Source organism: Carassius auratus, chromosome 32, assembly GCF_003368295.1.
Source record: "Carassius auratus strain Wakin chromosome 32, ASM336829v1, whole genome shotgun sequence".
In the NCBI taxonomy this organism is placed as follows: domain Eukaryota; kingdom Metazoa; phylum Chordata; class Actinopteri; order Cypriniformes; family Cyprinidae; genus Carassius; species Carassius auratus.
The window spans coordinates 11,168,720-11,240,808 of record NC_039274.1 but is presented as its reverse complement, the minus strand read 5'-3'; the positions used below and the strand labels follow the sequence as shown (position 1 = coordinate 11,240,808).

The following is a 72,089-nucleotide window of genomic DNA, read 5'->3' as shown; positions in this document are numbered from 1 at the left end:
TTGAATTCAGAGTTTGGGGGTTGTCTCACAAACTGCCTGTGGCCCTTGGACCCAAAAAGAACAATTTTACTCTCATCAGTCCACAAAATGTTCCTCCATTTCTCTTTAGGCCAGTTGATGTGTTCTTTGGCAAATTGTAACCTCTTCTGCACATGCCTTTTTTTTAACAGAGGGACTTTGCGGGGGATTCTTGAAAATAGATTAGCTTCACACAGACGTCTTCTAACTGTCACAGTACTTACAGGTAACTCCAGACTGTCTTTGATCATCCTGGAGGTGATCATTGGCTGAGCCTTTGCCATTCTGGTTATTCTTCTATCCATTTTGATGGTTGTCTTCCGTTTTCTTCCACGTCTCTCTGGTTTTGCTCTCCATTTTAAGGCATTGGAGATCATTTTAGCTGAACAGCCTATCATTTTTTGCACCTCTTTATAGGTTTTCCCCTCTCTAATCAACTTTGTAATCAAAGTACGCTGTTCTTCTGAACAATGTCTTGAACGACCCATTTTCCTCAGCTTTCAAATGCATGTTCAACAAGTGTTGGCTTCATCCTTAAATAGGGAGCCACCTGATTCACACCTGTTTCTTCACAAAATTGATGACCTCAGTGATTGAATGCCACACTGCTATTTTTTTGAACATACCCCTTTCAACTAATTCAACTAATTGCCCAATTGCACAGCCTTAAGAGCGTGCATATCATGAATGCTGGGTCTCATTTGTTTTCTGAGAATCTACTGAACCTACTGGTAACTTGTTTGCCACATAGCAATAAAAAATATACGAAAAACCTTGATTATTCTGGTTAGTCACATTGTACTGCTATTATTTTGAACAATACTGTACATGTGTACATGTACAAATGAAAATATTAAAAGTCACCAGTAAGAAACGACATGATTACTATTATGATTATGTCACACAAACACAGATGCATACTAGCTAACAGTCATAAACTCTAAATGAAGAAAAAACATTCATCCTTTCTTTAAAGTTAGGCCATGTGTCCACAAAAGCATTTTAGCCGGCTCTTTTGACAATGGCTGTGGGACCTTGAGAGCAGTTTAGAGGAGTCAAGTCAAGTCACCTTTATTTATATAGTGCTTTAAACAAAAAAGAAAATGTGTCAAAGCAACTGAACAAAATTGATTAGGAAAACAGTGTGTCAATATTACAAAATGACAGTTAAAATCAGTTCATCATTGAATTCAGTGATGTCATCATCTCAGTTCAGTTTAAATAATATCCGTGCAAACATTTGCAATCAAGTCAATGATATCGCTTATACACAGTTTTGACTAATATGTATATTACTATATTACTTTACTTAAAAATAACTTAGACTACATTTTAACTATTCACTGGTAGTATTAATAGTTGTTGCTGTTTTTTTCCTTACCCCAAAGTCTTTTTGCAGTGTATTTTTGATGCTAAGTATTTTAGTATTTAGCAGTATTGCCATTGCATTCAGAGATAGTGAGAATGTGAAATATTTTAAAATGTAATGTCAACCACCATCACACTTCTAACTGGGGACCAGTGTCCTTTAGTTTAGGGAAATCACTAATATACTTGCACAGATTTGTTGCTGTGTATTTTTAACATGTAAAGTTTAGCCTGTGTTGAAATGACCATGGAGTAGTGGATAAAATGGTGACATAAACATGGAACTGATTTTGTTCAAGTGAAAAATATCATTTAACACCACTGAACCAAACTTACACACTTCAGTTCACTCCAAATAAAATGTTAAAACATAAAATAATGTTATGGGTTAAATCAAGCAGAAAGAGCTCTTTAAGGTAATAATTTCAGGTCAATACTTTTAACAATGAAGAGTGAATTTCAATTTCAAGTTTCTATTTAGGCTATAACACGTCTTTGTAATGCAGTGCTGAAATTTGCATGCTTACGAATCCTCTCATTATAACACACAAAATGTAGACATTATAAAAAATTAAATATGTATATATTTATTTAGTTATAACAGAAATGTGTGAGATTGCGATGAACGGACATATCTTTAAGAGATTTTAAATGCAGCACTCTTTACTGACATTCTGCCATACCTAACCATGTACGCGGTGTTTACTAATAGTATTAGTGAGTTAAAAAAAATAATAATAATGCCGGTTAACGTTTTACCAGTTAACTATGGTTATCCCTAATCTAAATTAAATTGAGGTTTTGTTGTTGTTGTTGTTTTTAATTATATTACTTTATTTGAACCCACTGAAGAGTCTACATTAAACTGAGTTTTGACTCCTTAAATCTTTTACAGTTAATTTTTGATGGCAATAATTGGTGTTTTCGTGTTCTTATCAACAATGTTGTTTCATTTGTTGTTACTCAACACTATTGAGATAATCAGAATGTGAAATGTAAATGCAAATTCTATTTGGCTAATTGGCTAAATTAAATGATCTAATCTGGATGTTTTTTGAACACTTTTACCACCAACTAATCACCATTTTAAAGCAACATTTGTTCATTGTGTATTAATCTTGTTTATATTAGCTTCTATAAATAAAATTGTTCATTGTCAGTTCATGTTTAATTAACATTAGTTAGCATAACTAACATAAGCTGACTATGAAGCTGACATGTCTTTGGTTCACAGTGAAGTGCGACACTTGTTAGGCTGATTCACTTTTTCTTGCATCACAAACACACTGTAAAAATTAGAGGTCAAAACGCAACATTATGTTGACTTTCTGCTGTGAAAATCATCAATTGACTTAAATAAAAAAACTTTAACCATTTAGCACACTGAAAATTGTTTTGCTAGAAGCAAACAAGACATTTTATGGTTTCAATATTTGTTCTTTATACATTCTTTTTGAAATTTTAAGTATGAATTGATAATTTTGATTAAAAAAAAAAATATTTAAATTTAAAGTCTAGCTTCTTCTTGGATCTAACTAAGAATGAACTGCATCATTTATATATTTGAGTTGAGTGTGTTTTTGTTTGTTTGTTTGTTTGTTTGTTTTTACAAGCAAATGGCACCCGGCAACCTTTGTGAATAAAAAATGATCACACTGCAATAAAACACTATAGCATCTGATTACATTGATTGCAGGTGGTTAGTGAACAAGACACAGGTTTGAGCACTGAAGAACGCAACAGTTTGGAAAATTTGCTCTGAAGAAATTCATGTTTGGTTTTGAAGTTGTGCAAAACTCTAAAGTGATGTGCTGTGATAAAATAAAGCTTTGCAAATACATCCATCAACCAGGTTATACATATGTTTTTCAGACACTTAAGTTATGACCATGTTGTAAATTAAATATTATTTCACTCTATACAGATTTTTCTGACCTCATCTCTTGCTAAAAATAAAGGAGGGAGGAGGTATGGGCAGGGTAGCTGTGGAGTGCAAAAAGAAGAAATCTGCGCTCAGAAATGTATCATTTAATCTTGATAATGAGTTAATACACCATATGCTCCATGCAATTAAGCTGTCCATGGATAACCCATATCTAATTTATTAAGAGTTCAATGCAGCGTAAAATCTGGGGCAGGTCATTCCCCTGAGTTTAATCTAGCTATCATGGTGGGAAGAGAAAGAGAGAGAAAATAGGGAGGGACAGTCAGAGGGACAGGGAGAAAGAGAGAGGGAAAGAAAGATAGTCTCTAAATACTAGGGCTAAATCACCAACGAGAGAGCAGTTCTTCAAAACACCTTCAGCTGTACTCCGTCTTCATTCAGTGATTTATAGTATAACACTAGGGGCTGCAAGTTTCTTCCTAATAGGGAATTTACATTGCCCAGACCAGTGGTTCCCAAACCTTTTCAACTCGTGGCCCACACAACCACACACATATGTTCGCGCGGCCCACATCCAAAAAATTAACTGACCCCACTATTGTTGGGTCAATAACTTAGTACTCAGAAGCTAGATTGTTAACTGTATTTATTGAATGAACTAGGGCTGTGCGATATGAAAAAAAAAAAAAAAAAAAAAAAAAAACGATTTCTTTGATCTATTTTGCGATTGCGACACACACCGATATGCTTTTATAGTCATAAATGCATTCAGGATTAATTTGAAACATATTTCCAAAAGAAAACCAATTAGAGCTTTATCAAAAAGTTGAAAAGTCTCTAGAACAGACATAAGTAAAAATTATCATTATAGTAAAGATGTAACAAAATGTATAGACTTGTTGTATAGTCAAATGTATAGGCAAAAAAATAAAAAATAAAAAAATAAAAAAATCCAGTGTACAGGGACCTTCTTTTTTTTATTTTTTGCCATGCATTGTTCATAGAGCTCATTAATTGTAGCGGGGCCTCAGGTGTTTGCAGTATGTATAGAGTAGCCCATGTGTATGCGGTCAGCAGCGAGAGCGCGTAAATGTAACGCGAAAGCACATTAAAAGAATGCATGAGTGCGAATCTCTCTGTTCGCACGCAGATTTCCTTTGCTCTGTCACAAAACCAGACGTGCTTGCTCAGATACACGCTGCTCTGTGCAGAGAGTGTGCATACTTAAAACGTGTCTCCTCTCACAATTCTGTAACGGAAACAGTTAAATTTAGCTCAAAGGGAATCATTTAAGATCTTAAAGGGAATTTGAACAAAATCACTGTTTCACGGCTGGTCACTGAGACGCCCTGCGATTCAGTGAACGAGCCGTTTAACATCAAATCTCCGCTGGATACTAATATCCAAATTATAGTGAAACACTATCAATTAGCACAGTAACAAGATCGGCAGTTTAAGACATTAACTTGTAAGCACAAAACACAAGATACTTCTCTTTTCAATATGAATAAGGCTTTATTAGATAAATCTAAGACATATAAACTAATCTAACACATAAGCGCACGCACTCACACATTCACACAAGTTGCTGGAAGATCGAAAGTTAGGGAAAGATGAATTTAAGAGAATGGAAATGTGGAATCCGAAGTTTACAGCAATACGTTAAATTGCATAGACATGAACAACCATCAATCACGTAATTAGCCCTCGCATTGAGTTCCTCAGTGAGGTTAAAATTATATTAGATACACCAGTAAAGGTCTGTAAGGAAATATTAGCTCATTTATTCTGAGAAGAATCAAATCTAAAGATTCGAATTGCTTTCCTTGAACTGAGTCCAAACTGATTTAGTTTAGACTTCATCAACGGTTCGTCCAGCGAACTTAAAATTCAGTATATCCTTAAAATCTGTTTGAGTTTACTTCATGAACAAGATAATACAAACAGAAAGATAATTTATACGCTACAGGCTAGGTAGCACAGGATCTGGGCAAAGTTTAATCTTAAAATACATCACACAAGACAATACTTCTTTATAAACGAAACAATAATTTATTGAGCTATTCTATAGATTATATGGATCTAAAACTAAATGACACACACACCCCCACAAACATACATACACATACACATACACACACAGTTGCAACGGATTTATGAGGTGAGTTAATGAGAAAATCTCTACCAAATTCATAGGCGTATCAAGAATCAATAAAAGCAGAGCCCTAGTTTATCTTTACAACTTAACAACGACCTTGCACCATTTCAGCAATAGATAGAGGTTTGTTTGCCTTTACTTGTGGTTGTGCTGCTGGCCGCGGTGTCGTTTCGCCTCCTTGGCTCGCGTTGAGCTTAAAGGGGAATCCCGGCTGGGATTTGTGGTTGCGTAGATGACGTCTGGGGATGCCCTTTGCCTCGATTGGTTGGTTGACTGCCCGGCAATTTTGAGAGATTCAACAGCTCTTGCCTTGAAGGTGGACAAAGTTTCTTCCGAGTCCTCTCATTTGCGCGGCGTGAGCTTTGAAGATTCTATCACGGGAAGTTGAAGTTCTTCATGACTTGCAAGCACGCTGATGGCTAGAAGCCGGGCTTGAAGAGGGGCAAGCAAGCGAGTGAGCAAGCATGGTTTCGCTGTCACGAAGTTTCAACGGAGTGGTTTTGAGTTCTGGATGGCGAGAACGCTAGCTAGCGTGTAGGTAGTTCAAGCCATGGCCTAGATGGAAGAGCAGCGTAACGCAGCGCACCGCATTTAAGCGACACGATACACGACACAACCCTTGACAAGAGATGACGCGTTTGGAGACTAGACTAGGGACTAGACTGCAGCATTGGGGTTTTATCGAAGCAGATTTGGTCCATCCCACGATGCGATCTCCCAATGGGATGCTGTTGCAGAGCTTAGACACGCCCCATACTGTTTCTCGATTAAACATCATGTGGCATTGTCATGTGGGATGGATCTTTCGGTTAATACCTTATAAAGTGTCATAATATGCAGACAATACAGAATCTGGAAATTTAATTTGCTCCAAGTTTAGGTAAATGACGTGAGCTTTCATTCAATACTAAACTTTCCATATCTTACACACATTTAATAGTACTATCTGTTATAAAAACAATGATTAAAGTTACACAGATTACATTGAACACGTCAAACATTTACAGGACATAAAACATCATTTGTGAATCTAGTTAACCTTTCAGATTCCTTAATGGATGTCCTTTTGAGATAGTTTGTTGAAAAGTTCAGTTCGTAGCAAGATTTTCAAGCAAGCAGGAAGCAGAGTCATGGGATGATCCTGTATTGGTTCTTTGTGTTGAGGTCCACTAATTATTAACAATTCCTGGGGCATTTCCATACATTGGGATCATGTGATGCTGTGATACACAGGGTCCTTGTATCTTGTAAACAGAGTTAATTAAATCAGCTCCTTTTTAGGGACTCAGGATGTCGATGTACCATTAGTTTCCTCATGAGCGGGGGCATTTTGCAACAGACCTTTCCTCTGTTGTATGATCACGTTATCACTTCGCTTAATTTCGCAATGTCCTTTAGCCATTTGTTTCCCTGACAAAAAAAGGGGTCCAGACAATCTTGAGCATTGTTTTCCTCAGCTAATCATTAACTGTGTTCAGATCGCAGATGGGAGCTTTGAAGATTCTATCACGGGAAGTTGAAGTTCTTCATGACTTGCAAGCACGCTGATGGCTAGAAGCCGGGCTTGAAGAGGGGCAAGCAAGCGAGTGAGCAAGCATGGTTTCGCTGTCACGAAGTTTCAACGGAGTGGTTTTGAGTTCTGGATGGCGAGAACGCTAGCTAGCGTGTAGGTAGTTCAAGCCATGGCCTAGATGGAAGAGCAGCGTAACGCAGCGCACCGCATTTAAGCGACACGATACACGACACAACCCTTGACAAGAGATGACGCGTTTGGAGACTAGACTAGGGACTAGACTGCAGCATTGGGGTTTTATCGAAGCAGATTTGGTCCATCCCACGATGCGATCTCCCAATGGGATGCTGTTGCAGAGCTTAGACACGCCCCATACTGTTTCTCGATTAAACATCATGTGGCATTGTCATGTGGGATGGATCTTTCGTTAATACCTTATAAAGTGTCATAATATGCAGACAATACAGAATCTGGAAATTTAATTTGCTCCAAGTTTAGGTAAATGACGTGAGCTTTCATTCAATACTAAACTTTCCATATCTTACACACATTTAATAGTACTATCTGTTATAAAAACAATGATTAAAGTTACACAGATTACATTGAACACGTCAAACATTTACAGGACATAAAACATTATTTGTGAATCTAGTTAACCTTTCAGATTCCTTAATGGATGTCCTTTTGAGATAGTTTGTTGAAAAGTTCAGTTCGTAGCAAGATTTTCAAGCAAGCAGGAAGCAGAGTCATGGGATGATCCTGTATTGGTTCTTTGTGTTGAGGTCCACTAATTATTAACAATTCCTGGGGCATTTCCATACATTGGGATCATGTGATGCTGTGATACACAGGGTCCTTGTATCTTGTAAACAGAGTTAATTAAATCAGCTCCTTTTTAGGGACTCAGGATGTCGATGTACCATTAGTTTCCTCATGAGCGGGGGCATTTTGCAACAGACCTTTCCTCTGTTGTATGATCACGTTATCACTTCGCTTAATTTCGCAATGTCCTTTAGCCATTTGTTTCCCTGACAAAAAAAGGGGTCCAGACAATCTTGAGCATTGTTTTCCTCAGCTAATCATTAACTGTGTTCAGATCGCAGATGGGAGGAAGTAGGCTCTTATAATTTCTTTGGCCGAAGCAGCCGATTCTGCAGTTAGTGGCTGTTCACCGAGGTCCTACAGTCCCCCTTTTGCGCGGTGATGTTCCTGGTGCGAACATCGACGGGCACTAGAACAAGAGACAGAGAGAACAGGCAACACACGCACAAGACACAAACAACATCTCCATGACTAGCTGAATTCTGGTGCTGGACTTGGGTAACTTGGGATAGATGGGTTAAGAACACTTCAAGTGACATAGGGGTGCATTGTTTAGGATTAGTTATTATTGGGTTTTCAATCAATCTAACTGTTAGTGGTTTGACGAAGCGGTATGGGCGCAATCTCAATCAGGTTGTTTGGGTTCTTCTATACGGGTTCCTGGTCAGTTTTAACACGTCGAAAAAGAACAATTCTCAGGATGCCATATGTGCGTTTACTGAGAGACTCTTGTACGGCGTTCACTCGCTTGTGCAGGAGGAAGGCTAGTATCAAGGTCACAATACATCCTACGATAGTAGAGATGCGAAGCACTTTGTCAGCAACAGACAAAGACCGAACGATTGGCTCACCAGTGGGCGGAAAGCGAGCTATAGCTTCTAAGGCTGTATCCGCGGGAGTCAAATCAATCAGTTGTGTTCCTTCCTACCTGTTCTTTTCTCCCAATTATGGATCAAGGACGAAGGAATGCGGTTTGAAGAACATTGAGATTTTGAGTCTAGCCTAATACTCATCGTTGAGGTAATACAATGCTAGATCATTGATATGTAGGATCGAGCCCTTAGTGACATTGATCCATGAAGTTTATGTTAGGTGAGATAATTGATCGTAGATGACGGTAGCTGTACACACTGAGGTGTTGACTAGCCATCGTTTTCCGACAATTTTGGTTTGGGTTACCTTAATTTAGATGTGGACAGCTTTTCATAATGATTTAGTAAAAAAAAAAAAAAATGGTGAAAGGAGTCAATCCTGTTATCTCTAGATCTGGATCATCTAAGGGATTTCCTGAAGGGGACTGAAAAGGAAAGGAAGTTATAGTAAGGGAAGAAAGGGAGAAACACACAGAGAAGGGGGAAAAATACATAAATAAAAATAAACCAAAGAGGGACACAAGGACACTGACTTAGGTTATGAATGTACACAGAGTGTCACATGTGTGGAGCGACTCATGTGTGGAGTGTCACATGTGTGGAGGCTGGTGAGAGGCCTTTTGGTCATAGTAGGCTTTTCGACCTCTCGCGCTTCTTTGGAGGTTTTGTTGTGCGAAGGTGAAAGTCACTCTCAGTTGCTAATGCAACTCTTCCAGGTACTGGTGAGTGGTGTAGGCGGTGATGAGGTTCATGTCACCAGGTTGGTACAGCAGGTGTAACGGTAGTGTCATTTGCCGTCCCGTCATCATTTCGAATGCGGGTACTCCAGTAGACCGATGAGGGGTGGCCCTGATGGCCATCAGTACAAGAGGAAGCTTGACATCCCAATCCTTTTGATTGGCGGACACATACTTCTTCATAATGCTTGCCACCATCCTGTTGACTCGTTCGACCTGGCCTGAGGAAATTGGGTGATGGCTTATATGAAGCCTGGCCTGTATGCCCAGGAGTTTCCATACTTCCTGCATAACTTCGGCGGTGAAGTGGGTTCCTCGGTCGGAGTTGACTCTTAAAGGCAGCCCAAATCTTGAGAAGATGTGGTTCATTAACAGGCAGGCTGTTGTTTCTGCTGTGTCGTAAGGAGTTGGAAGACACTCTACCCACTTTGTGAATTTGCAAACCACAGTGAGGAAATATTTGTTACTTCGTGTTGACCGTGGTAGGGGTCCTACCCAATCTATTTAGAGGTCTGACCATGGGTACGTCATTCCCTTCCGTTGTAGTGGCGCTCGGTGGTTTGGATTTGCCGGTTGGAACTGGCAACACACCAGGCATCCTTTAACATATTCTGCCATGTCTTGCTGCATGCTAGGCCAGTATGCCACTTGCTTGAGCATTTCGTAGGTGGCCTTGGCACCATGGTGTCCAGCGCATAGTGCATCGTGGGCGTGTGTCAGCATCATCCCCCTTTGGCCTTGAGGAACTACGAGTTTTGGCAAAGTTAGGGGCTCAGGGATATATGTGAGAACACCGTCTTTGAGATGCAGCATGTAACGGAAACAGGTCAATTTAGCTCAAAGGGAATCATTTAAGATTTTAAAGGGAATTTGAACAGAATCACTGTTTCACGGCTGGTCACGGAGACGCCCTGTGATTCAGTGAACTAGCCGTTTAACATCAAATCTGCGCTGGATACTAATATCCAAACTATAGTGAGACACTATCAATTAGCACAGTAACAAGATCGGCAGTTTAAGACATTAACTTGTAAGCACAAAACACAAGATACTTCTCTTTTCAATATGAATAAGGCTTTAGTAGATAAATCTAAGACAAATAAACTAATCTAACACATAAACGCACACACACACATTCACACAAGTTGCATAAAGGTCGAAAGTTAGGGAAAGATGAGTTTAAGAGAATGGAAATATGGAATCCCAAGTTCACAGCAATACGTTAAATTGTATAAACATGAACAACCATCAATCACGTAATTAGCGCTCGCTTTGAGTTCCTCAATGGGGTTAAAATTATATTAGATACACCAGCACAACAAATATCTGGGAATACGTTGCCTTCGTTTGATGTGAAAGGGACTCCCGTTGAAAGGGGTATCCCGGTGTCGCTGATTGGCTGGAAGTTCAGTAGTGGCTGAAGTGACGTTTTGGGGAGCCCGTGCTTGGGCGTTGGCTGAAGCTGGAGTTGTGTGGCTGGTTGGAGTTCAAACGCGCAGATGAGGTCGACGTTACAAAACTTAACTCAGAACACGAAACTCTCAAACGGAAAAGAAAAGAAATAAAGTTTGACGAGACTAGGTTGTGTTCCTTCTCATCGTGGCATAGCAGCAGCAGGCAGGCACGCTGGAACCGCGCTCAAAGAACAATGATGACTAACCGCATGGCTAGATGCTACAAGCTAAAGCTAGGTAGCAAAGCTACAAGCTAAAAGCTAAGAGCAGGCATGACTAATAGCATGACTGATAGCACGAGCAAGGCTGGAACTAAAAGAAGACTAAAAGCAAGGCATGACTGATAGCACAAGCAATGCTAGAACTAAAAGCTGACTAAAAGCAAAATTTCATGGTGTCCAAAGTATAACACGATAACACGATTATGATATATTTTACAAATAAATGATTGTCAGGACAATATCAAGCAAGAAAATTTGATTATATCAATACTAGACATGACTATGTATCCTATAGTTATCAAAAGTGTTCAGGAGGGAGGTGGACCGGTGGAGGATCAGGGGGAGGGACGGAGGTCCAGGTCCATAGGAGGAAACAGAATGAAAGACACAGACTGAGGAATAACCAAAAATAAACACAGAAACACAAGTCCACGAAGGACATCACGTGACGCCCACCAGGGCGGAGCAGAAAACCACCACGTCCGTGTGGTGGAGATCAGAGTCCCCCAGGACGGAGCAGAAAACCACCACATCCATGTGGTCGAAACGGGTGCCCCCCAGGGTCGAGGCAGAAAGCCCCCAGGGCGGAGCAGAAGACCACACCTTCCAGCCGGCCGGACCATCAGGAGGACAAGTCTGGTTGGGCAAGTCTGAAACATAGAGCATGTTAAGGGTAGCCTCCGTGGCCACAACGGGAACAGTCGGGTGCTCAGAGAGTCCGACTGAGACATGACGAGTCTCTGGAAGTTCTGCAGAGGTGAGACTCTGGTAGTTCATCAGAGACGTGAAGAGGCTCTGGTAGTTCCATAGAGAAGTGACAAGACTCTGGTAATCCCATGGTGTTTATACTGGATTCCAGAGGATCGGTGCTGACTTGACTCTGCTCATGAAGATTATTGGTGACTTGCATTTGTTCATGAAGATCAATGGTGACTTGCCTTTGTTCATGAAGATCACAGGTGACTTGAATTCTCCCATGAAGAACCCGGTGACTTGACTCGGTCCTTGAAGATCACCCGGACTTGACTCGGTCCTTGAAGATCACCAGTGACTTGACGCAATCCTTGAAGATCACCAGTGACTTGACTCTGTCCTTGAAGATCACCAGTGACTTGACACTGTCCTTGAAGATCACCAGTGACTTGACCCTGTCCTTGAAGATCACCAGTGACTTGACTCTGTCCTAGAAGATCACCAGTGACTTGACTTGACTATGAAAGGTCAACGGTGACTAGCCTTGACTCTGGAAAGTCCATGGTAACTAGCCCTGACTCTGGAAAGTTCATGGTAACTAGCCCTGACTCTGGAAGTTCAATGGTGACTAACCCTGACTCTGGAAGGTCAACGGTGACTAACCCTGACTCTGGAAGGTCAACGTTGACTAACCCTCACTCTGGAGGGTCCACGAGCACCTGACTCGACTTTGGAGGGTCAACCGGAACCTGACTCAACTCTGGAAGGTCAACAGGAACTAGCCCTGACTCTGGAAGGTCGATGGTGATTAACCCTGACTCTGGAAGGTCAACAGTGACTAACCCTGACTCTGGAGGGTCCATAAGCACCTGACTCAACTCTGGAGGGTCAACCGAAACCTGACTCAACTCTGGAAAGTCAACGGGCACCTGACTCGACTCTGGAAGGTCAATAGGAATCTGACTTGATTCTGGAGGATCAACTGGAACATGACTCGACTCTGGATGGTCAAAAGGAACCTAACTTGACTCTGAATGTTCCACTGGAGCCTGACTCAACTCTGGAGGGTCAACCAGAACCTGACTCAACTCTGGAGGGTCAACAGGAATATGACTTGACTCTGGAGGGTCAACCGGAACCTGACTCAACTCTGGAGGGTCAACGGGAGCCTAACTCAACTCAGGAAAGCCCACTGTAGCTGCCATCCTCTGCAGTGGCTCCAGGCTGGCAGCCATCTTGTGTACTGGCGCTGGGTTTGTGGCCATCTTATACTGTGGTACTGGCTCAGCAGACGTGACGTGAACAGTCTCTGGATCAGCAGACATGACGTGAACAATCCTGGGAATCTCTAGGATCTTTGACAGCATGGAGAAATAATCCAAAAACATCTCAGCGGCCATCTTGGGCGTTGGCGCTGAGCTGGTGGCCATCTTGCACTGTGGAGCTGGGCTGGTGACCACTTTGTGCTGTGGCGCTATGCTGGCATCCATCTTGCCTCGTGGCGCTGGGCTGGCGGCCATCTTGTGCAGTGTCGCTGGACCTGAGGCTATCATGGGCAGTGGTGCTAATCCGACAGCCATTCTGCGAAGTGGCTCTGGGCTGGCGGCCATCTTGTTCTGTGGCGCTGGCCTGGCGTCCTTCTTGCCTTGTGGCGCTGAGCTGGCGGCCATCTTTTTCTGTGGTGTTGGGCTGGCCTCCATCTTGCCTCGTGGTGCTGGGTTGGCGGCCATCCTGTGTAATGGTGCTGGGTCAGCGTTCATTCTGTGCAACGGCGCTGGGCTGGCGGCCATCTTGTGCAGTGGCACTGGCTCGGCCGACTTGTGCCTCCTTTCCCCTCTCCGTCCACAATGGAGAGAAGGCGGCTCCCCTCCGCACTCAGGGTCGACGGGGGGCCATATTGGAGAGTGATGCCGGACCTCCTCTCGACCACTCACTCCTGAGCGACCTCCCCTGGGTCCCACGAAACACGACCAGGCGAGTACCCTCGAACCCATTCCTCACCCGCTCAATGACTGGGGAGGGAAATTGAAAAGACATACTGCTGGATCTCTTTTTTGGATGGAGTCCTTCTGTGACGATCATGCACCAGAGAGACACAGGAGAGAGTAGATCCAAACGCAAGTATGTTTAATGGGATAATCCAAATCGTTGTTAAACACAAGCCAGGGTAAAAACCAAAAGGACAGTCCAAACAAAACAACCAAAAGAAAGGGACAGGAAAAGGGAAATCGAGCGCAGCGTCAGTTCAGTCAGGCCACGGAGGCAAGGCTGTGAACAGCTGATGCGGTCAGCTGTCAAATCGCTCCAATCACCACATCTCTCCTATTAGACACGGGACATATATATACGTGCCACTACTGCTCGGTAAGTATGCTCAACGACTCGCAAGGCTCAAACTGCTCACGAGAGCCTTTGCTCACTCAGGAACTATCAGACGGCGAATCTATCTCCATACGAAGCGTCAAATCAGGTTTGGCAGGATTCCCACAGAATATCTCACCAGATTTCAGTCGCGAACTTAAGCGAATTCGCCGTGTTGTTTGTCAAGCAACAGACTGAATTGACACAAGTAAGCTTGATATAGACTTTTGCACGCGATTCATCGTCAGTGTGTACTAATACGACCGAATCACAACCTACATGAGATGTGCTCCTCGCTGGAAGAAGTTATATATTCAACAAACCAAAGCATCCACGAACAACTGACCATTTCCACTATAATTCATCTTTGGACGTCTTCACGAAGCTAAGCAAAGTATTTCATATTTGCAAACTAGTGCTATTTGGCGAACATGCTTCAGACATTGTTTATTGAAAGGCTATTGTTCAGTTACGTTGTGAGGCATGCTATCATATTACCACACCGGTAACACAGTTAATATACCCACGAGCCTTGTTAATCTGTGGTCAGTGCTGTCGATATTAACGGCTGCTGCTTCAGGGATGCTTCATCAAACTTCTCTGACAACTACAACACACTGGGTTTAATCCGTGATTTGCTGTTGCTCAACACAATGAAGTGCTTTATACTGCATGTACAGATCGTATTTCTGCTCATATAAATGCTAAAACGTATGCTGTTGCCTAAATTAAAGTCTGACCATATATAAAAAAAAAATAGGCCTTCCTGCTTTACAGGTGCACGCTGATTTTCAGCTGTTTAAAGAGCACCTTCGCTACTCCTATTTCCGACTGCGGGCGATCCCGCCCCACTCCACACACTAAGAAGATATTTGTTTAAAGCTATCAAGATATGGGACTGCTTGCTTGTGAGGTTTATATATTGTCCAAAATCACGTGCTAGTCCTGCTGTGCATCGGAGGGATTAATGCTTTTGCCGGCTCAACTGCGAGCCTCCGCTGACTGGGCGCGCACCTGATCAAACGCTTGGCTAACTCTTTGGCTCATACGCGTCACATTCGCCGTCGTACAGGGTCATAGTGCGGGTGTCGAATCCTCGAAAATGCTGAAAATTAATGCAGTGTTTTCAGGGTTAATTGTATAAGCGCTTGGATTCAATAATTGCCTGGAAATGCGCATATTTGAGTTAATATTTGCTCTTATGGGTAACCATGGTTCATTTTCTAAGCAGCTCCGCTAGAGTCTGCACCTGTGGCTGTGGAGTGCTCTATTACGCAAAAATAAATAAATAAATAAATAAATATTCCCTGCTCAGGTAGACTACATTCTAAGACTGCAATGCATACAATCATATGCAGGGTTCCCCAGCATCAGGGTAGGTATTATTGCCATTTTATAATCACACACGGTGTTGAATGCTACAGTCGTGTCAGATCATGTCACTGGACTGGACTCTCTCGAACATCGTCATCACAACAGCGGAATAATGTAAACAAGAATTAATTGTGGCTAGTCCGCGAAACGCAGTGGAATCGTCAGTCATCAATCAGGGAAATGTGCAAGTCTGTAAATTAAATCCCGAACGGATTAACCATTTGTTATGCTACAAATCACATATCGAAGGACGTATGAACATGATGTGTCATTCTCCCACAAACATTAATCGTTTTTGGGACAAAATCCAAGGACATCATTATTGTAAGGACATCGAACCGCTGTACCGGGCCAAGTGCGCAACCGGTTGGCAATTTGATGATTTGTCTAGAACAATGAAATTGCTTATGCACCTTAAAATCCAAACGTTTTACAAGTAAGGGTGTCCGTTGGGTTTCTGTGCATGTGCTTAACTAAGGTAAGAGTATTTTTGCAGCAAAAAAAAAAAAAATAAAATAAATAAAAATAAAAAAATAAGGTAATTTACCCAGTCTAAAGTGCTGGAAAATTAAATGTCTCGGAAGTGCTTGGATTTACTCAAGGCCGCAAGAACCCTGGTGTACCTTCTTGGAAAAACAGAGGGCGACGACTAACCATCCTCCGAAACCATCGGGAATCATTAGTGAGAATTACTAGCTGCATCCGATCTTGAGCAGCTGACTCGATGAGCATCAGGTGTGTTCGAAAATGCAAACCAATCGCAAATCTGACTGAAGCAGTGCATACCGGGTAGAATTGTCCGACTAAGACTGCGCCGACGCACATCACCGTCACGCGTGCCATCAAGTATCGCAAGAGTGTTCGAGAGCAGCCGGCTGATTCAGCCTACACTTCTCCAGAGTGACAGCTGGAGCGCCGATGACATACAGCTGTTCACGATTGGCCAGACTCACCACATGACTACGTTCACGTGTGTTTCGGGGTTTATTCAACATTTCAGTCCAAAAAATGGCCACAAATCTGCGTTAGAAGGTAAGAGCGTTCATGTAGTCAGCTGTTGCATTGAGTCACGTCATCAAAAAAAAAAAAAAAAAAAAAAAATCAAGCGACCTTATTCTTGAAATACATGGCACCGTATTAAGTAGTGTTGAGTATCTGTGCTCACAAAATGTTCTGAAACGCCTGCGTATTTGACAATCTGGATTTTATTGCTTCATAGTGATAAGTATGTGATTATAGTCATGTCTGTTTCTCCTCATGAACCGTTTTTGGACAGGCTTCTGAAGCAGAGTAATGTTTTTAGCTGATCTACAACTAAATATAGGAGCGTTGGTTATAACCAGTGGATATTTTGTACTACGTACATTCAATAATAATAAAATACGACACTGACCGCAAGGGAAAAAGGAGAATGAGGAGGAGGAGGAGGATAAGAATAATGAGGAGGAGGATAAGAAGAATGAGGAGGAGGATGAGAAGAATGAGGAGGAGGATGAGAAGAATGAGGAGGATGAGAAGGAGATGAAGAATGAAGAGGAGGAGGAGGAGGAGGAAATGAAGAATGAAGAGGATAATAAGGATAAGGAAGAGGATGAGGAGATGGAAAATGAGGAGGATAATAAGGATGAGGAGGAGGATGAGAAGAAGGAAATAAGGAGGAGAAGAATGAGGAGAAGAAGGAGATGGAGGATGAAAAGAATGAGGAAGCGAATTAGAAGGAATGGAGAATGAGAAGAATGAGGAAGGAACTGCTGCTTAGAGAAAACCCACACTGCTACGTTAAAAAAAGGGGGGCCTGCTGTTTTGTTAATGGAGATGGAGAAGGCAAAGTTGAATGAGAAGGAGATAAAAAAAATAAAAAAAAAAAATTATAAAGGAAAAGGGGCTGCTGTTTTCTCCTGCTGGGAGATTATCCCTTGCCGCGATACCTGAGGGGGCCGCTGTTATCCCTCAAGCGAGGGACGAACTCCCCCTCAGAAGAAAGGGACCTGCTGTTCTCTCCAGCTGGAGAGAACACCCTTTGCTGCTATGGCTGCAGGGGACTGCTGTTCATCCTTCAGAAGAGGATGAACACCCCTGCTACTTAAATGGAGATGGAGAAGGCGAACTTGAATGAGAAGGACATGAGAAAGGAAAATGAAAAATAATAATAATAATGATAAAGGAAAAGGTGCTACTGTTTTCTCTCAAAGGAGATCACCCCTTGCCGCGATACCTGAGGGGGCCGCTGTTACCCCTCAAGCGAGGGACGAACTCCCCCTCAGAAGAAAGGGACCTGCTGTTCTCTCCAGCTGGAGAGAGCACCCTTTGCTGCTATGGCTGCAGGAGACTGCTGTTCATCCTTCAGCAGAGGATGAACACCCCTGCTACTTAAAATAAGAGGGGACTTGCTATTCTCTCCCTCGCTTTAGACAAGAGAACACGCCTCTCCTACCATAGGCTGCTTAAGGACTTCTCCATAACATTATCTTTCTCTTTTGCAGGAAGGAAACAAGGAAACGCTACTCTCCTACCACTCATACCAAGCTCAGGGACATGATGCTCGTTTGCGGTTCTCCCGCTGGAGAAAATACCCTCGCTGCTATTACCAGCTACCTTAATTATAGAGGGGCCCGCTATTTTCTGCCTCATAAGAAGGGAGATACCCCTTCGCTAGCTAGTAGGTTACATTAAGGATATCTCAATAACACTGTCTTTTCTCTTTGCAGGACTGGAACAAGGTTGGTTTTGGGGGTTCTTCTTCAGGCCGTAATACTCTCTTTATGTTTTGGGGGTTAATGTTAAAGCTCTTGTATGTTCAATTATTCTGGGAGCAAGAACCCCCATAAGGAATCATACCGCCAAAGATAAATTGTGTTCAATAAACTCAAGTAAACTTGCCAAAGTGGTTCCTGTCTGAAATCGAGCGCAGCGTCAGTTCAGTCAGGCCACAGAGGCAAGGCTGTGAACAGCTGATGCGGTCAGCTGTCAAATCGCTCCAATCACCACATCTCTCCATTTAGACACGGGACATATATATACGTGCCACTACTGCTCGGTAAGTATGCTCAACGACTCGCAACCCTCCCTCCCTCCCCATTATATGCATGAGCACATTACTGGGCACCTTCTGGCTGTTGTCTTGTTTGTTTCAGATCACTAAGGCTTCCAAAAATCTTAGCTGGCATGGACCTCTTTGCAGAGAGACACCCATCTTCATAACCAGGCTACAGGATAGACGTACCACTGCCACATCTACATGATTATCACCGTTTGCTTAAAGACTTTATTAAAGTCTTAATTATTATGTATTTCTAAATTCATGGTTCTGGGGGGTTAATGTTAAAGCTCTTGTATGTTCAATTATTCTGGGAGCAAGAACCCCCATAAGGAACCATACCGCCAAAGATAAATTGTGTTTAATAAACTCAAGTAAACTTGCCAAAGTGGTTCCTGTCTGAACTCGGAACTCTGCGAGAAATCTCGGAGGAGGAGCAGACAGGAGGAATCTCTGGGGATGAGAAAGCTGGACACACGAAGGTTAAGGACTCCATACGAACAACAGGAAAAGACTGGAATATATAGGGAGACTAATGACACTAGAGTTTCTGCACCTGGTGCAATAAACAGGAGTTAAATTACTGAAAAGACAGGACCAGACTTGAGGAATTCTATTGCCTACGGTGAAGTACCTAAGGGGAAGTGAGCCCACTAGTGGACACCCAGGGAAACAGAGACTAGACAGTGTGACACAAAGTCTCTAGTTTAAGGGTTTAGGTGATCCTGGGCCAAAGGAATGCCTTAGCATCCTTCCTTTCATGATAAGGCTGAGGATTTATGCATTGGGGTCACCACAGGGTTCCTGGCCATTTGGTCTTAAGTTTGGGGAACAAAGATAAATATTTCCTGCTGTCCTGATGTCGCTGGTATGAGATTAGACAGGCACAGAAGGGAAAGGAGGGGGTGACATCTCCTTTAGCCATCTTGGCACCATAGCTGTGTTTTATGATGTAGTAATGGTTCGATGGGGAATCGTTCTGAAATGTGGATGCGGTGTTGTGTTCTTTTAATGAAATGGACTGTTCAAGGATAATCCTACACAATGTCCAATAAATGATATTAATATAAAATATTGAGATATTAAGATATTATCTTAAAATATTAAGATAGTATGTATTTTCTAAAATGCTGCTTTTATGTACTATAATTTTAGAAATATTTACTTAATCTGGGAATCCCTACTGCTCCCTTGTGATAAAATATATCATACAAGATGTGAGTAATGAAGATGAGTAAATTATTATTATTATTATTATTATTATTATTATTATTATTTTTAACCTGTTAACTGTCACTTACGTTTTTGAAGATAGACATAAATGTGCATGATACAAACATAAATTTGTATAATTCATGACTGAAAACATTTTGTAACATGATTTTGATGTGCAATTTACATGGTAATGCAATGTCTGATTTTAAAATGGGTTTTGAAGGATGAATTTTGAGATTTTATGTTTTCAAGTGATATATAACTTCTGATGATTTCTAAAATGTGATAGAGAAAAAGGCAACGAGGAAGTCTTTTTTTTAAACAAAGGTCAAAGCTCCTTTTGTAATGTAGACTTCTGATGGTGCACTCTTGTCATAAATTCATCTATTACTTTTCCTACATAATTTTTAACAAATTGGTAAAATATATATTTGGGAGTCTTAGACCTTTCCAACGATATATAGTTTGTCAAGATTAGATTAGATTCGTTGTAATATAGTATAGTCAACGTAGGCGTCCCGTATACGGGACGGGGTGACATTTAACAGGTTAAATGATTTTCACTTGATACAGACAATATAGACATGAATCTGTGATTTTGCCACAGCTTTTAAGACAACACCTATTTAACCTCCAATAATTGCCCTTTATTAATGTTTCACTCTGCTAAAAAAAAAATAGTTAAATTGGACACTTGTGCATGTGCCCTCTCTGTTTAAATAGATCAGACCTTCTCCAGATTTTAAGTGCAGCACTAAAATGTTTCCTATAGAGTAAGAAATTTAAAAAAAAAAAAATAAATAAATAAATACCACCGTAAAAGGGTGATGAGGATTATTCATTTTTCATCCAGATCATCACATGCCTAACTACAATGACATGTAATTTGCCAATGCAAATCTGTAATGCTGTTCCACGACAAAGCTATGAAAACAGAGGAGAAGGCTGAAGCCGGACTGAGCTGTGAGCAGGCAGTAAGTCTGAAAGGTAAATAATGGCTTGCTCCATTACAAGCCTCCATAGGGAGAAGTGTGTTTTAAAGCCCCGTCTGACTTATCGATCCAGAGCCAAAATTGCACACAGGTCCCTAAATACACACAAATACTTGATACTCACTGTTGACTCATTTAATTAGTTATGGTCACAGGGGAAGCTCAGGACTCTGAACGTGTCATCATCACCGCATCTAAAAAACACAGAGAGACATTAGCAATATTACATTAATTAGTTGACTTGCATTATTACTGTGAGTTGGGAACAATGAAAGGACCCTCTGACGGAAAAAGTGTGTAACACAAGGCCCATCCAGGATACTGATGTTGTGGCTTAGTGAGCTTTAAATCCAAACAGGTCTTATGGAATATTAACTGATTAATTAGCATTCACATCACTTGTGCAAAACATGCTTAATTTAATTGGACGCAGCAGTTTTGAGTGCTGGAGTCTCGGTGATGTAAATTGTGACATTTAGAAAATTGAGTCTCTAATTAATTGCTGATTAAAACATTGTGTGAGAATGAGGAAAGTCAAATTAGTACTTCTATAATTTTATCTACAGAGCTAATAAGGCAAAATGAGTCTTTTTCACTTTAAAATGCTTGTACTTAAGAGATATTATGCATTAGCAAATATCTGTGGACATTTGTATGTGTACTTCTATTTTATTTTATTTTTTTCTCACCTCGAGCATTAGGGTAAATCCTGTTTGAAGTGAACAGCCAGTTCATTGCTCATCTGGTATCTTAAATTATTTGTCCAAATGCATGCTGGCTGACAGCATCAAGTGTCATTTGCTGAACATCTTTCTAGACTCCAAACTGAACTGATTGAATAAGCAGCGGTGTCGTGACATACAGTACATGCACACTATACCAGTATCAGTCAATTCCCACAGGCCTCCTTCAGTGATGTCATGAGGAAAAAATATCTCTGCTCTCTGCAAAACTGACTCAACTCTCTTGAGGATTGAGAGCAAAAAAAAAAAAAAAAAAAAAAGGATATATTTATGTCATTAGTTTACCATTTTTATGTCTTCATTATTACAATGTTATGTCTTGGACATTTTATGTTGCTCCAGAATTTAAATTTCAGTCACACCCATCTTTCTCCAAATTATTTTCTTAGTCTCCCCCACATTCTTTAGTGTAGATAGATAGATAGATAGATACTGTAGATAGATAGATAGATAGATAGATAGATAGATAGATAGATAGATAGATAGATAGATAGATAGATACTTTTATATAATTTAATACTTGCATTATACTATACTTGCACACACACTTTTTTACAATTACAGTCCGAAGATTAATAACTTAATTTAAATACTCACAGCACAACAGCATTATTTCATCACGTTTGGTGCCTGGTTGAACTGTATTATGGGTCATTTGTGAACAAAATTCAGGTCGTTGCACACCATACACTCTTAAAAATAAAGGTTCCATGGGGAGGGGGGTGGGGGGTTCACAGCAAAGCCATACTGTAGGTTAACTATTTTGTATTCTTCGTAGATCCTTTTGTGAAATGGACAAGTTTCTTGCAGTGTTAATTTTGACACGAAATTTTAATTTAGTTTTGGTCTTAGTCTTTTGACTATAATTCTTTTTAGTTTTAGTCAAGTTTTAGTCAACTGAATTGTTTTAATTTTAGTCTTATTTTAGTCGACTAAAATTGCTTGGTATTTTAGTCGACTAAAATTGCTTGGTATTTTAGTCGACTAAAATAAGACTAAAATCAATAACAGATTTACTAGACAATTTTTTACAGCTGGTATAGGAAACAAACTTATAAAACACAAATTCAACTTTATTTCAACACAACTGTGTCTTTATTGTGATATTGTCAACAAGTAGAACATTATAAAATATACTAAACATTAGTATTAATCAAATGTATGTATCATAATATTACGTATTAGTATTGTGCTCTCATCTAACAAAAGAATATCGTTGTGAAATTACATTTAAGAAAATGTCCAGGTGGCTCGTCTGTAAATGTCTTTTCAAATTGGTTGTGTTCTTGGCACGAATGAGCGCTCCGCGTGCTTTACACTTTGTTTTGTTTTGTTCGTCGTCAAACATGAAGTGAGCTGTGGACATTTTGTCGCTCTTTTAGACATCACCTCTTCGAATGCCGACTTCCCGGGAGCTCATTTAAAAACTGAAAACCTTCGCTTCACGTCTCAATAAGTCAGGCTCGGATTGGTTCTCTTCTCTCATGCAGTCTCGCTTGTTCCGTTTTGCCGGTTCTTTTGCTCATTCCTCGCATCTCTCCCGTCTGCTGATTTGATTTTCGTCACAGTCTATTTTCGTCTCGTCCTTTATTCGTTGACGATAATGTCAGTCAATTTAGTCATAGTTTTAGTCTCCATCAGTGCCTTCTTTTTTAGTTTTCATTTCGTTTTCGTCCGCAAAAATATATTCGTGACGAAAATAATGACGAAAATATTTAGACAACGAAATTAACACTGGTTTCTTGGATGTTCCCCAATCTGACCCCAATCTGACCCAAGATGGCGCCTGTGTACTGGGCCAGCCGTCTGTCGCTCTTGTGGTTGCTTGTCTGGTTGTCTGCTCTATTTTTAAACTGCTACACGCTCTTAATCTACGACCGTCAAGCACTTTTGGATAATCGCAACTCGGTTGCGACCTCTTTCACAAACACTTTGGATGTGCACTGCTCCTTTAACAAGACCGATGAGCCGTTCACATCGGCTATCCCGGGACATATCCGCCGGTGGCCCCTCAACATCCCGCGGAAAAAGCGAAGGAGGAAACGAGGAAACCGAGGAGGATACTTCGTGAAGCTGAAAGCTCATCTGCGGGCTGGCTTTCTCTCTGATCCTTCTCACGAATCGTTTTACGGTGGCTCTACCACCTGGCGCCCACTGGACGTGGCATACCGGTGGCTTCATCATGTTCTCCCCCTGCACCCGAGCCCTGTCTCTCGTTCCGGTCTCCACCGAAACGGCCTCGGCTCCCGACGTCAGGGAGTAACTCACAGAAATCTACACGCGCTGGAAAGAGCGTCCTCGTCTCCTGTTATTATCTCTCCACCAAAGATGGCATTATTAAATGCCCGTTCCTTGGTGAATAAGACCTTCTTATTAAACGACTTTTACTCAGCTCACAACTTGGATTTTATGTTTATCACGGAATCCTGGATAAAGGTTGGTGATCTAACTCCGTTTTCTGATCTGATCCCTGATGACTGCACATTTTTTAACTCTCCTCGTCCGAGTGGACGCGGGGGTGGCATAGTAACAATTTTAAAGAACTCTCTCTCTGCACGCTGTCGATTGGTCCCTGGAACGGCCTTTTCAAGCTTTGAAGCTCAGTTTCTTCACTTGGACTGGAATGGTCCTGTATGTCTAGCGGTGATTTACCGTCCTCCGCACTGCACTAAGGATTTTATACAGCATTTCACTGAACTGATCGGCAATATTGCCACAAATTACGATAGCTTTCTATTGGTGGGCGACTTTAATATCCATGTCTGCTGTCCGTCTAACCCCTTATCACATGAGTTTCTTAATATTATCGATGCTTTTAATCTATCCCAGTGGATCCGTGATGCTACTCATATTCAGGGTCATACGTTGGATCTTGTACTCTCATATGGGCTTGATGTGACTGATGTTGTGCTCTCTGATTTTATGATCTCTGACCATAAGCCTATATTATTCGCACTGTGTCTTCCAGAGCTCTCTTACTTTTCAAATACTACTGTAAATCTTTCTCGCTTCTACTCTCCACAGTTTAGCACAAATTTCAACTTGTGTTTTGCTGATTGTTGCTCACAGTTGCACTTAACCGTTATCTGACTTGGATGCTGATCAACATCTTAGCCTCTTGAACTCTGCCTGGCTTAAGGCAGCAAATGCAACTGCCCCCCTTAAGCCTCACAAGCAAAAAACTAAATCTATACTGTGGCAAAACTCTGATACCCGTCTCCTAAGACAAAACTGTAGAAAGGCAGAACGTAAATGGAAAAAAGACAGGCTGCATATCTCTCTTCAATTGTTCAGAGACTCTCTTACTTCATACCAGTCTGCAGCTAAGTCTGCAAAAGCTGCATACTTTTCTAACATAATTGAATCTAATCACTCTAAACCTAAGGTTTTATTTTCAATTATTCAGTCTGTTACCAATCCTTCTGTTAACACCTTGCCTGTGGCCTCTGATGCTCTCTGTGAAAGCTTCTTGAGATATTTTAGTGACAAAATTACTAACTTAAGACTTGGTGTCTGCCCCACTTTAACTTTAACCATCTCTCCTATCATGTCATCTTCATCTGCATTTTTGGATGCTTTTGAACCCATCAGTCTCCAGGAATTGAAGGAGGTGATTGACAATCTTAAGCCCTCATTCTGTTCTAGCGATATCATTCACCCCAAATTATTAAAATTAATTATTGATTTGATTGGGCCAGGTCTGCTGTCTCTTATTAATAAGTGTCTCCAAACTGGCTCTGTTCCTGCCGACTTTAAAGTTGCTACAGTCACTCCTCTTCTCAAGAAGCCTTCACTGGACCACACTGTTCTAAAAAAATTTCGTCCAATTTCTGTTTTGCCTTTTATTTCAAAAGTTTTAGAGAAAATTGTGCTGAATCAACTTCAACACTTTTTGACCAGTAATTCTATTTATGAGGTTTTTCAATCTGGTTTTAAATCTGCTCACAGCACTGAGTCCACCCTTTTGAGGGTGTTAAATGATATTTACCTCTCCACTGATTCCGGGGACTCTGTGGTTCTTATTCTTTTAGATTTATCAGCCGCTTTTGATACCATAGACCACTCCATACTATTATCTAGATTAGAGTCTTGGGTAGGTCTAAAAGCAAATGCTCTGAAATGGTTTCAGTCATACCTATCTGACAGAAGGTTTTTAGTGAAACTGGGAAATTTTTTCTCTTCCCCTACTCCTCTGACCTGTGGCCTTCCACAAGGCTCTATTTTAGCTCCCTCTCTTTTCTCTCTGTACATGCTGCCTCTGGGTTCTATCCTAAGAAAACATGGTGTGTCTTTTCATTTCTATGCAGATGACACTCAAATCTATCTTTCAGTTAAGAAAAACAACTCCACTGCGATCACTTCTCTTCTCCAATGTTTAGAGGAGGTGAAATTATGGCTAGCCCAAAATTTCCTCTTCTTAAACGAGGCCAAGACCGAGGTAATTATTTTCGGTCCTAATGACAACTCTCAGTGAATAAGCCCTGAGCTAGATAGTTTATCCGTTTTTAGATCCTCACGGGTGAAGAACCTAGGTATTACTATTGACCAACACTTAAAATTTGATAGACATATCTCTTCTGTTATTGGATCCAGTTTCTATCAGCTTCGTTTACTGTCTAAAATTAAAAACTTTCTCACTCCAAAAACTCTAGAAATGGCTGTTCATGCATTTGTTACATCGCGTCTAGATAACTGCAATTCTTTATATTGCGGTATATCTAAATCTCAAATTGCACGACTTCAGCTAGTCCAAAATGCTGCAGCCAGACTTCTTTTAAACTGTCGTAAACATGAACACATAACCCCAATTCTCAGATCCCTTCACTGGTTGCCAATTTCTCAGAGAATAGACTTTAAAATTCTCCTCTTCATTTATAAATCCCTTCATAACAAAGCTCCTGTCTATTTATCTGAACTTCTTCATCCTTATACTCCAACAAGAAACCTACGTTCCTGTGACCAGGCTCTGTTGGTGGTCCCTCGTGTTAGGCTAAAGCGTAGAGGGGAGCGTGCATTTGCAGTGGCTGGGCCACGACTCTGGAATACCCTGCCTTTAGAGATCAGACTGGCCCCTTCCTTGTCTATTTTTAAATCCTTGCTAAAAACGTTTTTATTTTCCTTAGGGTACTGACTACTGTGTTATGCTACATTTTGAAATGGGTGGTTTTAAATTTTTGTCTGGTCTATTTTATTTTTTATTTATTTTCTATTTATTTATTTTTTTATGTATATGTAATATTCTTGCTCTTATGTAAAGCACTTTGGTCAGCCACGAGGCTGTTGTAAATGCGCTATACAAATAAATTGAACTTGAACTTGAACTTGTTAAAAGTTCTTCGGAAAAAATGTAAAATAAATAAATAAATGAACGCATTGATTCGCTACAGAAGGCCTTTTTCACCCACCGGAGACACATTTTTTTTTTTTTTTTTTTTTTTTTATGGATGCGCTTTTTATTAAAATTCTCGACTGATGCAGTGCGACACCTGCTGGGTGGCATCAAACAGTTTGAAAGATTAAAGACAATTTTTAAAATAACTTTGACTGGATTCAACTGAACAAAGAAATCTTATACACCTAGGATGACTTCAAAGTGAGCAATTTTTTTTTTTTTTTACTAACCTTTTAAGTCACTTATATGTTGGTTTCAAGAGAGAGACTGGAAGATTGCCGTTTGATACTGGTATCTCTGTTCCTGAATTGGACAAAGAAAAGGGTTACACAGAAGACGGAGAAGTGTGCTGACATCAAGCACATCCGAGTACAAGAGGGAGATGAAGGTTTGTGTCGAAGTGCCAGAATCAATAGGTACATCAAAACTATCGCTGATACTTCACTCTCCCTTTCCTCTATTTTATTTATCTCTTGTTTATCTCCCTCAGCACATAATGCCAGAAAGCAAAAATGCTGACAAAAATCTTCAGCAACTACAGCATTTTCATTTATCTCTCAAATAAGATAGCCGGTGCGTAGCTGCAGAAGTCTATCTGAAGGAAGTGCTTCCTGACCTCCCCTCAAGCCCGACACACTCAGTCTTGCATGGCTTGATGTAGAAGTGAAACATCATGACCTCCTCTCTGTCAGACAGAGAAGTATTTGTTTCAGCTTCATCTGAAGATGAATCGAAGCGAGGTGCCCTTGACAGGGTCATGGAAGTGTTGATTTGCCATTTCAGGAGCCTTTTAAACATAAAATGACCTAGTTGTAGCCATGGGAACCCCAGTGCAGCCGCAATGCAGCCAGTCAAAGACAAGGTGAGATTTATGGCCAAAAAAACACTCAATACAGCAGCAGTTCAACAGCATCTGCCAAAATCTTCCTGAAACTGCCTCAGACTCCTGATATTTATTACTCAAAGTCAGCATGAAAAGGATTTATCCTTACAAAGTTGTTTAGCCCAGATGCATGTTATTGATCGTATTGTCAATAATTCATCCATGGAATTGTTTAGTGTTAAAACTTCTCACTAGTGACGTACACCAAACTTTTCCAATCATTTAATCTTCATGACCATGCCCATTTAGTGACCATTTACTACAGTCTCCAGCAAAATAATATTTACTGTAAATACCGTATACTTCCTACATTTTTTGCTTTATAAAAATAATGTTTACTCTCAATAGAGAAGAAATAATCTGTCGCTATTTTGTTACATCTCAACTTAAAAGCTAATTCACCATGTAGTTAATTTGTTCAATCTATATTTAATAAATCGTTTTTGTGTGTTTATGATGCTTCTACTAATGCAAATCATTGCTTTGAGCCGTGAAATTAACCCATGATGTTAAGAAGAAATATATTCCAGCTGAAAATATCACCATCACATTAGAGGATTTTATGGCACATACAGTATAGCCACGCAATTCTGTAGGTGCTCTGCTGTATTCGCGTTCTTATTTGATCAATTATTCCCTTCAGCAATTTTTGTAAATAATAATGACACACGTTATAAACTGCTTGTTCAATGCAGCAGTAAGAATCACATGCCCATTGTGCTTCCTGAGTCCCTGCAATAATCCTTCATTCCATAATCAAAGCCAAATAAATCACATCACACTAACTTGCAATTAGGGAGACCTTTGAAATTCCTCTCTCATTTTATAAAGACTTCCACTAAAAAGAAAAAACAATAATTTTGCTTTCTGCCACTATGACCTCCCTCTCTCTCAGTCACTGATAACATCGAGAGCGGGGCTGGTCAAAAGCCAAATAGGCCCCAGTCAAATTTATTTTCAATCCAGTTCTTTTTCTGACATAAAATTGGAGGCATTAATGTTCTTGCTGCAGGATAACAGCTTTTTTATTTAATAATAAAAAAATAAATAAAAAAATAACACAGATAACAGCAAAAGAGCTGGTTTCAGCATTATAAATTGCTTAGGAGGAGTGCAGGGATCTTCAAAGTGTTGAAAAAAATACATTCAAATGTTCTATTCATTAATTTGGAGGAGATATTTGGATAAAAATAGAGCCTATTTATATAAAAAAAAGTTCTCAAGTTTCACCATTTCAGTTAGAGCACTATTGTTTTAAGGAGTCGAATCAAATAATTTAGCAGTTTGCTCTAGAGTTGACCCTTCCAAACACACTGTTATCTTGCCCATAAAGATACTCTGTATGGGTTTTCTTTTAATTGTTATGTTTAAGTGATGACAAATTTGTTGTCAAGTTTCTCTCCATAAGAGTGAAAAATACCACATTCCTTATTATTAATGAGGGAACCAAGTGATTTGCATAGATCAGAAATGAATTGACTTTTATCATGAATCTGTATCCATATTTGAATATTCCTTTGAATTGTCTCTTTTTACCCATGCATCCAAGGTAATTATTTTCATTACTATATGTAAGAGAAACAAATAGTTTAGGAAATTAAATAAATAAATAATGAAATCTGACCGAGAAGCAATGAAAATGTTATAATTAAAATAAACAATAAGAAAATAAATACAAGTGACAGCCATCGGAAACAATCAGCAAAATAATCATATTTAATTTACTTTTAATTCTATTTAAGCAGTGGTGCAGCCTTAATTTGAACACAGATGTGTCACTCTTTTCAGGATTTAATCTGTTAAATGTAAATTGCATTGATGATGATGATGATGATGATGAGGATGATGATGATAATATTTGTTTTAAAAGTGAACATGCTGAGATATTAAGGCTTTGTAAATATTCAAAGCAGATTGCTTTAATTCAATATTTAATCATGTTAAAGAGCCACACAGATGGGAAATCAAAAAATACCTGCATTACAGTGTATGATGTAGTTGTCCATCAGTGTAAACAATGTGCAAAGTAATTAAACCAAAAAGTAGACGATTTATAAAGTTATTGGCTTCTAAAGCAAGGAGTCGACTCTGAATCGCTGAAACAAGTCGTTATAGATTTCAAATCTTTTGCCCATCTCTATGTGCGTCACTAGGAACACTTTGCATAATAATCTCCGCCTACCGTCTTGGGAGGAACGGAACTCTGACCTGCCCCACCCCCCACACAGACGCTCTGGTTGGTGTGATAGCATCGTGTCGAGGAGATTGTAAAGGCAAGTTTGTTTTATTTTCACTGCCATAGAATGAAGAACAGAAGAACCAATGGCTAAAATTCATTTTTACCACAATAACAGAGCAGTACAACAAATCCTTGTTGTGTTCACAACATTTCACTGATGACTGCTTTTCTAATCTCGGTGAGTACAAGGCGGGATTTTCAAAGCGTTTGGCCATAAAAGAGGGTTCATTACCAACTTTATTTAGACCAACAAGCATCTCCGAATCACAACGCGAAGTATGATTATGAAGTTATGTGTTTGTTTTCTCCCGAGCGTCTTATCAGTATGTGTGCTGTCTGCAGCCTTTGTCTGTGCTGATCTTCATTTACAAACATGTCATTAAAATGAAGTGTAACAATTGCTGCTAATGGATATTCTGTGATAAAGTAATATATGAAAACAACGCAATGTCCGTTTTTCACGTCTCCCTTCATTATATCTAATATGACCACGCCCCCGCGCTGAACGCGCTATTTAGATTCAAACTGAAGCACGCGGCTTGAATACGCACACACAGAAGAAAAAGCAGCGAGACTGTTCAAGTTTTTTATTTTACTGTTTGCTTCGCGATGAGAGGAATAAGACATAATTCACCCCAAAAAGATGCTAACGCATTGTTTACCATGAAGTCGTGTGCGGAACAACCAATCAAAACTGACTATGTTAGTTGACCAATCAGAACACAGTATGCTACTGAAAGGTGGGGTTTAAGGAAACTGAATCTTTTGAACAGCTTCGCGTGAACCGTTTGGGGATCTCTGAGAATTGAGGTCATTTTAAAATTATATTTTTACAAAATGACAATGTTTTTTAACCTTGGATGGATTTAAACCTATTGTACAGGACTTATAAACAGTGATAGGAAGCTTAGAAATTTCATCTTACTGGCTCTTTAAGTGACATGGCATGAAAACAGATGAGAATAAGTAAATTATTTGATATGTCTATTTATTTATTTAATTACATATATAAAACAACCATTCAAAAGTTTGGGGTTGGTAAACTGCCAGTTTCATATGATCCTTCAGGAATTATTTTAATATGTTGATTTGGTGATCTACAAACATTTCTTTTTGTAATCAATGTTGAAAACATTTTTGGATGAACGTTCAAAAGATATAGTATTTATTTGAAATAGAAATCTATCTAAAGATACGTTAAATGTCTTGACCGATACTATTGCTCAATTTAATGTGCCATTACTGCATAAAAATATAATTTATTTAAAAAAAAGAGCACAAAAACCTGCACAAAAAACCTTCATATACAATTACATGTATTTACATTTACTAATTTAGCAGATACTTTCAGCCAAAACAACTTACGATTGGGGAGTACAATAAGTGATAAGTGATTCATCATAAAGAGGCAAGTTAAACCAGGTAGAGCTCATAATTCAAAGTTTCAGACATTGTTCAGAAGCTAGTCAGGGAAGGAATAAGGAAAGATAATATATAATTTGTCTTTTTTTTTTTTTTTTTTTTTTCTAGGATGCAATCAAATGTTGACAAAAGAGATTAGTTTCAAGCCATTGTTTCAAAACTTACAGGTATTCAGCATTCTGGAGAGGGATGGGAAGATCATTGCACCAGCCAAGAATGGTGAATGAAAATTTTCTGTTAAGTGATTTTGTGCCTCTCTGTGATGGTACCGCAAAAGTCGCTCACTTGTATATCTTAGGCTTCTGGGGGAGATGTAGATTTGTAAGATTTGAAAAGAAGAAGAAGTTGTATTTATTTAGCACCTTTTCCTTTTTCCAAAAAAAACATTGTATGGTGATATAATATTTTCTATCGCTGATGTAGGAAATTAATCAGGAAAGAGATAAACCAGTGATCAGAAAGGTTAGAGATGAGTATTTCATAACAGACCGTGTCAAAACCAGAGCTTAGATCAAGAAGAATCAAGATGTTTATGAACCCAGAATCTATGGACAGAAGAATGCCATTAATCACATGAAGAAGAGCAGTTTCTTTGCTATGTAATGAACGAAATCCTGACTGAAAAGGTTCAAAAAGGCCATTAGCATGTCAGATCTCAATTGTGCAGACACAACTTTTTCAAGAATTTTACTCAAGAATGGTAAATTTGAAGTTGGTCTATAATTGTCCATGTCCAGATGGTCAAGAGCGTTATATTAACGCAGCAATTTTTAATTCTGCTGGAACAACGGCAGATGCTCAACTACAGGATTATAGGTAAATCACATGGCAAAACAGAGAAACAAATAGAGACATAATTAGAGTAGCTGCTGTTCCAACCAAGTAAAATTAATTAGTTTAACCCAAGCTAAAGAATAATAATGAGCATTTGATCAGATACAACTGCATTTTTTTTTTTTGGGGGGGGGGGGGTTATTGAGTTTGTTGTCCATAACAAACAGAGATTTGGTCCTGCACATGGAATACTTAATAGTAGAAGAGGCATATGAGGATTTTGCAGCATTTAGGGCTGTACAATATTTAAGAAAATGTTTTTTTCAAAGCCAATGAGTGCACAATGAGTCCTGTTTTCCTGTACAGTCTTTCCAAGCATTGTCCCATAGCTTTCATTGCTCAAAGATCCGGAGTGAACCAAGGTGAAACGTGCAGATGGAACCAGTCAAGTTTTAACAGGAGCATATTTCTCAAGTATTTGGGAAATGGTATGACTATGTAATAGATCCTGCATATTTCAGATAGACAGATCGATAATAAACAATCTGACGAGGTAGATTAACGTCAGCCAGACTTGCTGCTGCATTCTAAATTATGTGAAGATGTTTGATTGCAAATGATGGAAGTCCAGCTAGAGTAGCATTGCAGTAGTCCAGCCTAGAAATGTCAAGGGCCAGGACAAGAAGTTATGCAGCATACTCCGTTAAGAAAGGCCTGATCTTTCTGATATAGTGCAATGCAAATCTGCATGATCGAGTGGATTTGCAATGTTGTCTCCGAAAGTCAGCTAGTCATCAAAGATTACACAAAAATTTCTGACTGAACCTGATGGGGTAATTGTTGATGAACTAGCTGGATTGTGAAATCATGTTGTAGAGTAAGAGGGAGAAATAAGAGAAGCTTGGTCTTTGCGAGGTTGAGCTAAAGCTGATGTTCTTGTTTTCGTCATCAAAAGCCATGTACCTGTGTGATGGGTCCCAGTGATTTAGTGTATATGGAGAAGAGGAAGTGCTGTGCTTTGGGTACCTCCCCTCCCCATGCAAGCCTGAAAGAACTACCTGTGAGATAGGATTCAAACCAGCAAAGTGGAATCCTGTTTTCCTGTGATGAGAGTGCAGACAGCAGGACCTGATGATTCATAGTGGCAAAAGTGGCAGATAGGTCCAGCAGAATGAGAACTGATTATTTGTAATCACCTTTTTGTATTCCACAAGGCTTCAGTGACTGACAGTAATGCAGTCTTAGTTGAATGGCCACTTCTGAAACCTAAATTTGGTTAATGCAATAGAGAGATTTCAAGGTAGAAAGCAATCTAATTACATGTAGAGTGAAATTTTCAAACAAATGTAGTGTGGGTCATTTGATAAGGAAGAATTACAGAATCTGCTCCCTTGTGGGTGGGTGTAGCTGCTCATTTCAGCAGCCTCTGACCCTCGAGATGATCTGGATCTGGATGAACGTCTGCCATTATATCTCTCATGACCCGCTGAAGCTGACTTAAACTGATGATCTAGGCCCCAGAGCAGTCAAACTGCTCTGCTTTTGGTTGAAGATGGCCTGTGCTTCTATGACCAATTTGTACTTTTCTTTTAAAATGGTTTGGGTATAGTTAAAACAACAAAATATAGATATCTGCCTCACCCTGTCAGGGGCCCTATTTTTCTTCTGCTGACATGTTGAGCCGTGGTTTCTGACCTGCCACCTCCTCTTGCTCTTCTCAACCTGGCCAAAAGGCCTCCAGTCTACAGATATGGGCTCTGGGTGAGCACTGAGCTGTCTGCTCAGTGGCCCAACCAGAACTGACAACCACCAGAGGACTCTGAAAACATCACCTTCTCTGAAGCAGAGGTGGTGGATGTGGGGGTTGGATGAGTTGAGCTCACAGCAAAGACTCCTGGAGATTGTGATGTGGATGTGAGAGATTTGGGGTCATTAAGGTCTTTTCCTTAGATAAATGTTGTCAAAATGTGAACAGCCGCATGCACAAGAAACAATAAAGAGCTGCGGTAAGAGTGCTGGAAAGATCAAAACATTTCAAAACCAATAAAAGAGATGTATTCTCTTAGTAAATCTACAGCAACTTTCCATAACAAGAGAGGTTTTGTCATGCAAAGCACAAAATTCATTGAATGATTGCCCTATGAATTCCCCTGATGGCCATGAATTCAACTGCTCCATCAGCCAAATTGTAGTATTCTTAGGCAAAACTGGCTCTGAAAGGGATTTATGCTTGGAAAAGAAACAATAAGGAAGAGTGCACAAGAGAAATTGAAGAAGAGGGAGAGAAAAAAAATCTGTGCTTTTGAGTTCTGCAACTTGCAGTGTCACATTCTTCACCTCAGGACTGGTGAACACTTGACTCGACGTTGTCGCGATTCCTCCAATTACTCCTGACAGCCTTCCCATTTGTGTGGGAGGTGGCTCACCCCTGAAGTGCTCGGAGGAATACCAAGGCACCACAACATCAATTATTTAGTCCATCTTCCAATTCACATACTGCCTCAGTTTTGTCCCATTAGAAATAAAGTGGCTGAATAGATGGCCATGATGTAGTGTCATGTAGTGTGGGCATATTTGAATAATCTTTTTGATATGATCTATATGGGTTGAATGTGGTTTTGCAAAAAAATTCAGATGTGGTGTGAGTTTGATACATACAAATTAGGTTGAAACTGAATCACCATGTGGTGTGATGGGGGAGAGTGACACAGAGTCTGAATGAAAAGTGAATAGACTAGAGATATTAGATCTCTTTTAATACATGGGGTCAATGCAGGCGTAAATGGATCCCGCAATCACTAAAATGACATCTGGGTGTTGCATATGTAGTGTAAAAGATAACATGTTCTGATGCATTCCAGAAAACAGTGAAAGACCATCTTCTTTTCTGTTAATCAGTCATTGCGGTAAAACTTCAGTCATTGCACTTTATGGGCTCCTTCAAATATACATTATAATAAAACAGCTGTGATTTGGGCATAAATTAAGTTACAGATGAAATTTCACTATATAGTAATGTTTTATTTTCTTTGTTTTTCTTCACCAAACAAATAGAAAATATTTTTTATTCAGCAATGATGCATTAAACTTGATCAAAAGTGACATTGAAGAAATTATTGTTTCAAAGGTTTTCTGTTTCACAAGAAAAATGCCACTCTTTTGAACTTTCATTCATCAAAAATGAATTTAAAAAAAAATGCACCATGGTTCCCACAAATTATTAAACAGCACAACTGTTTTAAACATGGATAATAAGTAAAAAAAAGTATCTTGAGCACCCAATCAGCATATAACAATGATTTCATAACAATCATGTGACAGGTTGGAGTAATTCCAGCTGAAAATTTAGCTTTGCCATCATAGGAATAAATTACATTTTAAAATATAAAAAGTGAAATCTTTTTTTTTTTTTTATAATGTTCCACTATATTAAAATGTTTACTATGTTTCAAATAAATGTCATCTTGGTGAGCATAAGAAACTCCTATAAAAAATTAAAAAATAAATAAATAATAAAAAATGCAAACCCAAGTTGTATATCCAGACATGACTGAATATCTTTAGCATGCTGTATGAAATAGCACAGATTATTCACACTGGTTAAAAGTGCCTGCTAAGTCAATAAATGTAGAACTTGTGAAGTGCATGTATCCAAATTTCATGTAAAACATAATAAAATACAAGACTATCAAGCTTTCCCATCAATGAGTTACTGTTAGGCTTATGTTTAGTTTTTGATGTGTTTTCATTGTGTTTTCAGTTTATCTGTTCCCCGTGACCTAGTTTTACTTTGGCACCTAACTTTAAGTAATTTCATACACCTGTGTTTGATTATTTAACTCATTAGGTATTTTGTTTGCGCCCCTATAAATAATCTCAGTTCCTTAGTCGGGGTCCTCTCTCATTTATGTTATGTTAGTTTTTGTGAATGCTTGAGTTACCTTGTTAAAAGACTTTCCATGGAGCTTCATTGTGATCGTTCATTCGTTTCACCAACCCGTAACAGAAGAACGGACCTAAAAACAAGATGGACTGGGCTGAGGACTGGTTGTGCTGCCCACGACAGGGTGGTTGCCCTCTGGATGGAGGAATTAATCAGGCTTAGCCATGAAGTGAGCTGGCCTGATGCCTATTTATGTGTCTGTTTTCAGTTGGGACTGGACGAGAACACTATTTGTTGACTTATGCCTATTTTTGACTTCTGTTTGATAGAGATAAACAATTCTCATCCATTCCCTTCTGAAAACCATTGGGCCACACCAGCTCACCCGATGTTGAGATCCTCCACATGCCTGGCTATTGGATCAGACCATACCTATCCTCCTGTGCTTTCCCGAGCACAGAGGTGGGTTTCTAACAGTGCTGACCTGGGGGAAAAGGTTGCAGACCCTGCTCTAACATCTGTCCGGTCAGCACTGATATCTTTTTTCCCGTTCCAGCCCCCTGAACCAATCCCATCCTCAGTTCAGAACCCGCGGCTACATCATCCGCAAGCTCTCTGCATGTACCTTCGTCGAGTCAGCTGGCTGTTCCCAAGTCAGGCCCACTGGCTGTTCGAGAGTCAAGCCCACCAGCTACGCTGCTGTCAAGCCCACTGTTTGTGGCTCTCTCAAGTCCACTGGCCACCCAATTCAAATATAACCAAGGGAGGAGGAGGAGGAGGAGGAGGAGGACTGTTCACATCTCTCATCCCTGCCCCAGAACTTACTCCAGTGTTGGCCCAAGCCCCAGAACTCTCCTGCTCCTCCAGAGCGCCCTCAAGTGCCCGCTCCTCCAGAGTGCAACCCAGGATTCCTTATTTTCCTCAAGAAAATTTGGAGGGGGTCCATATACCCATGGCCAAGCCAGCTAAGGCCACAGAGGATCCACCTCCCGAGTCCCCTGATCCACCATGGACTCGTGAGTCCCCAGCTCAACCATGGCAACCTGAACTGCCTGCTTTGCCATGGCTTCTGGAGCTCCCTGGTCCTCCATTGGGCCCTGCCCTCTGTCCCCGATGGTATTGTTAAGATGCGGGACACATCTTCCGGAAAGGAGTTAGTAATTTTAGGGTTATGTTTAGCTTTTGTCCTGTTTTCATTGTGTTTTCAGTTTATCTGTTTACCTGTTTACCTATGACCTAGTTTTACTTTGGCTCCTAATTGTAATTTCGCACACCTGTGTTTGATTTACTCATTAGTTCTTTTATTATGGTGAAACGGGCCCCAGGCTATAGAGGATGCTGCAGGAGAGAGAAGAAAAACGTTTTATTATTGTTATCAAAACTAATGCCTTAGTTACTGGTGTTCATTGCAGTGGCTGAATCAAATGCATGTTACCTGAGGTTTTAATACTGCTACAAACAGAAAATGCAGTTTCTCTCACTTCTGAACAAATGTGATATTACACAAAAGAGACAAAATCATATGTTTGGTTTTGAATAAACTTTAAATCCCTACATTAAAAAAGCGATTATTCTGAATCTATTAATTGGGCATCAATGTAAGTATAGATACACATCCATTAATTGGTCTCAGTTAAAATTAGGTATGGGTTTTATCTAGTAAAACAATAAATAAAAAAGTATAATAGTGACCTTTCCACATCAACTTTGAAGGAAATAAAAATAGTACTAATAGAAACGTGATTAAAAACTATGATATATATATAAAAATTGGATAGCGGAGGAAAGTAGTCAAAATTAAAAAATCATTTACGATTGTGAAGTTTCTCAAAAGAAGCCACACTCAGATTCTGGATTTTAATAACACAATTTTTTCAAAGGTGTCTGTTAAGCATACCTAGACACATTTACCTTTCAAATGGATAAAGATTGTTTTTTTTTTTTTTTTTTTAGTTTGGGGGGGGGGCGGTGTTAAAGAGTTGACACTGGGTGCTGACATTCCATTTAGGAAGTTGTGGGTTTGAGTCTTAATAATAATAATAATAATAATTCATTACATTTATATAGTGCTTTTCTAGGCACTCAAAGCGCTCACATAGTCAGGGGGTATCTCCTCATCCACCACCAGTGTGCAGCATCCACCTGGATGATGCGACGGCAGCCATAGTTCGCCAGAACGCCCACCACACACCAGCTTACTGGTGGAGAGGAGACTGCGTGATGAAGCCAATCAGCAGATATGGGGATTGTTAGGAGGCCATGATGGTCGGAAGCCAATGGGCGAATTTAGCCAGGATGCCGAGGTCACACCTCTACTCTTTTCGAAAGACATCCTGAGATTTTTAATGACCACAGAGAGTCAGGACCTCGATTTAACGTCTCATCCTGCAGTCTTGGGCTGGCAGGAATTGTAGATGGGGGAGTGAATGTATAGTGCTCTCAATACCATGACTGAGGTGCCCTTGAGGAAGACACCAGACCCCCAACTGCTCCCCAGGCGCCGCAGCATAAATTGCTGGCCACTGCTCCGGGAGTGTGTTCACTGCAGTTTGTGCGCACTTTTTTTTTTAGAGCAGGAATTCTGAGTATGGGTCACCATACTTGGCCGTCTGTTACATCACTTAAAAAAAAAAAAAAAAAAATAATTATATATATATATTAGGGGTGTAACGGTTCACAAAATTCACGGTTCGGTTCGATACGATACACTGATGTCACGGTTCGGTTCGGTTCGGTTCGATACGTTTTAGATACAGCAAAATGTAAAAACATCTCAACTTTTCAGAATGCCGCAAGCGCACTGCGGGTCATGTGACAAGAACTAACCAATCAGCTTCATCCTTTCCCGTAACAACGTTGAGAGCTCAGCCAAGATGAAGGATCAGCTGATCATAGTTGTATATGGATTGCAATTTTGAAATAAATTTAGTAGCAGAGCTACTGCAACCGATTTTTAGAGCTGCAAATCCATTTATCCTTCGCTGAAATTTCCGCGTCTCATGGAGAGAGCACGTCATTGTTGCTTAGCAAAGACAGACGCCTCATGAGCGCTTCTGCCAAAGCGCTTTGGAAAGGAGGAGAAAGACGCGCTTAGCGTTTTCCATGCGTTTTTAGGCACGATATGTGAACGGCCCCTAAGGCGCTCGCTCACTCAGCACGCGCTGAAGGCTCGTTGCAAAATGTCGAATGCCTTTAACAGACCAGAAATATAAGATCCTAAAATAACCAACAGGTCTGGTGTTTGGGTTGGATTCCCTGTAAGCTATAGTTTCTAAATGCTGCAGGGATAGTTTGCTGCGTGCATGTTTCTCCTTTTTTTCGTCTTTTCCCAGATAGTACTGATGCATATATCCCAGATATTCCCGCTGGTGTTTTTTTGTTTTGTTTTTTTATTCCTGCTGGTGTACCCTGTCATGTTGCAGATGCGACATACCGTTGTTTTTTTATCCACCACTCTCTTGCCATCACCATTATAGCTTAAAGGGAATCCAAAGTGCACCCAAACACCAGACCTGTTGGTTATTGGAGGATCTTCTCATTTCTAGTCTGTTAAACGCATTGGCTATTTTGCAACGAGCCTTCAACGCGTACTGAGTGAGCGAGCGCCTGCTGAGTAGCCTAACATAAACATATAAGATGGTGTTTTTTTCTTCTTCGGGAGTGTCAGGGGCGTTGCCTGTTACGTTGTTTGGGTTATTGGGCTACCTTGTTGAACGCATATCATTATATTTCTCTCTCTCTCTTTTTTTTTTTTTTTCAAATATAATTAATTACTCCAACGAACCGTTCGGTATACATAATGCGTACCGCGTACCGAACCGAAAGCGTCGTACCGAACGGTTCAATACGAATACGCGTATCGTTACACCCCTAATATATATATATTTATGTCATTCTGTTTTATAACCTTTTAATAATATATATTTTTCTCTCTCTACTGTCATACTGCTGCAGCTACTACTGTGAAGGAGCGAGGAACAAAGGAGTGAGGAGACGTAGGGGAATTCGTGAAAAAGTCTTTATTTACAAAAAATAATGCACATTTAGATAGGGCCCAAGGGGTGGTAAAAGTACTCAAAAGTTATACTCAAGTAAAAGTAGATGTATCTAAATAAAAAAAATGACTCCAGTAAAAGTAGAAAGTCCTCCATTCAAACATCACTTGAGTAAAAGTACAAAAGTATCCGATTTAAAACATACTTAAGTACTGGAAGTAAAAAGTAAATATTCAAATTAACTGTAAATATCAATAATTAAGCAGATCAGTTGTTTTGGGAGTGATATGCAGTGTTTTAATTGAACATATGATGAGATTAGATACTTAAGAATTTGTTAGATTTACAATCAAAAGAGACAATGAAGAACCTTATCGCAGTATAGGGGTTGAACTTTCAGTAGACATGTTCCATAACATCATAGCTGCATCAAACAGAAGATGTGCAAGATACAAGGTAAGACTGTTTCAGAATATCAATGAGGAAGAACCACCTCTTTAAAGAGTTAGTTCTCCCAAAAATGAAAATTCTGTCATTTGCATTTTAGGGGCTAAATATCATGTTATTGGTATTGTCGATTCGACTCGCGGACATGAAAAACAACCACAGACTTGGCAACACTGGTTGGCATATACTACACATAGCCGTAATTCACTGACAATCTACACAAAATCGATTTTGAAAGCAGTAACTGCCGCTCCACCTGGACCAGTGTTTCCAAATCCGTGGTTGTTTTTCTTGTCTGCCGGTCTAAGAAACCCCAATCCCAATAACTTGATATTTAGCACCTAAAATGTGAATTTTACCAAGGCAACCCTTCCAATAAACGTATATTTTAACTCCGGAAAGCAATTTTTTATCGGGGAACCTCCTGGAAATGCGTTTGGGCTAGTTTTGGACTAGTTTTGAGAAGCAACTGGTCAGGATTTGTTATGAAAACCTGGCAACCCTGACCTATACTACTAATTACAGGGGCGTCTTTACTGATGAGATGAGCATGAAAATCGCATTCGGTTTTTTTGTACAGCCCAATTGAAATTTCATTCACCCGTGGCAGGCAAAGAAGACATTTCAGCCAATCAGAATCTACCTTGACTTCAGTGAATTCAAACATATCCTTGAGATAAGGCCATGGGTGATCCCTGTCGGGAATCTCGGGATCATTGTGGGCAGCAAGAGCTGCACTATCACCTATTTTAGCGGTCATCTTCCACCTCGAACTAACTGCGTATATTAGCAAATAACTTGCGAAGTTGTGCATTTTTTTTTTTTTTTTTTTTTTTTTAAGAAAACAAATTTTTCGTTGGTTTGTAAAATCAGTGTAATAAATACTTGAAGCGGGCATGGGGAAATGTATCAGAGTAAAAAGTAAACTTTGTCTTTAATAAAGTAGTGGAGTAAGAGTGAAAGTAGATGCAAATAAAACCTACTCAAGTAAAGTACAGATCCCACCAAAAAATACTTAAGTAAAGTAGCAAAGTATTTTTACTTCATTACTTACCACCACTGAGATAGGGAAATGATGAACAATACCGGACCCTAGACATGGACAAATACAGGGCTTAAGGACTTAGAACCAAATGAGACCCACCTGTAATAAATGACATCATAAATATAGGTAACACCTGGGAACCATGAACATAATCAGACATGGGAGAAATTAGATCATGGGGAGAACATGGGGAGAAAAACACATAATATGTGCTTCATAAGTACTAATAAACAGCCAATATGCTAGTAATATCTATGCTATTAAGCAACTAGTGAGAATTGGTCCCTATACTAAAGTGTTACCTCAGAAATCTGTGAATTAACTTTCTGCAACTGTTAGACAAACGCCTGGATGGACAAGACTGATAAATGGACAGAATATACCATAATATATATAGTTACACAAGCCAGGACTGGCAAGTTCCCTGAGGTTCTCGGTGGGATTTTGGGTTGAATTTTTAATTGTATAGGTTAATATCAAGCAACCCCGCACCCTTTGTGTCATTTGCTATATGACTAATAGAGTAATATTATTAATTAAAAGAAGGGAGAAGAAAAAACACACTCAAACACACAATTTCACAAGAATAACAGCATTAAGAAACAGATGTCAAATGTCAGTTGCAAATTAGCAGCTTATGCTTCATAAACACATACATTTGCAGGCATTTTACTTCTGCTAAACTTCTCCACTTTCACTCCCACACACACAAACACATCTTTGGATGTTCAATGCATATCAGCTTTGAAATTGTGTTTGACCCGTGGGGCATTATTATATGAAAGTAAACCATGTAGACTTTTTACTTCTTGTTTTGTGTCAAGGGTCATTAAAGGAGAATATGGAGCAAAAAGTGCAAATGCACAGTAGTTGTTTATGTGGAAGAGAACATGTCAGATTTGCAGGTGAGGGGTTAAAAAATATAACATAAAAGTATAAAAAGTCACATAAATCCACTGGAGTATAAACTTCATAATGTGCAAAAGTGGTAACATGTCCGCCTTTATAGTGCTATGGTCAAGATAAGGAGTAGGTATATCCTACATACAACTTTTGTTTATTGACTACATTACAACATTTTAGATTCCAGTTGGGATAAAATCTGAACAAAAAAAAACAAAAAAAAAAAAACAATCTCAGATCACCTTTCTTCAATTTTTTAAATTACTCCTGCAGTTCAAGAACATGGAACAAACACATTCTGCTACTGTGATTTCCTAAACACAACCGTTTCCCCTCAGTGAGGGTGTGATTTAACAAAATAACAAGAGAAAAAGATGATCTCAGAATTTAGCTTTTAGTTTTATGAGTATGAAATTCATCCTGAATGTTACATTCTAGGAGGGAAAAAAAACAAATACTGAGCAATAATGATACGCATAAACAGACAAGGCACACATATAAACACAAATGTCCATGATATCACGTGTTGGGTAAATATTGGACATGACCACCTGCAGCCGCAGTCTTCACTCTGTCATTAGACAAGCAAAGCATCACCCTACTTCAGATCCCCATCCTCACATCTTTCAAAACAGCTTTCACATACTTGATGCCAAATCCAGCAAAAACACTGTAGCACAGCCCCCTTCATTATCATCTCATTGCTATACTTTTCCTCATATAGCACATTTTTTGGGTTGCATATATTTTCTGGCTAAGGACCTTGATAATGAACACAGATGCTGTCTGAGCAGAGCATGGAGAGCTGTAAGCAGGTGGCGCCACCCAAAGAGCTCATCAGAAATCAACACTCAAGAGTTTCTTACAAGTTAACATTTAAAATTGTTGAAGGTTTCATGTTGAAACTGCTGTTATTGAAGAAGACCTTATTGAGGAAGACTGTCTAGGTTCGGCCCATTTCTCTTTGGAACATTTCTCAAGTTTATTCGATGCAACTTTCCAGCTTTGCTAAAATACATAACTGTACCGTTCGATTTTTTGCAGAAATCGCCATTCAATTAGATTTGGTCTTCAACAACAGACTGTCTTCCACCAGTGGAAAAAAATATTTACTAAATGGACCTTCCTTTGGAAGTCATAACCTTCACCAAACGTTTCTTGTAATTGAGGATCAGACCTGAAGAATTGTACACCATTTTTCTGTTCAAAGCTTTTTTAGTTCAGCATTTTTCTTGGTACTGTATGTCTGGTGTGATTTGTTCTCTTGAGGTCCAGCCAAAGCCATGTCAACAGAAATGCTAGATGATTTCTGAGACTTTGCTCGACACTCTAGAGTTCTTCTGAACATCATCGAGCATCCTGTGCTGTGCTCTTGCTGCCAGCTTTGACTGGTGCAAATTTTGAAAACTACTGTGCTGAACAAATGTAAGTATACTGTTATAAATAAAGCTTGGGATCCATGGTTCCATAAAGAACTTTTAACATTCATGAAACCTTCCATTGCACAAAAGGTTATTTCACGAGTTCACCCTTACATCTAATCTGAAGGCGAATAGTATGCATATTTTGGCGTGCTGTCCTGGGGGAGGGTTCCGGGCCCGGAGCATAGCCCGAACCCAAATAACTCCCCCTATCCCTAATTTGGAATAAATAGATTAGAAGTGAGGAGTTGGGGTGGAGGAGGGATGCCGAAAAACTGGAGGTAGGAAGACTGGATATATATCTGCATGTGTGCTAGTTAAGATGATTAGCTAAACGAGATGCACCTGTGTCATATTTGATGATTCTCTGATCGTGCTCCTCCCAAACTTTGTTAATAAAACCACATTTAAAATGGAAACAGATACTGTGTTTAAAATGTTTACAGAATCTATAAAAACTTTCTTTAAAATGTTCTTTAAACTAAGGGGAAAAGGTTATTTTAAGAACGGTTCACTGCAAAGATCTTTAAAGGGATAGTTCACCCAAAAATGAAAATTAAATGTTTATCTGCTTACTCCTAGGACAGGGATAGGCAACTCCGGTCCTGGAGGGCCACTATCCTGCAGAGTTTAGCTTCAGCCCTCATAAAAACTCACCTGCCTGTATCTATCTAGTAATCCTGAAAACACTGATTGCCTTGTTCAGGTGTGTTTAATTAGGGTTGGAGCTAAACTCTGCAGGATAGTGGCCCTCCAGGACCGGAGTTGCCTATTCCTGCCCTAGTGCATTCAAGATGTAGGTGCCTTTGTTTCTTCAGTAGAACACAAATTATGATTTTTAGCTTCAGTCGTTGCAGTCTATCAACCGTACAATGCATGTCAAATGGTTACAGAACCTATGAGAGTAAAAACACAAGCACAGACAAATCCATCACCCTCCTACTTGTGATGATACATTGATGAGTAAAGACACAAAACAATCGGTCTGTCGGTCTGTAAACAGTATATATATATATATATATATATATATATATATATATATATATATATATATATATATATATATATATATATATATATATATTTTGTTTTTTACTATATTTTCTATTTTTTCAACAACTCTCTCTCAAGTGGACCATTGGCACACCTAATTGAGATTGTGGAAATAGTGTCAATGGTACACTTGAAAGAAAGTTGTCGGTAGTGCACTTATAAGTCTGTGATCTGCCATAATGCAAGAAGAAGAAGAATGCCTCACACGCTAGCTGCTGTGTAGCATGTTCACAACAGTTCGAGGCATTGCATGAATCAAAGGTATAAAAAAAAAAAAAAAAAAAAAACTGTATAAATACTGCTCAGTTTCTTGCACAGACCGATCGTTTTGTTTCTTTACACAACAATGTATCGTCACAAGCCACGGGAACTATCCGTTTAAGGAACCCAAAATGTGTTTTCTAGAGAGCAATAATAAATCTGTCAGATTAGAAGTATTCACTGGAACTGTGTGTCTAGGCTGCTCTACATTCCATAAGAGCTATGATGTTGTTGTTAAAGTAGATGGGAAACCTGTTAATCTGACAAGCTAATTTAGCTTTTAAACCTAATGTGCAGCAGTAAAAAAAATCAATTTGTACCATTTTTTTTTTTTTTTTTTTTTGCTGGATTCACACTCTTTTTCTACACTACGATTATTTTGTCGGTGTGCAGCTTATTGTGTAAATCCCACAGCTGATTTTTTCCAATGCAAATATGTTTGTTTTCACAGCATGAGGTATAGATCTTTTGTCAAGTGGTCACATCAGCATCAGTCACCTGCCAACTGTTGTTTTGTTTTACATAGCTTCCGTCTGAGTCACATCCCCTCCCTCAATAAGCTGATTCCTGCCCATGTATTGGAACAAGCTAAACAATTTTTCATTCACATAGTGGACACAAGGCAGGATCTGGGCCATTTATCAGTAGAGGTGAATTTATCACATAAATTAATTCGCAAATAAACAGTCTCTGTTTTCTAGCTTCACAAGAAAAAATTATAATAATGGAAAGGCGTCTAACAAAGATCCAGAATAAAAATACTTCCACAACTTTATTAATTCTGGCCAAATTAGCACTTTACGTAACAATTTTACTCTCTTCAGCATCAAATATGTTGTGGGTCTGACAGATGAATGCAATAGTGTACCTCACGGCACTAAAGAGGGTTGTACAGAAAACCATTGGATTGGAGGCATCAGATCTGTTTCAGAACTGTATAACTACAGTGGATAGTTCAGTTGTGTAGCAGGAAAAAGGAATTTTATTTTATTTTGAAACCAATGCTTGTTCCAAAGACATATTATTCTGCCTAGAACAACTGTGCATCACTCTGACTGCTTCACTACAGGGATTCAAAGCCAATTTTCCTCCAGTTTCTGCTAACCAAGCAGGCAATCTCCTGAATAAAACATTTCCAGGCATCAACTACAGAATTACCTCCCTGAATGAGAAGATAATTTTTGCTATGATTTTTTTCCCCCCTTATAACAATGAGGCCACGGAGTGTTACAAACATTATACAGGTTTTTACAGAACACATGTTGTGCTAATGTGACAATACATACACGTGCCAGCTACTCTACATACATGGTCGGGAACCAAACCAACAGATGCCCATTTGTCATGAATATCAAAGTACTTTGTTTGTTTCCAAGCATTATCTTATTTCTACAAACATTTTGGTAAATTGTACTCTTTGATTCAAAGTTTAAGATACTTTTTTTAAATGAATTTCAGCACTCATTAGACAGATTGTGGCCCAGATCTAGAACACACAGTCATTCCATTCATAATGTTTTATAAAAAAATAAGAATTTTACAGTTTACAGGTGCTGACAAGTGACTTTATAAATGATTGATTTAATTATTTAAACAGCTGATTAACACATATATTCCTTCAGGGGCAAAATAAGTGACTGTTTTGTGAGTGAGTCACTGAATCATTCATTTAACCGATTTGTTCCAAATCATTGATTCAAAAAATAAATAAACTCTACTGGGTTGTTCAGAATCTGTTTTTATTAAAATTATTTTTTAGTCTAAGAAAAATACATGAATTAACTGGGAATAATGTGTCTTAATTCAGACATTCACATGCCCATCCAGGGCATGCTTCTCCCAAAATTGCATTCAGAAATTAACTCCGTCTTTATTGAACTGCTGAATAAAATTAATCACAATTTAAAATTGATCTGTTGGTCTGAATATAGGTATGATTTTTATTTCTTATTCCCTGGGGTAGAAATCAGTGAGTATCCCTATAATCAATTTATTGTAATTTCAGCAGTAAATATTCCTGAAATGCAAATTTAATTATTTATTTTCATACATACAACATAATGAGACTGAAATACTGTGAGATATGATTGTTTTGACCCAAACTGAGAAGGACATTTAGAAACTGAACCTCTGGTAACCTCTGGTTTAATTGAATACCACTGCTTTCGATCATTAATTCTGAACACTCATTGATTGGAAAAACATATTCTAAAATCCTTCTTTCAGTTAACAACACATTGCTTCCATTAATTCAGTATTACCCTCTTTCTGAAAAACCTCCATTGCCAACTTGTTGCCCACTTACTGTTATGCTATGGAGAAAAACAAAAGTAAGACACCAGCTAATTATTCCAGTGTTAGCCAGCTAACTACTAAATGTCTTTCTCAAGATGTTACAGTTCACTCTAGGGCTGCAGTTTGAATTAGTAACAAAATTATCAGCATGTGAATGCTCGCACACCTCATTCCATAAACCAACCAATTCACATTCATCCTAATTTTCTCCACTAATTGCTGGTGAACATAAGCATGATTTAGAAATGAAAAAAAGGTTGAACAGAAGAATATCCTTTGGGTTTTAATTGGCTTTTTCTTTTTTCTTTTTTTTTTAGAAAGAAAAGGCTTGATTAGAAAGAAAATGTATTGTATTAGCATATAGGTACGATTTTAAAAAGCTAAAATAATTTGTATTTTTCAGAACAAGCAAATGCAAATGTGAATTTCCATTGTTTCATTCTGCTTCAGCACATCGTCCCTCTCCGTCTCCACTTCATAACACACACATTGGCACATCTGTCCTTCCTGCTGGTCCCCTATCCCAGTCCTCTTAAAGCTCTCATTCAAGTTCTGACAGCCATGGAAGACGTTTATCATCAGTGGGTCTCCAGATCACTAGGGGCTTTGTCAGCACTGCTATCTCCATAAATTACTTGGATTGTGGAGTACGTAAGCAAGCTTGTTAAAACTGCAAATGAAATAAATGGAATTGAGAGGAAATTAGAAAAGGGGAGAAAGAGCAAAAAGATAGAGTCAATATGAGAAAATTCTAAGAGGAGGTTGATGCTGTTACACCCACATGGGAACATCTCAAAGAAGAGAACAAGATGCTGGTGGAAAAAGAGAGAGGGAGCTATCAAACATCAAAGCTATTCAAATTGTTAAAGGAATGATTTGCAAATAAACGTTTCATGGCTGGGTCCACTGGGATGTATAAAAAGCTCTCGGCCTTCCTGAGGTTGTGAAGAGTGGGTGTCATGTCAACAGATGAGAAAAATCCACATGGGGTACATTTCTTCTTGCACTTTATCCACAGTTGGACTTTCTTACAAATATTGTTTCGTGATTTTTAGTGTATTTCAGAGTTAATACTGGTTGACTGTATGTAAGGATTCATGGACCAGCATTTTGAAAGCAATGACTGTTTAATAATTAGGATAAGTCATCAAGGTGCTTGTGAGTGTGTGTGTGTGGGTGCCAACAATTTTTTTTTTTTTGTGAAATAAATTTGCTTTGTTTTTGTTTTGTTATATTACACACACACACACACACACACACACATTTTTAAAACACCAAACAGAAGGTGGACAGGGCTTATTTGTAGAAAAACAATATAAAAATAAATAATCAATTCTAAAGCTGCCCCTAAAAAAAGGAGGAAAAGCACAGCTTCACATTTAATCGCATAATGGATAAATGTGAAAGGTCAGCAGAAAAAGTTGGATTATCCTCTCTGCACAGAACTACAGTTTTACAAGATAACTTAACAAATAATTAATAATATTGACATTAAACTGTCACTTCATAAAATCTATAAATTTTCTGCTTTATAAACACCTGCTGTACGCAAACAAATGTTCACTAATGTTACAGGCCTGAGCAGGTCATTCACTCTCTTTCTAAATCAATATACCTTCAACTGATGTGTATGAGTCACCAGGCAATAGTTGTCTCCCACTGAAGTTGGCTGGAAATAAGTCAAGAAAGAACAAGCGCACCAACAGAGAGTTCAACATAATTTTTTTTAATGGTTGCTATTAAGCCAGAAGTCCTGAACTCCAAATACACAAAAACACCAAGTTATTATTTATTTTAAAGTTAAGTCCATTTCGACTGCTTAGTGGCAGGCTTCACTAGATGTCTATTGATTTTTTTTTTTTTTTTTTTTACTGTGAATTTATTGTATTTGTAAATGGATGCATTTAAGTCTTTGCTTTTGGCATGCTTTTACCTGCAGAGAGTCAAGAGATACAGTTATCCATGGTAAAATGCTTTGGTTTCTTCCGATTGACTTCTAACACCCCTAATGTTGTATAATCCCTGACTAACTGTAGGTATGGCTCACTCAGAACGTCACCTATAACAGACTAGTCAGAACTCTGCCTTTTTTGAGTGGAAAGTTACTGTACACGTGAGTGTTAAAGAACCTTAAAAAACAATGTCCACTATCAGTTGATGCCAATGTACAGAACTTACATAGACTGGCTTGCCAGGGGTTATATGCATTATGCATTATAGCATAAATTTAGGGAATCTCTCTCTCCTTCTCTCTCTCTCTCTCTCTCTCTCTCTCTCTCTCTCTCTCTCTCTCTTCTTAACTCAGAAGATAAAACTTCAGACACAGCACTAATCTTTCGTTAATTTACACAAAACTTTTACCGGCATGTCTCTCATGGCACGATTAGCAGGGGGATTAATTTTGTATTCGCTTCCACTGGAATTAATATCTAAATCTGGCAGAACCAGTTGTGTCAGTTTGAGCTGATAAAGGGAAACATGTCTCCGATTGCTTGCTCTCCCTCCCTTCCTCTCTCTCACACACACAAATACTTTATCCCATTCAATTTCCTCTGTTCATTTTGTTTTTATGTTTTTCCACTGGTATAATGATTTACATTTATTAGACGGTTCATGGCTGTTGTATCTGTCTGTGTTTTTTTTTTTTTTTTTTTAAGGGCTGTATGAGACATTTTTGTGTCAAAGCCTCTGCAAATCCCATTCACAGCACCTGTTTGCATCAATGCCAATAAATGGCTTTACCCATTTTATTTGTTTTGAAAGATATAGGAAAGATATATTTAAATAATGCAGTTGTGATAAGCAGCAGAAGATGCTTTCCATTAAAAAATAAATAAATAAATTAAACAATTTTTTACAGTTCAGTATATAAGATCAAGCATTGTATACCCTATAAGAAGATCTGTTTATTGTATTATCCTTCAGGGTGTGCTACTAGTATGCTATTCCAATCGAATACTCTTTTCTGACAAACCAAATACTCTCTGGAATATTTGAGTACCATTGGTCAATCATCTCTTCACTTTGATGCAGATCAGGCAGATCTGAATATGAGCTTACAGTCAACTATAAAAAGGGGACAGGAATATGTAAAAGGAAAGAAGCCTGTCATTTCACCAGAAGATAATGTTATGATATTTATATATATATATATATATATATATATATATATATATATATATATATATATATATATATATATATATATATATATATATATTTTATTTTTATTTATTTTTTTATTTTTTTTAAATGAAGAAGGAAACATGCATGAACACTTAGATACTTCAATGAAGATACTTCTGAGAAGTATCCACAAAACTGTTTAAAAAGCATGATAACACTATACAGTCGGCCAGTCCTTATTCAAAAAATGGAAAAAAAAGGACTTTAAATCAAAATCATGGAGAGCACTTCTCAACAGTTGTTTCGCTGAGGTCAGCTTGCTTTGCTTACCCTTAAAGACTTTCCCTCAATGCTCACATCCACCAGGAGCCCTCTCATGGTTCCAGCCAGTGCCCAGAATCAGCAAGACGGCTGCTGCTTTCTCTTCCCCATCACTGTGCTCTGAGCTGAGAAAGAGAAACGGGGAGGTGGGCCAACAGCAGGAGGAATCACCCCAGGGAACAGGGGGAAAAGTGGGTTGCATAATGATAGGCTGGTTGTATAATGATAGGAATGTGTGTGCTAGCTGTTGAATTTCCAAATGTGATACCACGAGTGACCACCGTTGCAGACAAATGATGACATGAATATTTTTTCAGCCATGATTATTTAAAATGACTGTATCACTCAGTGGCTTCCATTCCATTACAATCTCATTCCAGCATGCACATGGGAGAAGCTGAACTGAATATCTGGATTTACTTGAGGGAGTACAGCTACATATTCCTGCATCCTGGGACCTATTCCCATAGACTCCACATCAGCTGCCCTATACACAATGCTAGACACATCAATGTTTAATGCATCGTAAAAAAAAAAAAAAAAAAAAAAAAACTTTAGCGCACACAACCACAGCAGTGAGACCGGTCTCACTAGCTTGTGCTTAAAGATACAGCATAACAAATTTGCTCACACCTCTGTAAGAACAGCTCAGAAGACTCTATTAACTAACTAAGCACTGATGCCGAAAATTATGTATCTGTGAAACACAGCATTTAGCAGTTATCATTCACTGAGTGTGAGCTTTTGTCCCAAACACCACAAGCTTTTTCCTTTCTTTTTTTTCTCTTTCTTTTTTTTTTTTTAATAAAGAAAGTGAGATGCAAGAAAGTATTGCCTCATGGGGATATCAGATCTGTTGACTTTGAAAACCTTTTTACAGATGTGCATTTACAGATATCTGATAATTAGATAGTAAACACTCAGGATGTTTATATATATATATATATATATATATATATATATATATATATATATATATATATATATATATATATATGTTATATTTCAATTTGTTGTATATCCTATGCATGCTAATAAGCATCTAGTTAAGATACCCTAAAATAAAGTGTTCCCATTATTATATTTGATAATAATTATAATAATAATAATAATAATAATAATAATATGCTGTATTTGTGATATACATAACTGCAACAGTGTGTGTGTGTGTGTGTGTGTGTGTGTGTGTGTGTGTGTGTGTGTGTGTGTGTAAACATAGTGGTAAATCATGTGAAACAGAAGCCTATATGCATGGAAAAGAAACTTATTGTTTGATGGATGACCCAAGCTAAATGTTCTTACTATACAAAACATCTTTATGTCTGAAGAACTGTAGATGCACTTTTTAAGTATGAATGATTAGATTTTTTTGAGCCTACTACAGTTTAGCTTTTATTATAACGCTTATAAGAAATAAGCTTCAAGAGGAGTTAAGAACGGGACAAAGCTACGCATAAATTACATTTTTTTTTTTTTTTTGTTAAATGGTCCCTTTAAACATATCACAACAGGTTTGACATCATTAATGCCAAAGCAAATGTCAAATAAATTTTTATTACTTTGTGTTTTCATAAAAATAATAATAATAACAACCATAACCGTAATTGTACTAAAGCAAACAAAAAATACTTACTGTTAATAAGCACTTCCTGGAGACTGAGGTGTCAAACATCCAATCTTTTTTAATTAAAAAAAAAAAAAAAAAAAAACTTTTTATAAAATGTTAGAGTGACTCGCTTTGGCCTGTCATCTCTTCCAACATGATTTTGTGCAGTAGTAGTAGCAACTGTGCAAGCTAGTTGCATCCGAACTCACATACTTCTCTAATATTCACTAGACAAAAACAGTATATACAGTGTAAACAGAGCAGTATGTCCAAAATCACACTATGTATGAAGCAGTAGGGGAAAAGCTGGATACCCGGATGAGCTAGCACTTCAGGTGAGATTCTGGACTGCTCATCTGATGGACATTTTAATGTCCCATGAGGCCACAAGGATTTGTGAATTGTTGTGAAGCGAAGAATTAACAGTGGTACATCACATGACAAAGACAACATAATACTTCTGGGTCATATTCATAATATAAACATTCATACTACATAGAACATACTTTTTAATGTTTTAAATTGATTACCTAATGTTAGTTACATATTATTATTAACTATTAACTATTAACTTATTATTATTTATTACAAAAGAAGGATCTATTCTGTGACTATGCAATTTCAGACGCAGCCAATGCATCTCAATATTTTTGTTTTTATTCCATTTTATGGCTGGTGGCAACCAGTGTTAAGGGGCAATACTGCCATATACTGTATTGAAGTGTCAACCAGATGATTTATTTTAAAATATTATAATTTGTGTAGTATTAACATGACATAACAGTAACTCGAACCATGCTACTGACACTCTTTGTTCAACTCTAACCTCTTGCTTGGACAGCTTTTGCCCACTGTCATCTAGACCAGCACGCACCACCCCATATGCCCCCTGGCTGTCCGATGTTCTCTGTGAACATCGCTCTAAACTCAGGGCTGCAGAGAGGAAATGGCATAAATCAAGAAACTCTACTGACCTCAGTCACCTTTATTTTTTATATAGTGCTTTAAACAAAATACATTGCGCCAAAGCACTGAACAACATTCATTTGGAAAACAGTGTCTCAATAATGCAAAATGATAGTTAAAGGCAGTTCATCATTGAATTCATTGATGTCATCTCTGTTCAGTTGAAATAGTGTCTGTTTTAATTTGCAATCAAGTCAACGATATCGCTGTAGATGAAGTGACCCCAACTAAGCAAGCCAGAGGCGACAGCGGCAAGGAACCGAAACTCCATCGGTGACAGAATGGAGAAAAAAACCTTGGGAGAAACCAGGCTCAGTTGGGGGGCCAGTTCTCCTCTGACCAGACGAAACCAGTAGTTCAATTCCAGGCTGCAGCAAAGTCAGATTGTGCAGAATAATCATCTGTTTCCTGTGGTCTTGTCCTGGTGCTCCTCTGAGACAAGGTCTTTACAGGGGATCTGTATCTGGGGCTCTAGTTGTCCTGGTCTCCGCTGTCTTTCAGGGCAGTAGAGGTCCTTTCTAGGTGCTGATCCACCATCTGGTCTGGATACGTACTGGATCCGGGTGACTGCAGTGACCCTCTGATCTGGACACAGACTGGATCTGGTGGCCACGGTGACCTCGGAACAAGAGAGAAACAGACAAATATTAGCGTAGATGCCATTCTTCTAATGATGTAGAAAGTACGGTGTTATGTGAAGTGTTCCGGTTCCAGTTTACCTAATTAATGCAGCCTAAAAATCCTTTAACGGATTTGAATATTAAAAGCATATTAGTATGTTATGTGTATGCCAGGTTAAAGAGATGGGTCTTTAATCTAGATTTAAACTGCAAGAGTGTGTCTGCCTCCCGAACAATGTTAGGTAGGTTATTCCAGAGTTTAGGCGCCAAATAGGAAAAGGATCTGCCGCCCGCAGTTGATTTTGATATTCTAGGTATTATCAAATTGCCTGAGTTTTGAGAACGTAGCGGACGTAGAGGAGTATAATGTAAAAGGAGCTCATTCAAATACTGAGGTGCTAAACCATTCAGGGCTTTATAAGTAATAAGCAATATTTTAAAATCTATACGATGTTTGATAGGGAGCCAGTGCAGTGTGGACAGGACCGGGCTAATATGGTCATACTTCCTGGTTCTAGTAAGAACTCTTGCTGCTGCATTTTGGACTAGCTGTAGTTTGTTTACCAAGCGTGCAGAACAACCACCCAATAAAGCATTACAGTAGTCTAACCTTGAAGTCATAAATGCATGGATTAACATTTCTGCATTTGACATTGAGAGCATAGGCCGTAATTTAGATATATTTTTGAGATGGAAAAATGCAGTTTTACAAATGCTAGAAACGTGGCTTTCTAAGGAAAGATTGCGATCAAGTAGCACACCTAGGTTCCTAACTGATGACGAAGAATTGACAGAGCAACCATCAAGTCTTAGACAGTGTTCTAGGTTATTACAAGTAGAGTTTTTAGGCCCTATGATTAACACCTCTGTTTTTTTCTGAATTTAGCAGTAAGAAATTACTCGTCATCCAATTTTTTATATCGACTATGCATTCCATTAGTTTTTCAAATTGGTGTGTTTCACCGAGCTGCGAGGAAATATAGAGCTGCGTATCATCAGCATAACAGTGAAAGCTAACACCATGTTTCCTGATGATATCTCCCAAGGGTAACATATAAAGCGTGAAGAGTAGCGGCCCTAGAACTGAGCCTTGAGGTACTCCATACTGCACTTGTGATCGATATGATACATCTTCATTCACTGCTACGAACTGATGGCGGTCATATAAGTACGATTTAAACCATGCTAATGCACTTCCACTGATGCCAACAAAGTGTTCAAGTCTATGCAAAAGAATGTTGTGGTCAATTGTGTCAAACGCAGCACTAAGATCCAATAAAACTAATAGAGAGATACACCCACGATCAGATGATAAGAGCAGATCATTTGTAACTCTAAGGAGAGCAATTTCAGTACTATGATACGGTCTAAATCCTGACTGGAAATCCTCACATATACCATTTTTCTCTAAGAAGGAATATAATTGTGAGGATACCACCTTTTCTAGTATCTTGGACAGAAAAGGGAGATTCGAGATTGGTCTATAATTAACTAGTTCTCTGGGGTCAAGTTGTGGCTTTTTTATGAGAGGCTTAATAACAGCCAGTTTGAAGGTTTTGGGGACATGTCCTAATAACAATGAGGAATTAATAATAGTCAGAAGAGGACCTATGACTTCTGGAAGCACCTCTTTTAAGAGCTTAGATGGTATAGGGTCTAACATACATGTTGTAAGTTTAGATGATTTAACAAGTTTATACAATTCTTCCTCTCCTATAGTAGAGAATGAGTGGAACTGTTCCTCAGGGGGTCTATAGTGCACTGTCTGATGCGAAACTGTAGCTGACGGCTGAATGGTTGCAATTTTATCTCTAATAGTATCGATTTTAGAAGTAAAGTAGTTCATAAAGTCATTACTGCTGTGGTGTTGGGAAATGTCAACACTTGTTGAGGCTTTATTTTTCGTTAATTTAGCCACTGTATTGAATAAATACCTGGGGTTATGTTTGTTTTCTTCTAAAAGAGAAGAAAAGTAATCAGATCTAGCAGTTTTTAATGCTTTCGGTAGGATATGCTACTTTCCCGCCAAGCAATACGAAATACCTCTAGTTTTGTTTTCCTCCAGCTGCGCTCCATTTTTCGGGCTGCTCTCTTTAGGGTGCGAGTATGCTCATTATACCATGGTGTCAAACTGTTTTCCTTAACCTTTCTTAAGCGTAAAGGAGCAACTGTATTTAAAGTGCTAGAAAAGAGAGAGTCCATAGTTTCTGTTACATCATCAAGTTGTTCTGAGGTTTTGGATATGCTAAGGAATTCGGATACATCAGGAAGATAACTTAAAAAGCAGTCTTTTGTGGTAGAAGTGATGGTTCTTCGATACTTGTAACAAGAAGTAGAATTTACAATTTTTGGCTATATGAAGTTTACACAGAACTAAATAATGATCTGAGATATCATCACTTGGCTGAATAATTTCAACACTATCAACATCAATTCCATGTGACAGTATTAAATCTAGAGTATGATTTCGACAATGAGTAGGTCCTGAAACGTGTTGTCTAACACCAATAGAGTTCAGAATGTCTATAAATGCTGATCCCAATACATCTTTTTCATTATCGACATGGATATTAAAATCACCAACTATTAAGACTTTATCTGCAGCCAGAACTAACTCGGATGTAAAATCACCAAACTCTTTAATAAAGTCTGTATGGTGCCCTGGTGGCCTGTATACAGTAGCCAGTACAAACATAACAGGGGATTTATCATTAACATTGGTTTCTCTGGATAATGTTATATGAAGCACCATTACTTCAAACGAGTTATACTTGAAGCCTGCCCTCTGAGAAATCCTGAAAACGTTATTATAAATTGAAGCAACACCTCCCCCTTTGCCTTTTAGACGCGGCTCGTGTTTATAACAATAATCTTGGGGGGTGGACTCATTTAAAATAATGTAATCATCAGGTTTTAGCCAGGTTTCTGTCAAGCAGAGCACATCTATATTATGATCAGTTATCATATTATTTACAAAAAGTGTTTTCGTAGAAATGGATCTGATATTCAATAAGCCAATCTTTATCATTTGTTTATCCATATTGCATTTGTTTTTTATTTGTTGAACCTCAATTAAATTGTTAACCTTAACTTGGTTTGGACGTTTTTTGTATTTTCTAGTTCGTGGAACAGACACAGTCTCTATAGTGTGATATCTAGGTGAAAGAGTCTCTATGTGCTGAGAATTAACTGACCTCTGTGACGGGAGGCAGCTAGCAGACGGTCGGTTTAGCCAGTCTGTCTGCTTCCTGACCTGGGCCCCAGTTAGTCAAGTATAAACACTAAGACTATTTGCCATATTTCTAGACAGAAGAGTGGTGCCACCCCAGGAGGGATGAAGACCATCTCTTTTAAACAGGTCAGGTCTGCCCCAAAAGCTCGTCCAATTGTCTATATAACCTATGTTATTCTGTGGGCACCACTTAGACATCCAGCCATTGAGTGATGACAATCTGCTATGCATCTCATCACCACGGTAAGCAGGGAGGGGACCAGAGCATATTACAGTGTCTGACATCGTGCTTGCAAGTTCACACACCTCTTTAAAGTTATTTTTAGTGATCTCCACTAAAAATAACTCCTCAGTATGTATCATGACGCTTTTCCATTACGAGTACCAGCTCAACTCGACTCGGCTCACTTTTCGCTCCGTTTTCCATTGCAGATAGTACCTCCACAATAGTACCTGGTCACAGGAAACTGCCGTGACGTAAATTTTCTAGGCGACACACACATGCTACCTACACACACAGTGCAATGGAAGAAATAGAGTGTATGCTGTTTTTGATCCTTGGGATGTGGCTGTTTCTTACAACAAGAAGACAAAGTTGTTTCTGGAGAGGCTGAGGGCAGCAAAATGAAACACTGCTGGTTATTCAGGATACTCCGTCTGGCGCGTGCAATGATGATGCAGTGAATAGTGACGATTTTCTCTGACCAATCAGCAGTCTGCCGTGTTTTCAAATCATATTTTAGTATCGCCTTAGCTCGCTCAAAACCTCACCATAGGTGATACGAAAAAAAGGACCTGGAAGCAGGTACAGTTACAACTTTTACACAGTGGAAAAGTCAAGGCGTCCTGGTACTGTGTAGTGGAAAAGCGCCATCAGTCTCGCCTCTCTTCTCTGCAAATGTCTTCACTGCTAAAACATCATACTACCACAACAAAATTAATAACTGTTGTGACGCTCTCACACTCTTCAAAACTTTCTCTTCTCTTCTTATTCCGCCTCCACCTCCTCCTCCATCAACTCTTACAGGTGACGAATTTGCAGTTTTCTTCAGTATTTTCAGTTTTTTCCAGTTTTCACCTCCTTCAAGTGATTTCTTCTTCAGTCATACCTTCACTTACTCACATTATCAACACCTCTCTTCACTCTGGAGTATTTCCTTCACTATTTAAGAAGGCTCGGGTAAACCCACTGCTTGAGAAACCATCTCTAAATCCAGCACTTTTACAACTACCGACCGGTATCCCTTCTTCCGTTCATTGCAAAGACACTTGAGTGAGTTGTGTTCAACCAGCTTTCTATGTTTCTTGTACAGAACAACCTCCTGGACAGCATTCAAGATCCTCAGTGCTCATCTTGCTGGATCTGTCTGCTGCTTTTGACACCGTTAATCACCAGATTCTACTATCCACTCTCAGGAAGATGGACATCTCTGAAACCACACTCCTGTGGTTTAAGATAGATCCTTCAGGGTGTCTTGGAGGGGTGAAATTTCTAAGTCACAACAACTTGCTACTGCGATTCCTTAAGGCACCGTACTTGGACCACTTCTCTTTTCCATCTACATGAAGTCATTAGGATCTGTCATTTAGAAGCATTGCTTTGCCTATCACTGCTATGCTGATGACACTCAACTCTACTCCTCATTCCAACCAGATGACCCGGCGGTAGTTGCTCGCATTGCAGCCTGTCTGAGTGACATTTCTAGCTGGAAGAATGACCATCACCTTCAGCTCAACCTTACTAAGACAGAACCACTGGGGTTGCCAGCTAACCCATTGTTTCATCACAACTACTGTATACAGCTGGGTTCGTCAACCATAACTCCGTCCAGGACAGCCAGAAACCTAGGAGTTGTGATGGATCATCAGTTAAGCTTCACAGACCACATTGCTACAATGGCCCGGTCCTGCAGATTCGCCTTATACAACATTAGGAAGATTAAGAGTTGTAGTCAAGTCCAGCTTTGTCGAGTCCAAGAACAGGACTAGTCGAGACTGAGTCAAAACTGAGTCCAAAGAGGTTCGATTCCAAGTCAAGACTGAGTCCAAATGAGAAAAGAAAAAAGGATCCTCTTCAAGACCACATACTCAACAATTGCTAATGTATGTGATGCGAGAGACAGCATATCTACTATTCTAGGAAAACTATTTTACATTATTATTTGTAATGATCAAAAAGCATGTGCAAAGTAACAACTCTGTAGTACAGAGGTCTCTCAAACTAGATCCTGGAGGGCCAATGTCCTGCAGAGTTTAGCTCCAAATGGCCTTAATACACCTATTTGGAAGTTACCTAGTGTGTCTATTAAGAGCTTGAATTTACTGATTTATTTCCCAGATACCCGGATGTAAAGGGTTTGTGAGTCTCGTTCTATGGAACAGTTAGATGGATTTTTAAAAAGAAATTAATATAGTTTCGTGCCCTGTGAAATTTACATTTCACCAAGTTAAAATAATATAGCAATCATTTTGCATGATTTATTTGTAACACATTAACCTCAAAACCTTTTCAACTATTTCTGCTAATGGTATAGTTGTATGGTTTAGTAGCCTATAGCGATATGACAGCACCCAAAAAACTATCAAAACACTCCAACGCAGCTCCATAAAGATAAAAAGGTGCACAGGAAAGAGAAACCTCAAAAAATGCGGACCCACTTTATATTAAGTGGCCTTAACTACTATGTACTTACATTTTAATCAATAATTTAGTACAATGTACTTATTGTGTACATACATGTTTTTACATTGTACCTATATTTAAAAAAAACTACATGTAATTACATCTGTATTTAATTTCTGTAATTACATTTATAATTACAATGTTGACCCATACTTTACACCTTAACCCACCCTTAAACTTACCCATACCTCCAACCCTCTCCCTAACCTTACCCCATCCCACCTCAATAGCAACAAAAGTGTTTTACAATACAATATGAACAGAATAAGTACATTGTACTTATTATTATTTTTTTTATGTAAGTACATAGTAGTTAAAGCCACCTAATATAAAGTGGGACCAAAAATGCAACACGCCAAATTCTGGCTAAATCACAGAGATGCCGATTCGCACAGGACTAATATTATTGCAGGACCTCGTTTTTTTGCTAAATATAGTAGGGAAAGTCAATAATTGGGTGATTAGTTTTTCTTGTTGTTTAACACACTTAGCCAAAATCTCATGATATAAACGATTAAGCGCTTATGCATAGGATATTTAAAATGTTCAAAAGTATATTGGCTAAATGGCAAATAACCTAACCTACTTTGCTCTTCAAACACACAAAAGCATTAGCCTTTACAGACATAGTGTGAGTAAAGAAAACGATGTAGTATTCGAACAATCAGTTATTTATTTACCCTTGCATTGCGAGAAAGCGGAGATGTCTCCAGGCTGTGCGCAGTGCATCAATCTGAGTGGAGAAGGGAAGTTACGAGCTTGAGGATCCAATGGCGTTACAAGCTTTAGTGACAAGCACTTTGTAATGCTTATCATTGGTTAAATACTTGTAAAACCCTCTGATTTAAAATAATAAAAGTTTGGATAATTTTTCACGGCTCACCTGACTGATATAAATACAGCATAATTTGTCACTGTACAACATTAATTAGTATTTAATTATTGTAAAGGGTAATTTTAAGGCTATGTAGGTGTAGAGGTTAATGAAACACTGTCTAACAGGTAGAAAATTAAATAAGAAACATCTAAACCTTTTAGAATGCAGCAAGCATCCTTTCCTATAACAAAATTGAAAACTAAGCCAAGATGGAGAAACAGCTGATCATAGCTTTGCAAGGATAGCCATTTTTTAATGAATTTATTAGCAGAGCTACTTGAAGGGATTTTTAGTGCTGGAAAACCATTTATCCTTTGCTGAAACTTCTGCGTATTCATGGAGAGCAGGTCATGGTTGCTTAGCAAATGGCAGACGACACTGGGGCGCAATCATAGAGTGCAGGCTACAGAGTGCTTTGGAAATAAGTAGAAAACGGCACGCCTAGCATTTTCCACACATTTTCAGGTGCGACATGCAATCGTAGTTTTGTTTTGAAGGAGAAAAAATCATATTGCCGGACTCTGTCGAGACCAGCAAGAACAATTGGCAAGTCCAACGACCAAGTCCGAGACAAGTCAGAGTGCAAACACCAATGAGTCTGAAACAAGTCCAAGATGATAGAAAAATGTCACAGACCGGACTAGAGTACTACAGCCCTAGGAAGATTAAACCCTTCGTGTCAGAGCAAGCCACTCAACTTCTGACTGGACTATTGAACGACGCCTTGTGGTGCAATCCCAAAGAGGTTCAAAATCACTCTCATGGACCATTTCCTGGACTGTGCCCTGCTGGTGGAATGAACTCCCAATCTCAATTCGAACAGCTTTCAAAAAACATCTAAAGACTCATCTTTTTCGCCAGCAACTTGCCAATTAATACTAGCACTTACCTTTTTTTTTTTTATCATATTCTTAAAAAAAAAAAAAGTGTTCTGTGCTAGACTAACTGAGACTTATCATTGCACTTGTATACTGTTGTTGTTCTCTTGTTGGTCTGATTGCTTCTATTGTTCTTATTTGTAAGTCGTTTTGGATAAAAGTGTCTGCTAAATGATTAAATGTAAATGTAACATATCAATATTTAATTTATATATATATATATATATATATATATATATATATATATATATATATATATATATATATATATATATATCATCATCACAATTGTATATTGTTACATCCATATTTTTATAGTTAAATTCTGTTGCATGACTCACACAGGAGACTTGGAATATAGCCCACAGGGGTAACACTTTAGAATAGAGAAAATAGAGATTTTTTTTTTTTTTTTTTTTTTTTTTTTTTTAAGTTGGCTAAGCTTCTACTTAAGTAAAGTGTAGGTGGATATTTTGGAGTTACTTCCCCAAAACTGTTTTACTTTCAGGTGAGAGAAATAGGAAATGAGAGATGTTTTTTTTACACTTTATTTGTATGTACTTAGTCACTTATTTACTGGATCATCTGAATGTCAGAATAATCCTCACCTTGATTACTTCATGAGTTGCTAAATATTTCTGTGGTATCAGCATCTGTATATCTGCTGTCTAACTAATATTTTATTTGACTATAAATGTAACTTAAGAAGTATCATCAGCAGCAGTGTTCATCAGCAAAAAGCCACCTCATCATCATTACTGAATCCTTCCTCTTATTTCACATAACCTTCACTCGAAAATATCTGTTGTTGGTTTCCGTACTGTTCGTGAATGTCTTTTATATGACATATCTGGAGTGGGTTTCCCTGAAGGTCCATTAACGATCATGTTTTATTCAGCCTGAACAGCCGAGGGAATAGTTAAGCTAGCTGCCTATTTTACAGCAAGAATCAATGAGCATTACGGAGGGCTGCCATCCTTCTCCACCTTTCTCTTTCTGACGTAGCAATGAACAGTAATTATCTCACTCACATGTGCACAAGCGTTTTCCCATACATTGGATAAACACGGGAATAAAACACACACACACACACACACACAGAGAAGTCCTAGACCTGCATGTTTGTGTGTGGGAGAATGGGAATCAAAGTAACAGAGTCTATCGGGTGGAGAGAAAATCCACCTGAAACACAAAAATGCATAGGCTACAAACACCACGTGTCTGCTTTCCATTCATGTTCTTCTGATGAAAGTAGTTGTTCTAGTACAGATATTCAAAGCAAAATGGTCAAACTGATAGATATTTCTGTGTTCTTCCAAGGAAAGTTAAATCAAATAACCATTTTGGAAAACCACAAAAACAATAAGTTTTCACACACACACACACACACACACACATATCCACACACATGTAGACATACTACCAATCATTTTGCTTCATATCGTATCCGTGAAGAACAATGGAAATGTGTTTGCTGCAACAGCAGGATCAAGCCGGCTTTGCTGCCTGTAACCTTCATACTATGGTACAATACAGACCCCTGCTGGAAGGAGAACTGTTCAACAATCAGTATTTGTTGAAAATAAAAAGCGCTATAAATGCACTATAGCTGTATTTATATTTGACCTCATAACCTCACGTTTTACACCAGTGTGCAACTCTTTGAGATTCAGATTGTATCTTGACCTGAAAACACACACACACACACACGCACACTTCAATCGGCATTTCCATCACCTCATAATATTAGCGTTCTTGCCCTTAGTTGATTAACTTTCAGATAAATTTGCATTTGTTCATTAATATGCACATATTATCTAAATTAAACCTGAGCTTCCTGCTGTTTTCCGAGGCTGGTGCGCTCTCACACTTTCCTACTCCCTCATTAACATGGAGTTCAGCTAAATGGACAGAATGATTCTCAACCTCCTCCTTTTCCCATCCATTTAAGAAAATCTCTTTCCTCTGTGCCCTGAGGTTTTATCGCTCTTCCCTCCTCTTTTCATCTCTCTCTCTCTGCCCACAGGTCCCTTCAGTAGATTAAGTTCAGTGTGGTTGTGAGACAGAGTGTTGCTGATTCAGCCATATTCTTCCAAGTGACCCAAATCCTTTTGCACACTGGAAGAACCTCATTCACTCGCAGTCGCAGATGACTCTCTCACTTGCTCAACCTCTTTCACCTTCTGCTATTCCTCTTCTTTTCTTCAGCTGCTCTTCTTATCTTAGTACTTTAAGCAGTATACATTTCTTTCCCTCTCTTTCTCCTGATATTCACTGTAAGTACTCCTCCCACACAGCAAACATTAATAATAACAAACATTCAATTGAATTTATGAATAATTGTAACAGCAATTCCTAGAGAATCACAGCATCACTGAGGATAGACAGAGATCATATGTGTAAAATAACAGAAAGTGACTACATAAATGCATAATCAATTTCTTTACCTTATGACACAATTTCTGTACATTGGACAATATTGGAATAATGCCTTAGCAACAAATCCCTTTTTTTTTTTTTTTTTTTACAAGTTGTGGAAAGAAAATGCATAATCGTCTTCTGCTGTTAGAGAAAAAGGGAACGCAAAAATTATATTTGCTATGGTATACTTGTGTTTAAACATTGGAGGTCAGTAAAACTTTAATATTTGTAATGATTTTATTAAGCTAAGATTAATTGAACTGATCAGCATTTAAAATGTTGGAAAATATTTCCATTCCAAATAAATTATGTTCTATTTAGATTTTGATTATCAAAATTTATTGAAAAAAAAAGAAGTTGTCAGCACTAATAAATGATACAAAATATTACTTGAGCAACAAATCAACATATGAGAATGATTCCTGAAAGATTGTTCACTAAAGACTGGAGTGTAACAGTATTCCACAATATTACCATTTTTACAGCCTTTTTGATCAAATACATGCTGCACTCTTGGTCACCATCTAGTGAATTTAAAAAACAAAAATTACAATTAAAATCTCAACAATCGCAATCTTTGAATGGAAGAGTACATCTATCTAAAGGTTACACTCCAAACACAAAAATCTTGAAAGTGCCGATTATTTGGGATTTGAGTCAAATGAAATGAATTCCCAACATGTAGTGCTTGCTGGCATGACTACCTGAATAATTGATAATGACGTTCTCTGATACTACATCATGGCTTTGTGATTGTGGCTGTTCTTTAACTTTGTTTTTATAGTATTCAGCCATAAGTATACATCAACACTGTTTTCTTTCGCTTTTATGAGTGTTGTTCCCGGCCAAATTGGACTTCATTAGACCAATACAAAAACAGCTGAAATCCACGACTGTCATCCCCCTGCTGTGCTCGGGAGAGCTGCTCTTAACTTCCACTCAGCCATATTGGAATTGCCAACCCCATTGCTGGCACCGTGGGGTAGACCAAAACCCATGAACAATGCCGGCCTCATAAGCGTCAAAGATCATTGGTTTATGACAAACTACTTGCATGTCGACTCTGAGCAAACCACGGGTAGCCAAACAAAAGAACATTCAGTGTTTGGCCCCTTTGCTCATTGGCCTCAGCATTTGTACTTGTGATTGTAAGCAGGACTCCAAGATCTTTGGGCCATGGAGTTTAAACATGGATGAGCCCACCATGACTTCAAGAGAGTTTTAAAAGTTTACTTTTCTCGATGAGCCATTCTATCCACTGAGTAATGATTCCTTTCATTGTCTGCTCGCATATCGTCTGCTTTTGGGAACTTGTCTTTGAATATGTGGAAATTCGTATTAACTGAAGTGTTGTCATTATTTACTCACCCTTTTCTCTCTTCTATGAAAGACAAAAGAAGACATTTGAACAATGTACTATTGCAGTGAATGAAGGCTGTAGTTCTCAAACTCCAAAAAGAATGAAAAAGTGCTAAAGGATAATTGTGGTTTATATGACTTGTACTGTTTTTAAATTCCAATTATGCTATAAAAGCTTTTTGTGAGTAAATTACTGAAATGTAAGTCTTTATGAACTGGTAAACTTCCTCTCCAATTAACCTTTGGCTCAAAAACTACTGCTACCAGCTTAGTGAGTGAGTGAGTGAGTGAGTGAGTTGAACTTGTAAATCTTGTGCATTGTTTCAGTAACGAGTGATGGAAACTACAAAAAAGAAAAAAAAAAAATATGATAGACTGAGTTGGATTTTTACTTGTGTGAAAAAGGGACAATGCAAATAATGGAGAGATGGAAACTATTTGCCAAATAAACTGTAGGAATCCACCTGTCAGTCCAGCGGCCTGGTCGAAAGTTTAATGCATATTCAGTCTTTTACTTGCACTTCTGAATTTATCTTCTAAATTTTAGTCTAGCTCCATGTTTAATCTGACTGAAATTTCATGTGATCCTCAAATCTAGGCAATTTTTCTAATTAGAAACTGATCACAAAGTTGATTATGTATTAATTGCGATATTTGATTATTACAGACTCACTATACTTCCCATTATCTGTTCACTGGGGACCTGATGTTTCTTTTAAGTCTCACGTTGGGCTTACTTGGATCTTACGATCACAAACTTGCCAGTCTGACGCTAGTCAAAGGATGTAGGTAGACTAATACCGTTTTTTCCTGCCAACTACTGCTTGCTTATGACACTTAGTCCTTTCCCGTACGACTTGCTAACATCTGTGATGGACAGAAATCAGAAGGTCTCTGATGACGTGCCTTATGAATCACATGTGCCTTATGAATCACATTATAACCGTGTGGCAAACCAGCTCCTGTACATAGACTGTAGCAATGGGAAACAGCCAAGTGTTCCATGAAGGAGACAAACAAATTTAACATAGTCATACATGCAACAGTTATCCTAAATTTAACATAAGACATGGTCTAAGAAGCATAGCAAAGCACTGAGGTGTTTTTGAGAATAAACTTAACTAGCCTATGTGCACATGTAGCACAAACAACTATACAGAGTGTTCTACGGGCACAGTGTGTTTAACACAATTGCATTTTTGAATCATACCTGACAGCAGGTATGAGTTCTGGTGCAGAGACACACAGCAGCGAGAGTTCTGGTGCAGAGCTCCAGAGACTCTCGCACACTGCATGGGGGTTTCTGGCTACAGAATCCCAAAGTAGTGTTTTGTCACTTCCTTAATATACTCAGACCAGACAACAAAGAAATCTTCAAATCAGTTGTACAAACATAAAAGACCTTATGGTTGTTGGGTTCAGTGATCAAGTGTCACACCTGCTAGAGACAGATAAACATTCCCACAGAACCCTAAAGGGGACCACAGCCCCTCCTCAGCAGTACATAATTCTACAACAAACTACAACTTGTGACTACTGTAAAACTGAGACAAATTTACCAATTGTACCTTTACAAAAGTACCTTTAAAATGACAACAAACATGAAAAGTTTATGATCATGAATCCTCAAGATGAATTAATTGTTTTATGTGAGCATAGTAACTTGAGTTCTTGGCATTTCTCTGTCAACTTTTAGTGACCTGGGGTATCATTTATTTACAAAAATGTTTTTAGATGTATAAAGCCATGCATACACCAGAACCTGCTCAAAAATCCTTTTATAAATCCCAGTCAGGGGAAGATTGTGTGTGAGTGCTTCTCCAGCCCGACTCCTCCCCGAATTCACCATATATGGTGTTTACAACGCCTAGTTTCAATATGCATTACCTCATCTGCATATCATTTCTATGCATATTGCCATCAAATTTACACAATATTTAGCACCTTTAAAGGTACAAGACATTAAGGAAATATGAAATATAGACTATAAATGCTATTTGTGCCATACACGATTTTTATTGCTATCCAGTATCCTTGTTATGTTTTAGTATGAATATATAAAAATAAAAACTGTAAAAACAAAAAATATCATTGTTATATATTATTATATATAAAATATATTTTAGAATATAGTTGGTCTAGTTTTTTTTTTTTTTTTTTTTTTCCACTGGCCAAATAGTATTTCACTTGTTTTAAACAATTCAAATCAAATTTAAATTATGCAGTTATTTTAGTTATTTTTAGCTTATAATCATTATTGTGCAAATAGAATTGTCTGACACGGCACTGACAAAGTAGCCTATTTTAAAAGGAAAACATGCAAATTACAATTTTCTTCAAGTTGTATCCTTCAAATACAGTGGCATTTTTCATAATGTTGTAGAGATGACTTCACATGACATCATCACCTCCGTGCAGCTCCGGTTGTACAGTAAGCTATTTTTATTGGACCTATTCAAACCAGACAATGGACCGTTCAAACATTGAATCCAGCAGTGCCCCCCATAATATAAAAGTAAATGTACATCATTGATCAATGTTCTCACTAAAATATTTTCACATAGCATGAGATCTGCAATTTAGTTTAAAGATGAATTATTGTGCATGGCACTCCTCGCTGTCATTTAAAAAGCATGCTACAGGAAAAGTGATCAAATGCATCCAATAAATATGTCTAAATTCATATAATTTGTGTTTAATTTCTGCGTAATGACTTTATATCTTTTTCAGTGCTTATCTCCATTAATGAGAGTGGAATATTTAATGTAAATGTGTATATTGAAACCAAAAGAGATATTAAAATTGTTCCTGACTTCATTACATTTCTCACACCAGGAAAAATGAGTGTGTACGCATGGTCTAGAATGTCCATAAGGTGCGTACATATTTACGGCAAATTTTATTTTCTAAATCCCGTTATATGCGTAAAAAATTGTGTATGCAATTTCTATGCCCTTTTTTGGTGTGCACAACGTTTATAAATGAGACCGCAGGACCATATTCCCAAAGTTGGAAGAATGGGTTTTATATTATATTTATGTATAATTGTTTCCCAGAACTATCTTACACAAATGCGTTCCCAAAAAGCAGCATCCACCTCCAAAAGCATTGACAGCATTTACTGTGTTTTGTCTGCTCGCTAAAAAGAAAATTTTTATATGAAAATTATTCAGTGGCTTCTCCAACTTTTCTTAGTGATATTTAGTGCCAGTTTATGAGAAAGTGATGATTCATAACATAACGGGTTCATAACAACATGGAGGTGATTAATAACTGAATTGTAATTTTAGGGCGAGCTATATCTTTTTACAGTTTTTAAATAAAGCTGCTTCAGTTCTTGTCCCTCTTCTCTTGCTGTCAAATAAGTCCATTCTCTTGTTTGTTTGATTCTTTTGGAGATTTTTTTTTTCTCTGTTTAAGTATTTTTTTGTGGGTAGGATAAAGGAGGATAGAGTGAGAGGTAGATGTAAGAAAAGAAAAGAGAGCTCCAAAGTAGATGAGAGAGAAAGTCAGTGTAGAAGACAGCAAATACGACAGGTAAAAGAAAAAAAAAGGGTGATTGAGGGAGCTTATCAAGTGAGCAAAAAAGAGGAAATGATGAGAGCTGCACTGGAATCAATCAAAAAACATGGAAAGATAGCCTGAATCTTTTTGATCAGTTCAGCACAGAGAGATGAGAATGATTGAGAAGAAGAGACAGAGAGGAGACAGAAAAAGCCATAAAAACAAGTGAGTCAAAGAAAGCAGGGAGGCAGCACCGTGACTGTCTACCTTGACAGAAAGTTACGATACGGTGCTTTTCAACTGCCAGAGATGGGATTGGAGAGATGGGTGGTTTTAAGAAAAAATAAGATCCATATATCAGGCTTTACAGATACAGGCCCTTATGCATTTGCGATATTGGCGGAAGACAGCTGCAGAGGCTTAGCTAGAGGTGGCTGATAAGTACTATCTTAACATTCTACCATAATCAAAAGGGAGAGAAATTAAAGCACAGCTTCTCCCAGGTCCCTGGGGTGTTTCCCTTCTCTCCTCGCTGGCTCTTGATTTAAATTTGGCTAAGATATGTGTGGGCTTTGGATTATTTTTTCTCGTTTTTTTTTTTTTTTGGGGGGGGGGGGTGGTTGGGGTTAAGAGGTTTGTTGTGAGTATGGAGAAGAGAGGAGATGAGAGGAAAAGACAGAAGAGGAGCTTCTGCAACCGATTCAATTCAATCGCAAAATGGATGAGAGCAGATGACTGCATTGACACTCTTCAAACCCTCTGTGGGTCAAGATAAAGGAGGGATTATATGCAATATGTTTGCAGATGCTAAATCCATGAGTAAACAAGTGTTGGAGAAGCCGTTCTGAAATTGTAGCTTGTCAAGCTACAAGCTACTCAAGATTTAAAATAGTTAGAGGACATTGGATGCCCATTTTCCACAAATTGGTGTGATTCTTTAGGGTCTTAATGAAAAGTATAACATACTTTGTTGCAGTTTCTCAGCGGTAGTGTAAAACATCACCCTTTTTACCTTGTTAAAAACAGCTCTGTGTACAGGGACCCATTTCAGTGCATGTATTTTTAATTGCTAAAGAGCTCTGCTCATCCTGCCCCTCTCTTCCTAGGAAGGGGAAAGGTGATTTGCAAATGATCATAAGATATATATATATATATATATATATATATATTTATCTCCATTATATATAATCTTCCATTTACAACAAACAAACAAGGTACATAAACACAATCTAACAAGTGATCAGCCTTATTTTGAGCATAACCAGTGACAAACAAAGATCACAATCCAATAAACTAAAAATAAAATAAATGATAAAGAAGAAAAGAAAAATAAGTAAGTTAATAAATAAATCAAACGAAACATTTTCATCTTATTTCATCTTTGCACCCCCAGTCATAAGAATTATAAAGTGCGGGACTTCTTCTGGAGATGCAGTTCGATTACAAACAGTGGGTACTGATCCAAGTTTGAACTTTTTAGCAAAACCTGCCTTGAATGGTCCCTCATTCAGAAAGCAGCCACGTGTAAAAGAATTTGTGCAAAAATATACACATTTAGGTAGATGAGGGGGGGGGGGCACATTCCCTTCAAAAACAAAAGTAATCCACTGCATCTTCAGCTGCTCGGATATCGGAAGTAATTGTCGACTGCTATGTTTATTTTTACATCCAAAAACAAAACACGTCAGTCGCTTAGGAGACATTCTAGTCTACACCTATTTTTGCGTCAAAACAAAAGCTGATTGTTTGCAGCTCACTAAGGGTGAATCTATGCTAAAAAGGCAGTGACGGTCAATGGATGTGGGAGGGGCCTGTGCAAAGTGATGATACTTTGCCAGATTCTGTGTACGGCTTCATCTGAGAGAGTGTGTATGATTTGTGGGGATTAAAAAAGTACTGGGTGGATTTTTATTATTATAGGGTGGTTGTGTACACACACTGCCAACACGCATTTAAGTTCAAACACCATGTAAGATGAATTTTGTTTGAGTGGTACTGGTAGATTTTGCAGGAAATACGAGCATTTCACTGCATCCTTACATCACATCTGTATACATAAAGAAGGAGTCCTGGCCAGTAGGCTGCATCACGTGTGAGGATGCTGCAGGTGGCAGATCATGCATAGACTTTTCTTACAGTGGCTGGAGTAATTAAACAACACGCATAGTGATGCAATATTGATGTTTTTTACATTAACTTGTGAACAAAGTATAACAATAATGATAATTTGCTCGGTTTGCAAGATCTGAAGTGATCGTTAGATTTAACCAGCAAGGTAGCGCAATTTATTGTAATTATTTTTTTTTATTTTATTTTCTATTGGTCAGAACATAACTGGCAGACATGTTACTTAATTATTCAGATTACATTTTTGGGTGAATTTTCTTATTTTGGACATACTTCCAAGACGTAGTATCTGTAATTCCGAAGTACAGTGAATATCCACACTGGCACATTAAACCGACACCCCACACATACACCTCAAAACATTAGATTCATCAACGATGGGGGAATATGGGGGTTTGGTATGTCCAGCATTGGTTATGTGGGAAAGAAAATAAAAGTTTCTGTAGAGAAATACACTATTAAATTGACCTGAGATGTTCCTTCAGTCTCACTCTGCTGGCTGGGTACAAACAGATGTCATTTAATTAAGATTATACAAACAAATTACAGAAGTAAGGTGGCTGAAATCAGCTGGAGTGACAATTGTTAATGTGCTAATACATTACAGTTGCACTCACAGGAATTACATAATTACATATTTTAATCCTGCAAAATATGGCAGTAATAACTGTGACAAAACTTTGAAATATTAACAAATAATTCGGTATACCCTTGATAAAATGAGGACTATGAAGAATTAATTCATTGATAGCCAAATAAACAAACAGATCAAAAAGTTTGGGGTTGCTATTTTTGATATTTTTTTCAAATAAAAAAAAATATCAAATACCCCCCCCCCCAGTGCACGCACGGTATTAATGCTTGCAGACTTGACACACTCATATTTAATATAT

At 38.6% G+C, this 72,089-nt stretch overlaps 1 protein-coding gene across 1 annotated transcript; it reads left to right on the top strand.

Annotated features, from left to right (window-relative positions):
- The first annotated feature begins 35,958 nt into the window (after positions 1-35,958).
- LOC113052492 (uncharacterized) lies at positions 35,959-37,618 on the top strand. The gene is made up of 2 exons (XM_026216913.1): positions 35,959-36,285; positions 36,386-37,618. Exon 2 carries the CDS (start codon positions 36,445-36,447, stop codon positions 37,180-37,182), a length of 738 nt encoding a protein of 245 aa, XP_026072698.1. The 5' UTR covers positions 35,959-36,285; positions 36,386-36,444; the 3' UTR covers positions 37,183-37,618.
- Positions 37,619-72,089: the final 34,471 nt, after the last annotated feature.

Coding starts and splice junctions, on each gene's coding strand:
- LOC113052492 (XM_026216913.1), top strand. CDS start 36,445: ATGTTGAGATCCTCCACATGCCTGGCTATTGGATCAGACCATACCTAT.